This window comes from Tachyglossus aculeatus, chromosome 1 (genome assembly GCF_015852505.1).
Source record: "Tachyglossus aculeatus isolate mTacAcu1 chromosome 1, mTacAcu1.pri, whole genome shotgun sequence".
Classification (NCBI taxonomy): Eukaryota; Metazoa; Chordata; class Mammalia; order Monotremata; family Tachyglossidae; genus Tachyglossus; species Tachyglossus aculeatus.
Window position 1 is genome coordinate 3,375,080 of NC_052066.1, and position 71,669 is coordinate 3,446,748.

Genomic DNA, 71,669 nt, shown 5'->3' on the forward strand with positions numbered 1-71,669 from the left:
TGGGCAAATCACTTAACTTCTCTGAGCCTCAGTTACCTCATCTGTAAAATGGGTATTAAAACTGTGAGCCCCGTGTGGGACAACTTGATCTAATTGTATCCCCCCCAGCGCTTAGAACAGTGCTTTGCACGTAGTAAGCGCTTAACAAATGCCATTATTATTATTATTATTATTATTTATTAAGTGCTTGCTGTGTGCTGGCACTGTTCTAAGCGCTGGGGTAGATCAATCAATCAATCAATCAATTGTATTTATTGAGCGCTTACCTTGTTCAGAGCACTTTACTAAGCGCTTGGGAAGTCCAAGTTGGCAACCTATAGAGACGGTCCCTACCCAACAGTGGGCTCACAGTCTAAAAGGGGGAGACAGAGAACAAAACCAAACGTACTAACAAAATAAAATAAATAGAATAGATATGTACAAGTAAAATAAATAAATAAATAGAGTAATAAATATGTACAAACATATCCCCCCCAGGTGCTTAGAACAGTGCTTTGCACATAGTAAGCGCTTAACAAATGCCATTATTAAATGGGGTCGGACCCAGTCCCTGTCCCACGTGGGGCTCAGGGTCTCAATCCCCATTGTACAGATGAGGGAACTGAGGCCCAGAGAAGTGAAGTGACTTGCCCAAGGTCACCCAGCACCCAAATGGTGGAGCCGGGATTAGAACCCATGACCCCCAGGACCGTTCTCTATCCACTACGCCATGCTACTTCTCGCTTCACTTCGCTGGGCCTCAGTGACCCCATCTGCAAAATGGGGATTAAGTGGGACAACCTGATGACCTTGTATCTACCCCAGCGCTTAGAACAGTGCTTGGCACATAGTAACCGCTCAACAAATACCATTATTATTATTGATTATTAATATTGATTATTGATATTAATTATTATTATTGATTGATTGATTGATCGAAAGTGTGTTCCCCTTCTGGATTCCTCATAATTCAGAGTCCCAGAGGCGACAACCCGAGGGGCTTTTTTTCACCCCCACCCCACCCCCCGCTTCCGGGTGAAAATTTTCATTCATTCATTCATTCAATCGTATTTATTGAGCACTTCCTGTGTGCAGGGTACTGTACTAAGCGCTTGGGAAGTACAAGTCGGCAACATCTAGAGACGGTCCCTACCCAACAACCGGCTCCCAGTCTAGAAGGGGGAGACAGACAACCAAACAAAACATTCATTCATTCAATCGTATTTATTGAGCGCTTACTGTGTGCAGAGCACTGTACTAAGCGCTTGGGAAGTACAAGTTGGCAACGTATAGAAACGGTCCCTACCCAATAGCGGGCTCACAGTCTAGAAGGGGGAGACAGACAACAAAACAAAACATTCATTCATTCAGTCGTATTATTGAGCGCTTACTGTGTGCAGAGCACTGGACTAAGCGCTTGGGAAGTACAAGTTGGCAGCATATAGAGACGGTCCCTACACAATAGCGGGCTCACAGGCTAGAAGGGGGAGACAGACAACAAAACAAAATGTATTAACAAAATAAAATAAATAGAATAAATATGTACAAATAAAATAGAGTGATAAATATGTACAAACATACATTCATTCATTCAATCGTATTTATTGAGCACTTACTGTGTGCAGAGCACTGTTCTAAGCGCTTGGGAAGTCCAAGTGGACAACATCTACAGACGGTCCCTACCCAACAGCGGGCTCACAGGCTAGAAGGGGGAGACGGACAACAAAACAAAATGTATTAACAAAATAAAATAAATAGAGTAATAAATACAAACATATATTCATTCATTCAATCGTATTTATTGAGCTCTTACTGTGTGCAGAGCACTGTTCTAAGCGCTTGGGAAGTACAAGTGGGCAACATATGAAGACGGTCCCTACCCAACAACAGGCTCACCGTCTAGAAGGAGGAGACAGGCAACAAAACAAAATGTATTAACAAAATAGAATAAATATGTACAAATAAAATAAATAAATAAAGTAATAAATACGTACAAACATACATTCATTCACTCATTCAATAGTATTTATTGAGCACTTACTGTGTGCAGAGCACTGTACTAAGCGCTTGGGATAGTACAAGTCGGGAACATATAGAGAGGGTCCCTACCCAACAATGGGCTCACAGTCTTGAAGGGGGAGACAGACAACAAAACAAAATATATTAATAAAATAAATAGAATAAATATGTACAAATGAAATAAATAGAGTAATAAATACGTACAAACATACATTCATTCATTCATTCAATCGTATTTCTTGAGCGCTTACTGTGTGCAGAGCACTGGACTAAGCACTTGGGAAGTCCAAGTTGGCAACATCTAGAGACGGTCCCTACCCAACAGTGGGCTCACAGGCTAGAAGGGGGAGACGGACAACAAAACAAAATGTATTAACAAAATAAAATAAATAAATAGAGTAATAAATACAAACATACATTCATTCATTCAATCGTATTTATTGAGCTCTTACTGTGTGCAGAGCACTGTTCTAAGCGCTTGGGAAGTACAAGTGGGCAACATATAAAGACGGTCCCAACTCAACAACGGGCTCACAGTCTAGAAGGGGGAGACAGACAACAAAACAAAACGTATTAATAGAATAAATATGTACAAATAAAATAAACAGAGTAATAAATACATACAAACATACATTCATTCATTCATTCCTCATATTTATTGAGCGCTTACTGTGTGCAGAGCACTGTACTAAGCTCTTGGGAAGTCCAAGTCGGCAACATCTAGAGACGGTCCCTCCCCAACAACGGGCTCACAGTCTAGAAGGGGGAGACGGACGACAAAACAAAACGTGTGGACAGGTGTCAAGTTGTCAGAATAAATAGAATTAAAGCTAAATTCACTCATTCATTCAATCGTACTTATTGAGCGCTTACTGTGTGCAGAGCACTGTACTAAGCGCTTGGGAAGTACAAGTGGGCAACATATAGAGACTGTCCCTACCCAACAACGGGCTCATAGTCTAGAAGGGGGAGGCAGACAACTAAACAAAACATGTGGACAGGTGTCAAGTCGTCAGAATAAATAGAATTATTTAGATTAATTAATAAATAATTATTTATGAAGAGAAGCAGCGTGGCTCAGTGGAAAGAGCGCAGGCTTTGGAGTCAGAGGTCACCGGTTCGAACCTGGCTCCGCCACTTGCCAGCTGTGTGACTTTGGGCCAGTCACTTCACTTCTCTGGGCCTCAGTTCCCTCATCTGTCAAACGGGGATGAAGACTGTGAGCCCCCCGTGGGACAACCTGATCACCCTGTAACCTCCCCAGCGCTTAGAAAGGTGCTTTGCACATAGTAAGCGCTTAATAAATGCCATCATCATTATTATTATTGAAGCTAAATTCATTCATTCATTCAGTCGCACTTATTGAGCGCCTACTGTGTGCAGAGCACTGGACTAAGCGCTTGGGAAGTACAGGTTGGCGCACATCATTAACAAAATAAATAGACTATCTTTCCCTTTCCAGCCAACGAAACGGAAATAGCGTTCTTCTGTGGCGAAGATTACAAGAACTACAAAGCGAACCCCGTTTCGTCGTGGTGATGGAGATCCCCAAGCCGGCCCCGCTCCGAACCCCAAGTGAGCTCCTTTATTCTGCTCGATGAATTCATCCGTTCATCCATCCAATCGTATTTATTGAGCGCTTACTGTGTGCAGAGCACTGTACTAAGCGCTTGGGAAGTGCAGTCGAGAAAAATAAATCCACAGAGACGAGTCGGCGGAGCGAGGCCACTTCCTCTCCAGATCAGTGACGGTCGGGGAGCTTTGGAGGCGGTTCGTGGCTCAGTGGAAAGAGCCCGGGCTTTGGATTCAGAGGTCATGGGTTCGAATCCCGGCTCCGCCACTTGTCAGCTGGGTGACTTGGGGCAAGTCTCTGTGCCTCGGTTCCCTCATTTGGAAAAATAATAATGGCATTTGTTAAGCGCTTACTATGTGCAAAGCACTGTTCTAAGCGCTGGGGGGGATACAAGGTGATCAGTTCGTCCCACGGGGGGCTCACCGTCTTCATCCCCATTTTCCAGATGAGGGAACTGAGGCCCGGAGAAGGGAAGTGATTAGCCCCAGGTCACACAGCAGACATGTGGGGGAGCTGGGATTCGAACCCATGACCCCCGACTCCAAAGCCCGGGCTCTTTCCACTGAGCCACGCTGCTTCTACAGGCGGGTCCCCAAAATGGGGATTTTGTGAGCCCCGCGTGGGACAAATTGATCGTCTTCTAGACTGTGAGCCCGCTGTTGGGTAGGGACCGTCTCTATATGTTGCCAACTTGGACTTCCCGAGTGCTTAGTCCAGTGCTCTGCACACAGTAAGCGCTCAATAAATACGATTGAATGAATGAATGAATGAATCTTGTATCCACCCTAGCGCTTAGAACAGTGCTTCTCATATAATAATAATAATAATAATAATAATGATGGTATTTGTTAAGCACTTACTATGTGCAAAGCACTGTTCTAAGCGCTGTGGTATTTACACGGTGATCAGGTTGTCCGGGGGGGGGCTCACAGTCTTCATCCCCATTTTCCAGATGAGGTAACTGAGGCACAGAGAAGTGAAGTGACTTGCCCAAAGTCACACAGCTGACAGTTGGCAGAGCCGGGATTTGAACCCACGACCTCTGACTCCGAAGCCCGGGCTCTTTCCGCTGAGCCACGCTGCTGCGCTTAACAAATGTTATTATCTGGAAAATGGGGGTGAAGACTGTGAGCCCCCCGCGGGACAACCTGATCACCTTGTAACCTCCCCAGCGCTTAGAATCAATCAATCAATCAATCGTATTTATTGAGCGCTTACTATGTGCAGAGCACTGTACTAAGCGCTTGGGAAGTACAAATTGGCAACACATAGAGACAGTCCCTACCCAACAGTGGGCTCACGGTCTAAAAGGGGGAGACAGAGAACAGAGCCAAACGTACCAACAAAATAAAATAAATAGGATAGAAATGTACAAGTAAAATAAATAAATAAATAAATAGAGTAATAAATATGTACAACCATATATGCATATATACAGGTGCTGTGGGGAAGGGAAGGAGGTAAGATGGGGACTTAGAACAGTGCTTTGCACATAGTATGCGCTTAATAAATGCCATCATTATTATTATTATAATTATTATTATTACTATTATTATTATTACTATTATTATTATTTGCCATGCACTGAACTAAGCGTTGGGGTGGACACAAGCAAATCGGGTTGGACACAGTCCCTGTCCCACGTGGGGCTCACAGTCTCAATCCCCATTTCGTGGCTTAGTAGAAAGTGAGCCCACTGTTGGGTAGGGACCGTCTCTATATGTCACCAACTTGGACTTCCCAAGCGCTTAGTACAGTGCTCTGCACACAGTAAGCGCTCAATAAATACGATTGATTGATTGATTGATTGATCTAGACTGTGAGCCCGCTGTTGAGTAGGGACCGTCTCTATATGTGGCCAACTTGGACTTCCCAAGCGCTTAGTCCAGTGCTCTGCACACAGTAAGCGCTCAATAAATACGATTGAATGAATGAGTGAATGAATGAATGAAAGAGCCCGGGCTTGAGAGTCAGAGGTCGTGGGTTCTAATCCCGGCTCCGCCACTTGTCACCTGGGTGACTCTGGGCAAGTCACTTCACTTCTCTGTACCTCATTTCCCTCATCTGTAAAATGGGGATGAAGACTGTGAGTCCTGTGTGGAACAACCTAATAACCGTGTATTTACCCCAGCGCTTAGAACAGTGCTTGGCACAGAGTAAGCACTTAACAAATGCAATCACTATTATGAAGGAACTGAGACCCAGAGAACTGAAGTGGCTTGTCCAAAGTCACACAGGAGACAAGCAACAACTTGTACAAGCCAACTTGTACTTCTCAAGCGCTTAGTCCAGTGCTCTGCACACAGTAAGCGCTCAATAAATACGATTGGATGAATGAATGACTAGAACCCACGACCTTCTGAGTTCCCTTATTTCTGTTCACGTCTCTCTCCCCCACTGGATTGTAAGCTCGTTGTGGGCGGGGAATGTGTCTGCTTGTTGTTCTGTTGGACTCTCCCGAGCTCTTAGTACAGTGCTTTGCACACAGTAAGTGCTCAATAAATACGATTGAATGAATGAATAAATGACTAGAACCCACGACCTTCTGAGTTCATTTATTTCTGTTCATGTCTCTCTCCCCCTCTGGATGGTAAGCTCATTGTGGGCGGGGAATGTGTCTGCTTGTTGTCCTGCTGGACTCTCCCAAGCGCTTAGTCCAGTGCTCTGCACACAGTAAGCACTCAATAAATACGATTGGATGAATGAATGACTAGAACCCACGACCTTCTGAGTTCCCTTATTTCTGTTCACGTCTCTCTCCGCCTCTGGATTGTAAGCTCGTTGTGGGCAGGGAATGTGTCTGCTTATTGTCCTCTTGGACTCTCCCAAGCGCTTAGTCCAGTGCTCTGCACACAGTAAGCGCTCAATAAATATGAATGAATGAATGACTAGAACCCACGACCTTCTGAGTTCATTTATTTCTGTTCATGTCTCTCTTCCCCTCTGGATTGTAAGCTCGTTGTAGGCGGGGACTGTGTCTGCTTATTGTCCTGTTGGGCTCTCCCAAGCTCTTAGTACAGCTCTCTGCAGACGCTAAGCGCTCAATAAATACGATTGAATGAATGAATGAATGACTAGAACCCACGACCTTCTGAGTTCATTTATTTCTGTTCACATCTCTCTCCCCCACTGGATTGTAAGCTCGTTGTGGGTGGGGAATGTGTCTTCTTGTTGTCCTGCTGGACTCTCCCAAGTGCTTAGTCCAGTGCTCTGCACACAGTAAGCGCTCAATAAATACGATTGGATGAATGAATGACTAGAACCCACGACCTTCTGAGTTCCTTTATTTCTGCTCACGTTTCTCTCCCCCTCTGGATTGTAAGCTCGTTGTGGGTGGGGAATGTGTCTGCTTGTTGTCCTGTTGGACTTTCCCTAGCGCTTAGTACAGTGCTCTGCACACAGTAAGCGCTCAATAAATACGATTGGATGAATGAATGATTAGAACCCACGACCTTCTGAGTTCATTTATTTCTGTTCACGTTTCTCTCCCCCTCTGGATTGTAAGCTCGTTGTGGGCGGGGAATGTGTCTGCTTATTGTCCTGTTGGACTCTCCCAAGCGCTTAGTACAGTGCTGTGCACACAGTAAGCATTCAATAAATACGATTGGATGAATGAATGACTAGAACCCATGACCTGAGTTCATTTATTTCTGTTCACGTCTCTCTCCCCCTCTGGATTGTTAGCTCGTTGTGGGCGGGGAATGTGTCTGCTTGTTGTCCTGTTGGACTCTCCCAAGCGCTTAGTACAGTGCTGTGCACACAGTAAGCGCTTAATAAATACAATCGAATGAATGAATGAATGAATGACTAGAACCCACAACCTTCTGAGTTCCTTTATTTCTGTTCATGTCTTTCTCCCCCTCTGGATTGTAAACTCGTTGTGGGCGGGGAATGTGTCTGCTTATTGTCCTGTTGGACTCTCCCAAGCGCTTAGTCCAGTGCTCTGCAGACGGTAAGCACTCAATAAATACGATTGAATGAATGAATGAATGACTAGAACCCACGACCTTCTGAGTTCATTTATTTCTGTTCACATCTCTCTCCCCCTCTGGATTGTAAGCTCGTTGTGGGTGGGGAATGTGTCTGCTTATTGTCCTGTTGGACTTCCCAAGCGCTTAGTACAGTGCTGTGCACATAGTAAGCGCTCAATTAATACGATTGGATGAATGAATGATTAGAACCCACGACCTTCTGAGTTCATTTATTTCTGTTCACGTTTCTCTCCCCCTCTGGATTGTAAACTCGTTTTGGGCGGGGAATGTGTCTGCTTATTGTCCTGTTGGACTCTCCCAAGCGCTTAGTCCAGTGCTCTGCACACAGTAAGCGCTCAATAAATACGATTGACTGAACGAAGCCATTTCTCTTTCAGTCTGCATCTTCCCCTCGCCCCTCAGCCTGTCCCACCAGTGGCCTGGAGCCCGCTCCTCCGGTCAAGTACCCGATGGGCATCCGACGGCCCGGAAGAAGACACCGTCCACGGTGAAGTCGCCCCTCCAGCCTCCAGAGCCCAAGATTGGTCCGGCCTCCTTCTCGGCCTCTGGTGACCGTTGGAGAACCCGACGGGCTTCTCCTAGGCCTCTGATGACCGTTGCAAAGCCCAGGTTTGGTCCAGGTTTCCGTTGACCATTGCAAAACGTCTGCTACTCCTCCATTGACCATTGCAGAACGTCTCCTAGTCCTCCGTTGACCACTGCAGAGCCCAAGGTTGTTCCAGACTTCTGCTAGGCCTCTGCTGACCATCAGAAAGTCCAGGTTTGGTCCAGGCTTCTGCTAGGCCTCCGTTGACCATTGCGGAACTTCTGCTAGACTTCTGTTGACCATTGCAGAGCCCAAGGTTGCTCCAGACTTCTGCTAGGCCTCTGATGACCGTTGCAAAGCCCAGGTTTGGTCCAGGTTTCCGTTGACCATTGCAAAACGTCTGCTACTCCTCCGTTGACCATTGCAGAACGTCTCCTAGTCCTCCGTTGACCACTGCAGAGCCCAAGGTTGTTCCAGACCTCTGCTAGGCCTCGGCTGACCATCGGAGAGTCCAGGTTTGGTCCGGGCTTCTGCTAGGCTTCCGTTGACCATTGCAGAACTTCTGCTAGACTTCTGTTGACCATTGCAGAGACCAAGGTTGCTCCAGACTTCTGCTAGGCCTCTGATGACCATTGCAAAGCCCAGGTTTGGTCCAGGTTTCCGTTGACCATTGCAGTACTTCTGCTACTCCTCCACTGACCATTGAAGAACTTCTCCTAGTCCTCCGTTGACCACTGCGGAGCCCAAGGTTGTTCCAGACCTCTGCTAGGCCTCTGCTGACCATCGGAGAGTCCAGGTTTGGTCCGGGCTTCTGCTAGGCCTCCGTTGACCATTGCAGAACATCTGCTAGACTTCTGTTGACCATTGCAGGGCCCAAGGTTGCTCCAGACTTCTGCTAGGCCTCTGATGACCGTTGCAAAGCCCAGGTTTGGTCCAGGTTTCCGTTGACCATTGCAGAACTTCTGCTACTCCTCCGTTGACCATTGCAGAACGTCTCCTAGTCCTCCATTGACCACTGCGGAGCCCAAGGTTGTTCCAGACCTCTGTGCTAGGCCTCTGCTGACCATCGGAGAGGCCAAGTTTGGTCCGGGCTTCTGCGAGGCCTCCGTTGACCCCCGCAGAGCCCAGAAAGGCCCCGTGTCCAAAACCTCGGCATGAGGGGGAACCGTCCGATAACTGCGGGCGGCAGAGGGAAGGGAAGACTCAGTTTGGCACCACTCGAACCGGGGACCGAACAACGAAGGGCAGATTGGCCCTGAGGAATCATTCATTCATTCATTCATTCACTCATTCATTCAGTCGTATTTATTGAGCGCTTACTGTGTGCAGAGCACTGTGCTAAGCGCTTGGGAAGCAGCGTGGCTCAGCGGAAAGAGCCCGGGCTTTGGAGTCAGAGTTCGTGGGTTCAAATCCCGGCTCCGCCAGTTGTCAGCGGTGTGACTTTGGGCAAGGCGCTTCACTTCTCTGGGCCTCAACTACCTCATCTGTAAAATGGGGATTAAGATTGTGAGCCCCCCGTGGGACAACCTGATCACCTTGTAACTTCCCCAGCGCTTAGAACAGTGCTTTGCACATAGTAAGCGCTTAACAAATACCATCATTATCATTATTATTCTTGCTATTATTGCAAGTTGGCAGCATATAGAGACGGTCCCTACCCAACAGCGGGCTCACAGTCTAGAAGGGGGAGACAGACAATCAAATCAAACCAATCAATCAATCAGAGGTATTTATTTTGTTAGTATGTTTGGTTTTGTTCTCTGTCTCCCCCTTTTAGACTGTGAGCCCACTGTTGGGTAGGGACTGTCTCTATGTGTTGCCAATTTGTACTTCCCAAGCGCTTAGTACAGTGCTGTGCACATAGTAAGCGCTCAATAAATACGATTGATGATGATGATGATGATGATGATTTATCGAGTGCTTACTGTGTGCAGAACATGGTACTAAGCGCTGTATTCTCCCGAGAGCTTAGTGCAGTGCTCTGCTTGTACTTCCCGAGCGCTTAGTCCAGTGCTCTGCACACAGTAAGCGCTCAATAAATACGATTGAATGAATGAATGCACACAGTAAGCAATCAATAAATACCACTGACTGATTGATTGATTGATTGAATAAATACCACTGACTGATTGGGAGGAGACAACAGAGCGAGTAGATAAGATCCCTGCCCTCAAGGAGCTGAAGGTCTCCTGTGTGCAGAGCACTGTACTGAGCGCTTGGGAGAGGACAGTAGAGTCAGTAGACGAGCGCCCTGCCCTCAAGGAGTTTCCAGTCCACCGCGTGCAGAGGACAATATGAGGGAATTAGCAGACACTTTCCCTGCCCATAAGGAGGACCCTCCAGCGGTCCGGGACCCCCTCGCCCCCCGCCCCGACCGTCCAGCCGGTGTTGGGGACGTCAGCGCCGTGAAGGGAGGACGGGCCGAGTCGGCGAGCCGGGGAAAAGCGCTCCAGGGAAGGGGACAGAGCAAACGCCGGGCCAGGAATCGCTTGCTACCGCCCGCCAGCAAACTCTGGCCGGGAATCGAGGCCGCGACCTGGGGGACGGGGCACGGTGGGAGATGTCAAACGTGCTCAACTGAACTGTCAGGAAGAAATAAAGAGCTTCATTCGGTCATATTGGTCCCCTTCTGTTCTCTATCTACACTCACTCCCTTGCTGAACTCATTCGCTCCCACGGCTTCAACTATCATCTCTACGCTGATGACACCCAAATCTCCATCTCTGCCCCTGCTCTCTCTCCATCCCTCCAGGCTCATGTCTCCTCCTGCCTTCAAGACATCTCCATCCGGATGTCTGCCCGCCATCTAAAACTCAGTATGTCCAAGATTGAACTCCTTATCTTCCCTCCCAAACACTGCCCTCTCCATGACTTTCCCATCACTGTTGACGGCACTACCATCCCTCCCGTCTCACAAGCCCGCAACCTCGGTGTCATCCTCGACTCCGCTTTCTCGTTCACCCCTCACATCCGATCAGTCACCAAAACCTGCTGGTCTCACCTCCGCAACATCGCCAAGATCCGGCCTTTCCTCTCCATCCAAACCGCTACCCTGCTCATTCAATCTCTCATCCTCTCCCGACTGGATGACTGCATCGGCCTCCTCTCTGATCTCCCATCCTCCTGTCTCTCCCCGCTTCACGCTGCTGCCTGGATCATCTCTGTGCAGAAACTCTCTGGGCATGTTACTCCCCTCCTCAAAAATCTCCAGTGGCTACCAGTCAAAAACTCCTCCCCCTGGGCTTCAAGGCTGTCCATCCATCCATCCCCTGGCCCCCTCCTCCCTCCCCTCCCTTCTCTCCTTCCCCAGCCCAGCCCGCACCCTCCGCTCCTCCGCCGCTAATCTCCTCACCGTTAGGCCTCGCTCTCGCCTGTCCCGCCATCGACCCCCGGCCCACGTCCTCCCCCGGGCCCGGAATGCCCCCAATCCCTCTGCCCCTCCGCCAAGCTCACTCTCTTCCTCCCTTCAAGGCCCTACTGAGAGCTCACCTCCTCCAGGAGGTCTTCCCAGACTGAGCCCCCTTCTTCCTCTCCTCCTCCCCATCCCCCCCCGCCCTACCTCCTTCCCCTCCCCACAACACCTGTATATATGTTCGCACAGATTTATTACTCTATTTATTTTACGTGTACATATTTACTATTCTATTTATTTTGTTAATGATGTGCATCTAGCTTCTATTTATTTTGATGACATGACACCCGTCCACGTGTTTTGTTTTGTTGTCTGTCTCCCCCTTCTAATAATAATGATGGCATTTATTAAGAGCTTACTATGCACTTACTAAGAGACGCAGCGTGGCTCAGTGGAAAGAGCCCGGGCTTTGGAGTTAGAGGTAATGGGTTCAAATCCCAGCTTACCAATTGTCAGCTGGGTGACTTTGGGCAAGTCACCTCACTTCTCTGGGCCTCAGTTACCTCATCTGTAAAATGGGGATGAAGACTGTGAGCCCCCCGTGGGACAACCTGATCACCTTGTAACCTCCCCAGTGCTTAGAACGGTGCTTTGCATATAGTAAGCGCTTAATAAATGTCATCATCATTATTATTAGTATTATGTGCAAGGCTGGGGAGGTTACCAGGTGATTAGGTTGTCCCACTGGGGGCTCACAGTCTTAATCCCCATTTTGCAGATGAGGTAACTGAGGCCTAGAGAAGTGAAGTGACTTGCCCCAAGTCACAGCTGACAATTGGCAGAGCCGGGATTTTATCCCATGACTTCTGATCCCAAAGCCCGGGCTCTTTTCCACTGAGCCACGCTGCCTCCTGCTTCTAGACTGTAAGCCCGTTGTTGGGTAGGGACCGTCTCTGTACGTTGCCAACTTGTACTTCCCAAATGCTTAGTACAGTGCTCTGCACACAGTAAGTGCTCAGTAAATATGATTGATTCAGTCTTGGACATGTTGAGTTTTAGACGGCGGGCAGACATCCGGATGGAGATGTCTTGAAGGCAGGAGGAGACATGAGCCTGGAGGGAGGGGGAGAGAGCAGGGGCAGAGATGGAGATTTGGGTGTCATCAGCATAGAGGTGATAGTTGAAATATGGTTGTACATATTTATTACTCTATTTATTTATTTTACTTGTACATTTCTATCCTACTTATTTTATTTTGTTGGTATGTTTGGTTCTGTTCTCTGTCTCCCCCTTTTAGACTGTGAGCCCACTGTTGGGTAGGGACTGTCTCTATGTGATGCCAATTTGTACTTCCCAAGCGCTTAGTACAGTGCTCTGCACATAGTAAGCGCTCAATAAATACGATTGATTGATTGATTGATTGATTGAATGAATGAATTAATTTATCGAGCGCTTACTGTGTGCTGAGTGCTGTTGTAAGCTATTTATTTTATTTTGTTAGTATGTTTGGTTTTATTCTCTGTCTCCCCCTTTTAGACTGTAAGCCCACTGTTGGGTAGGGACTGTCTCTATATGTTGCCAATTTGTACTTCCCAAGAGCTTAGTACAGTGCTCTGCACATAGTAGGCGCTCAATAAATACGATTGATTGATCGATTGATTGTCTGTCTCCCCCTTCTAGACTGTGAGCCCATTGTTGGAAAGGGACCATCTCCACATGTTGCCAACTTGGGCTTCCCAAGCGCTTAGTACAGTGCTCTGCACACAGTAAGCGCTCAATAAATGCTATTTAATGAATGAATGACAGTAATAATAATAATTGTGGTGTTTGTTAAGCGCTTACTATGTGCAAAGCACTGTTCTAAGCACTGGGGGTATACAAGGTTATCCTCATTTTACAGATGAGGGAACTGAGGCCCAGAGAAGTGAAGTGACTTGCCCGAAGTCACACAGCTGGCAATGGGCAGAGCTGGGACTTGAACCCATGACCTCTGACTCCAAAGCCAATGCTCTTTCCACCGAGCCACGCTGCTTCTCTACAATAGACACATTCCCTGCCCACATCGAGCTTACGGTTTAGAGAGTGTGGAGGTAGACATCAATAAAAATACATAAATCACAGATGGGAGCATAAGTGGTGATGATGATGGTATTTGTTCAGCGCTTACTATGGGCCAAGCACTGTGCTAAGGTCTGGGGGAGATTCAAGGTGATCAGGTTGTCCCACGTGGGGCTCCCAGTCTTCATCCCCATTTTCCAGATGAGGGAACTGAGGCCCAGAGAAGTGAAGTGGCATGCCCAACGTCACCCAGCTGATAAGTGGCGGAGGTGGGATTTGAACCCATGACCTCTGATTTCCAAGCCTGGGCTCTTTCCACTGAGCTATGCTGCTTAAACACACTGTGAGCCCACTCTTTTAGACTGTGAGCCCACTGTTGGGTAGGGACTGTCTCTAGATGTTGCCAATTTGTACTTCCCAAGCGCTTAGTACAGTGCTCTGCACATAGTAAGCGCTCAATAAATACGATTGATGATGATTCCCTGCCCACAGTGAGCTTACAGTGTAGAGAGCAGGGAGACAGACATGAATACAAATACATGAATTCATTCATTCATTCAATCGTATTTATTGAGCGCTTACTGCGTGCAGAGCGCTGGACTAAGCGCTTGGGAAGTACAAGTTGGCAACATATAGAGACTGTCCCTACCCAACAGCGGGCTCATTCACTCATTCATTCAATTGTATTTATTGAGCACTTACTGTGTGCAGAGCACTGGACTAAGCGCTTGGGAAGTGCAAGTTGGCAACATATAGAGACGGTCCCTACCCAACAGCGGGCTCATTCATTCATTCATTCAATCGTATTTATTGAACGCTTACTGTGTGCAGAGCACTGTACTAAGCGCTTGGGAAGTACAAGTTGGCAACATATAGAGACGGTCCCTACCCAACAGCGGGCTCATTCATTCATTCATTCAATCGTATTTATTGAGCACTTACTGTGTGCAGAGCACTGTACTAAGCACTTGGGAAGTACAAAAGTTGGCAACATATAGAGACGGTCCCTACCCAACAGTGGGCTCACAGTCTAGAAGAATAATGATGGCATTTATTAAGCGCTTACTATGTGCCAAGCACTGTTCTAAGCGCTGGGGAGGTTACAAGGTGATCAGGTTGTCCCATGTGGGGCTCACAGTCTTAATCCCCATTTTACAGATAAGGTAACTGAGGCCCAGAGAAGTGAAGTCCTCCCTCCCTCCTCAATGCCCAACCCAGAATAGTTCACAGGCTCCTCGAGGGCAGGAATTGTGTCTACTAACCCTATTGTCCTCTCCCGAGTGTTCAGTCCAGTTGATATTCATTCAATCGTATTTATTGAGCGCTTACTGTGTGCAGAGCACTGTACTAAGCGCTTGGGAAGTACAAGTTGGCAACATATGGAGACGGCCCCTACCCACCAGTGGGCTCACAGTCTAAAAGGGGGAGACAGAGAACAAAACCAAACATACTAACCAAATAAAATAAATAGAATAAATATGTACAAGTAGAATAAATAATATGTACAAACATATATACAGGTGAATGACAGATGGGAACATAAGTGGTGATGACGATGGTATTTATTCAGCGCTTACTATGTGCCAAGCACTGTTCTAAGCGCTGTTGAAGATACAAGGTAATTGGGTTGTCCCATGTGGAGCTCACAGACTTCATCCCCATTTTCCAGATAAGGGAACTGAGGCCCAGAGAAGTGAAGTGACTTGCCCAAAGTCACCCAGCTGATAAGTGGCGGAGCTGGGATTAGAACCCACAACCCCTGACTCCCAAGCCTGGGCTCTTTCCACTAAGCCACGCTGCTTCTCTGATAATGTTGGTATTTGTTAAGCGCCTACTATGTGCCAAGCACTGTTCTGAGCGCTGTTGAAGATAAAAGGTCATCAGGTTGTCCCACGTGGAGAGAAGCAGCGTGGCTCAGTGGAAAGAGCCCGGGCTTTGGAGTCAGAGGCCGTGGGTTCAAATCCCGGCTCTGCCACTTGTCAGCTGTGTGACTTTGGGCAAGTCACTTCACTTCTCTGGGCCTCAGTTCCCTCATCTGTCAAATGGGGATGAAGACTGTGAGCCCCCCGTGGGACAACCTGATCACCTTGTATCCCCCCAGCGCTTAGAACAGTGCTTGGCACATAGTAAGCGCTTAACAAATGCCATCATTATTATTATTATTATTATCCCCATTTTCCAGATGAGGGAACTGAGGCCCAGAGAAGTGAAGTGACTTGCCCAAAGTCACACAGCTGACAAGTGGCGGAGCTGGGATTAGAACCCACAACCCCTGACTCCCAAGCCCGGGCTCTTTCCACTGAGCCACGCTGAGGTACAGAGAAGTGAAGTGACTTGCCCAAGGTCACAAAATCAGGCAAGTGGCAGAGGCAGGATTAGAACCCCCGACTTTCAGATTCCCGGTCCCGGGCTCTAACCACTGCACCATGCAGTGGTTATGCGAAGCAGCGTGGCTCAGTGGAAAAGAGCCCGGGCTTTGGAGTCAGAGGTCATGGGTTCAAATCCCGGCTCTGCCACTTGTCAGCTGTGTGACTTTGGGCAAGTCATTTAAATTCTCTGGGCCTCAGTTCCCTCATCTGTAAAATGGGGATGAAGACTGTGAGCCCCACGTGGGACAACCTCATGACCTTGTATCCCCCCAGCGCTTAGAACAGTGCTTTGCACATAGTAAGCGCTTAACAAATGTCATTATTATTATTATTATGCAACAGGCACATCCATGGGTTCTAATCCCGGCTCCGCCACTTATCGGCTGTGTGACTTTGGGCAAGTCACTTCACTTCTCTGGGCCTCAGTTCCCTCATCTGGAAAATGGGGATGAAGACCGTGAGCCCCCAGTGGGACAACCTGATCACCTTGTATCCTCCCAGCGCTTAGAACAGTGCTTGGCACATAGTAACTGCTTAACAAATGCCATCATCATTATTATTATTATTATTTTTATATGTGGTGGGGTTTGGAGGGGGGGGGGGGTTCATTCATTCATTCATTCATTCATTCATTCATTCAATCGTATTTATTGAGCGCTTCCTGGGCTCAATAGGCGCTTGGGAAGTCCAAGTTGGCAACCTCTAGCGATGGTCCCTACCCAACAACGGGCTCACAGTCTAGAAGGGATGAATAAAGGGAGCAAGGAAGGTGATCCAGGAAGGAATGGGAGAAGAGGAGAGGAGGGCGCAGTCAGGGAAGGCCTCTTGGAGGAGGCAGGCCTTCGCTAAGGCTGTGAAGGCGAGGGAGCGTCATTGTCTGTGGGATTTGAGGAGGGAGGGCGTTCCAGGCCCGAGATGGAGGTACGGTGAGAAGGTTGACAGGACAAATCACTTCTCTGTGCCTCAGTTACCTCATCTGTAAAATGAGGATTGAGACTGTGAGCCCCATGTGGACAGGGACTGCGTCCAACCTGATTTGCTTGCATGCATTTCAGTGCTTAATACAGTGCCTGGCACATAGTGAGCACTTAACAAGTAAGTGCTTGGTAAGCGCTTCCTCCCCATCCCCCCGCCCTACGTCCTTCCCCTCCCCACAGCACCTGTATATACGTTTGTAGAGATTTATTACTCTATTTATTTTACTTGTCCATATTTACTATTCTATTTATTTTGTTAATGATGGGCATCTAGCTTTAATTCTATTTCTTCTGACGACTTGACACCTGTCCACATGTTTGGTTTTGTCGTCTGTCTCCCCCTTCTAGACTGTGAGCCCGCTGTTGGGTAGGGACCGTCTGTATATGTTGCCAACTTGGACTTCCCAAGCGCTTAGTACAGTGCTCTGCACACAGTAAGCGCTCAATACATACGATCGAATGATTGAATGAATTACAGGGGTGAAGTCTGCGGGCTGGGTATGTTCTGCTCCTTTCCTTTTGATGTGTAGCGAGCAGCAGCTAAGCAGCGTGGCTCAGTGGAAAGAGCCCGGGTTTTGGAGTCAGAGGTCATGGGTTCAAATCCCAGCTCTGCCACTGGTCAGCTGTGTGACTTTGGGCAAGTCACTTCACTTCTCTATGCCTCAGTTCCCTCATCTGGAAAACGGGGATGAAGACTGTGAGCCCCCCGTGGGACAACCTGATCACCTTGGAACCTCCCCAGCGCTTAGAACAGTGCTTTGCACATAGTAAGCGCTTAACAAATGCCGTCATTATTATTAGAAGAGGAAAGGAGGGCGCAGTCAGGGAAGGCCTCTTGGAGGAGGCGGGCCTTGGATGAGGCTTTGAAGGCGAGGGAGAGTCGTTGTCTGTGGGATTTGAGGAGGGAGGGCGGTCCGGGCCCGAGATGGCGGTCCGGTGAGAAGGTTGGCATTACAGGAGTGAAGTCTGCGGGTTGGGTAGGCTTTGCACCTTTCCTTTCGACGTGTAGCGAGCAGCAGCTAAGCAGCGTGGCTCAGTGGAAAGAGCCCGGGTTTTGGAGTCAGAGGTCATGGGTTCAAATCCCAGCTCTGCCACTGGTCAGCTGTGTGACTTTGGGCAAGTCACTTCACTTCTCTATGCCTCAGTTCCCTCATCTGGAAAACGGGGATGAAGACCGTGAGCCCCCCGTGGGACAACCTGATCACCTTGGAACCTCCCCAGCGCTTAGAACAGTGCTTTGCACATAGTAAGCGCTTAATAAATGCCGTTATTATTATTATTATTATTATAGGGAAGATCTGTTTTCGTTGGGCCTGAAAACAGCCCGCACCCTCCGCTCCTCTGCCGCCGCTCACCTCCTCCCTGGGCCTCGTTCTCGCCCGTCCCGCCATCGACCCCCGGCCCCCATCCTCCCCCGGGCCTGGAATGCCCCCAATCCCTCTGCCCCTCCGCCAAACTAGCTCTCTTCCTCCCTTCAAAGCCCTACTGAGAGCTCACCTCCTCCAGGAGGCCTTCCCACACTCAGCCCCCTCTTTCCTCTCCCCCTCCCCATCCCCCCAACCCTACCTCCTTCCCTTCTCCACAGCGCCTGTATAGATGTTTGTACAGATTTATCTATTTATTTTACTTGTACATATTTACATTGTACTTCCCAAGCGCTTAGTACAGTGGTCTGCACACAGTAAGCGCTCAATAAATGCGATTGATTGATTGATTTACTATTCTATTTTGTTAATGATGTGCATCTAGCTTTATTTCTGTTTGTTCTGACGACTTGCCACCTGTCCACATGTTTTGTTGTCCGTCTCCCCCTTCTAGACTGTGAGCCCATTGTCGGGTAGGGGCTGTCTTTATATGTTGCCAACTTGCACTTCCCAAGCGCTTAGTACAGTGCTCTGCACACAGTAAGCGCTCAATAAATGCGATTGAATGAATGAATGAATGAATAAAAACTATGCCGGGCAACGGGTTTTAATGCCACCTGGTGAATGATTCATGTGCTTCAATCAATCAATCATTCGTATTTATTGAGCACTTACTGTAATAATAATAATGGCATTTATTAAGTGCTTACTATGTACAAAGCACTGTTCTAAGCACTGGGGAGGTTACAAGGTGATCAGTTTGTCCCACGGGGGGCTCACAGTCTTAATCCCCATTTTACAGATGAGGGAACTGAGGCCCAGAGAAGTTAAGTGACTTGCCCAAAGTCACACAGCTGACAGTTGGCAGAGCCGGGATTTGAACCCACAACCTCTGACTCCAAAGCCCGGGCTCTTTCCAGTGAGCCACGCTGCTTCCCTGCTTCCCTACTGTGCACAGAGCACTGTACTAAGCGCTTGGGAAGTACAAGTTGGCAACATATAGAGACAGTCCCTACCCAACAGTGGGCTCACATTCACGAAGCAGCGTGGCTCAGTGGAAAGAGCCCCGGGTTTGGAGTCAGAGGTCATGGGTTCAAATCCCGGCTCTGCGACTTGTCAGCTGGGTGACTTTGGGCAAGTCACTTCACTTCTCTGGGCCTCAGTTCCCTCATCTGCAAAATGGGGATGAAGATTGTGAGCCCCACGTGGGACAACCTGATCACCTTGTAACCTCCCCAGCGCTTAGAACAGTGCTTTGCACATAGTAAGCACTTAATAAATGCCATTATCATTATTGTTATTATTATTATTATTCTCTGAAAAGTCCCGAAAAACAATGAGATGGTAGAACGGTTTAATAAAGTCCAGTTACAGCCGATTAGGGTGTGGTCTAAGTACAGTGCTAAGCGCTTAGTACAGTGCTCTGCACACAGTAAGCGCTCAGTAAATACGTTTGATGATGATGAGAAGCCACGTGGCCTGGGGGAAAGTGAACAGATCTGGGAGCCAAGAGTCCTGGGTTCAAATCCCGACCCCGCCGATTGTCAGCTGGGTGACTTTGGGCAAGTCACTTCACTTCTCTGGGCCTCAGTTCCCTCATCCGGAAAATGGGGATGAACACTGTGAGCCCCACGTGGGACAACCTGATCACCTTGTATCTCCCCCAGCGCTTAGAACAGTGCTCGGCCACTTGGTAAGTGCTTCACACATGCCAACATCATCATCATGTACCTGCTCTGTGCCTCGGTTTCCCCATCTGCAAAATGGGGATAAGGTACCAGTTCACCCTCCCTGCTCAGCCTGTGAGCCCCAGGAGGGATGGGGCTTATTCCAAGTGTTTAGTACAGAGGTTGCCAACACAGTAAAAACTTAACAAATACCGCAATTATTATTATTATAATTATTATTTGACTACCAATTTGGAATCACGCCGTGAGCATCAAAGGGAAGGAATGAGGTATGGGCGTTTTCATACTGAAAATGAAAATAACGAGGAAAATTCTTAGCCTATTCCTGGTGGCTTCGTCTTCCCATCATCCTGCCATTAACCTCGATCTTCCCTGACTTTGGAGGGAAGCATAGACCTTAAACTCCAAGGAACATGCCCACCGACTCTGGTCTATCATACTCTCCCAAATGCCTAGGACAGTTCTCCTAGGCGCTTAGTACAGTGCTCTGCACACAGTAAGCGCTCAATAAATACGATTGATTGATTGATTGATTCTGTGCACATACTAAAAGCAAGCAGCGTGGCTCAGTGGAAAGAGCCCAGGCTTTGGAGTCAGAGGTCTTGGGTTCAAATCCCAGCTCTGCCAATTAATAATAATAATGGCATTTATTAAGCGCTTACTATATGCAAAGCACTGTTCCAAGTGCTGGGGAGATTACAAGGTGATCAGGTTGTCCCACGGGGGGCTCACAGTCTTCATCCCCATTTTACAGATGAGGGAACTGAGGCTCAGTGAAGTGACTTGCCCAGAGTCACCCAGCTGACAGTTGGCGGAGCCGGGATTTGAACCCACGACCTCTGACTCCAGAGCCCGGGCTCTTTCCACTGAGCCACGCCGCTTCTCTAATTGTCAGCGGTGTGACTTTGGGCAAGTCACTTCACTTCTCCGGGCCTCAGTTTCCTCATCTGTAAAATGGGGGTTAAGACTGTGAGCCCCCCGTGGCACAACCTGGTCACCTTGCGCTTAGAACGGTGCTTTGCACATAGTAAGCGCTTAATAAATGCCATTATTATTATTATTATTATTATTATCATTATAAATGGAAAAGCAGCAGGGCCCAATGGAAGGAGCACAGTCCTGGGCGTCGGAAGATTTGGGTTCTAATCCCGGCTCTGTCACTTTCCTGCCATTTGACCTTGGGTAAGTCACTGAACTTCTCTGTGCCTCATCTACCTTATTTGTAAAATGGGAATTAAGATCGGGATCGCATCCAACCCCATTATCTCGTGTCCAGCCCGGTGCTTAGTCAGTGCTTAACAAATACCACAATAAATATTATTGTTGGGTAGGGACCGTCTCTATATGTTGCCAACTTGTACTTCCCAAGCGCTTAGTACAGTGCTCTGCGCACAGTAAGCGCTCAGCGCTCAATAAATATGATTGATTGATTGCTCAATAAATACGATTGATTGATTGATTGTTAAGAATAATAATAGTGAATAGGACTGATTAAAGTCTGCTCGGTTGAAGGGGAAAAAATGGAAGTTTTATTGGTCCAGAATGGACCCTGGGGCCAATTTCAGTTTGTGACTCCAGAATTACTCGAAAGAAATCCAATCAAATAATGGGAGAAGTCCCTAAAAATACGAAGACTGTGATGATGGTGATGGACATATTACATCCTCTACATATTTACTCTTGTCCATATTTACTATTCTGTTTATTTTGTTAATGATGTGCATTTATGTACATATTTACTATTCTATTCATTTTGTTAATGACGTGCATTTAGCTTTAATTCTGTTTGTCCTGGCGACTTGACACCTGTCCACATTCATTCCTTCAATCGTATTTGTTGAGCGCTTACTGTGTGCAGAGCACTGTACTAAGCGCTTGGGAAGTGTGTTGTCATCTGTCTCTCCCTTCTATAATAATAATAATGATGGCATTTGTTAAGCGCTTACTATGTGCAGAGCACTGTTCTAAGCGCTGAGGGGGGGGATACAGTGTGATCAAGTTGTCCCACGTGGGGCTCACAGTCTTAATCACCATTTTTACAGATGAGGGAACTGAGGCTCAGAGAAGTTAAGTGACTTGCCCAAGGTCACACGGCAGACTTGTGGTGGAGCTGGGATTCGAACCCATGACCTCTGACTCCAAAGCCCGGGCTCTTTCCACTGAGCCACGCTGCTTCTAGACCATGAGCCCGTTGTTGGGTAGGGACCGTCTCTAGATGTTGCCGACTTGTACCTCCCAAGTGCTCAGTACAGTGCTCTGCGCACAGTAAGCACTCAATAAATACGATTGAGTGAATGAATGATGGTATTTGTTAATAATAATAATGGCATTTTTAAGTGCTTACTATGTGCAAAGCACTGTTCTAAGTACTGGGGAGGTTACAAGGTGATCCGGTTGTCCCACGGGGGGCTCACAGTCTTCATCCCCATTTTCCAGATGAGGGAACTGAGGCCCAGAGAATAATAATAATAATAATGGCATTTGTTAAGCGCTTACTCTGTGCAAAGCACTGTTCTAAGCGCTGGAGGGATACAAGGTGATCAGGTTGTCCCGCGGGGGGCTCACAGTCTTCATCCCCATTTTACAGAGGAGGGAACTGAGGCTCCGAGAAGTGAAGTCTTAGTTCTACGCTTAGTACAGTGCTAAGCGCTTAGGCCAGTGCTCTGTACAAAGTAAGCGCTCAATAAATACGATTGATTGAAGTGACTTGCAAAAGGTCACACAACAGACATGTGGCGGAGCCGGGATTCGAACCCACGACCTCTGACTCCAAAGCCCGGGCTCTTTCCACTGAGCCACGCTGCTTCAGGGAAGTGAAGTGACTTGCCCAAAGTCACACAGCTGACAATGAGCAGAGCCGGGATTTGAACCCATGACCCCTGACTCCAAAGCCCGGGCTCTTTCCACTGAACCACGCTGCGTCTCTTAAGTGCTTACTATGTGAGGAGCACTGTTCTAAGCGCTGGGAGAGATACAAGAGGTAGGCAGTGGAAACTTAGCTCATCTGCTCTTCCTCTCATTCACTCTGGAGTTTGGGGGCAGTTTTCGAGCCGCGCTTAAATCCCTTCTTTAACAGCAAAGGACACAGTTGAGTCCCTTATAATAATAATAATAATAATAATAACAATAATAATAATAATAATAATGGCATTTGTTAAGCGCTTACTCATCATCATCATCATCATCATCAACCGTATTTATTGAGCGCTTACTATGTGCAGAGCACTGTACTAAGCGCTTGGGAAGTACAAATTGGCAACATATAGAGACAGTCCCTACCCAACAGTGGGCTCACACAAAATAAAATAAATAGAATAGATATGTACAAATAAAATAGAGTAAAAAAAAAATATGTACAAACATATATCCATCTATACAGGTGCTGTGGGGAAGGGAAGGAGGTAAGATGGGGGGGATGGAGAGGGGGACGAGGGGGAGAGGAAGGAAGGGGCTAAGCACTATGTACCAAGCCCTGTTCTAAGCACTGGGGGAGGGATACAAGGTGATCAGGTTGTCCCACGTGGAGCTCACAGTCTTCCTCCCCATTTTACGGATGAGGGAACTGAGGCCCAGAGAAGTGAAGTGACTTGCCCAAAGTCACACAGCTGAGGAGTGGTGGGGCAGGATTCGAACCCATTATCTCTGACTCCCAAGCCCGGGCTCTTTCCACGGAGCCGCGCTGCTTCTCTGAGAAACACTGTGACCTAGTGGAAAGTGTTCGGCTTGGGAGTCAGAGGAACAGGGTTCTCATCCCCTGAGCGTGGCTCAGTGGAAAGAGCCCGGGCTTTGGAGTCACAGGTCATGGGTTCGAATCCCAACTCCACCAATTGTCAGCTGTGTGACTTTGGGCAAGTCACTTCACATCTCTGGGCTTCAGTTCCCTCATCTGTAAAATGGGGATGAAGACTGCGAGTCCCCCGTGGGACAACCCGATCACCTTGTAACCTCCCCAGCGCTTAGAACAGTGCTTTGCACATAGTAATTCAGAGAAGCAGTGTGGCTCGGTGGAAAGAGCCCGGGCTTTGGTGTCAGAGGTCATGGGTTCAAATCCCACTCCGCAAATTGTCAGCTGTGTGACTTTGGGCAAGTCACTTCACTTCTCTGGGCCTCAGTTCCCTCATCTGTAAAATGGGGATGAAGAAAGACTGTGAGCCACCCGTGGGACAACCTGATCACCTTGTAACTTCCCCAGTGCTTAAAACAGTGCTTTGCACATAGTAATAATAATAATAACATTTATTAAGTGCTTACTATGTGCAAATCATTGTTCTAAGTAAACGTTTAATAAATGCCATTATTATTATTGTTATTATTATTATTATTATTAAGATGATCCACCATTCTCCCCCTGCCCTCCAGGCCAGTCCTGTCCAGCCCATTGGCCCAGCGTGGCTCAGTGGAAAGAGCCCGGGCTTGGGAGTCAGAGGTCATGGGTTCAAATCCCAGCTCCACCAATGGTCAGCTGTGTGACTTTGGGCAAGTCACTTCACTTCTCTGGGCCTCAGTTCTCTCATCTGTAAAATGGGGATGAAGACTGTGAGCCCCAAGTGGGACAACCTCATCGCCTTGTAACCTCCTCAGTGCTTAGAACTGAGAACTTAGAACTTAGAACAAAACAGCGCTTAGAGAGATCTCTGCTCTCTGGACCCCACCCATCTTTCGGAGCGCCTCACACCCCACCTCGCCTCCCTCTCCTCTCTACCCAGTCTGGATGATCCGATTACTGCTCTCAACTCTACCCTTTCTACTCAGCTAGACTCACTCGCTCCCCTTTCCCTTCGCCGCTCTCGCACCACTAACCCACAGCCCTGGATCACTGCCACCGTCCGCCTCCTTCGCTCTTATGCTCAAGCTGCCGAACGCTGCTGGCAAAAGTCTAAACACCATGCCAACCTCGTTCACTTCAAGTTTATCCTTTCCTGCCTTAACTCTGCCCTCTCCTCTGCCAGACAAAAATATTTCTCCTCCCTCATTGACACCCATGCCCATCACCCCTGCCAGCTCTTCCGTACATTCAACTCCCTCCTCAGGCCCACGGTTCCTCGCCCTCCTCGTTCCCTCACCCCCAACGATCTGGCCTCCTACTTCATTAATAAAATTAAATCCATCAGGTCTGACCTCCCCAAAGTCACTCCCCCACCTTCTCCAACCCCCCGGCTCTCAACACTCTCTGCTACTCTCCCATCCTTCCCAGCAGTATCCTCAGAGGAGCTCTCCTCCCTCCTCTCAAGTGCTACTCTGGCCACCTGTGCTTCTGACCCCATTCCCTCTCCTCTTATGAAATCTCTCGCTCCATCCCTTCTCCCCTCCTTAACTTCCATCTTCAACCACTCACTCTCCACTGGTTCCTTCCCCTCTGCCTTCAAACGTGCCCATGTCTCTCCCATCCCAAAAAAACCCTCTCTTGACCCCACCTCACCTTCTAGTTATCGCCCCATCTTCCTCCTACCATTCCTTTCCAAACTCCTTGAACGAGTTGTCTACACGCGCTGCCTCGAATTCCTCAACACCTACTCTCTCCTCGACCCCCTCCAGTCTGGCTTCCGTCCCCTACATTCCACGGAAACTGCCCTCTCAAAGGTCACCAATGACCTCCTGCTTGCCAAATCCAACGGCTCATACTCTATACTAATCCTCCTCGACCTCTCAGCTGCCTTCGACACTGTGGACCACCCCCTCCTCCTCAACACGCCATCCGACCTTGGCTTCACAGGCTCCGTCCTCTCCTGGTTCTCCTCTTATCTCTCCGGTCGTTCATTCTCAGTCTCTTTTGCAGGCTCCTCCTCCGCCTCCCATCCCCTTACTGTGGGGGTTCCCCAAGGTTCAGTGCTTGGTCCCCTTCTGTTCTCGATCTGCACTCACTCCCTTGGTGACCTCATTTGCTCCCACGGCTTCAACTATCATCTCTACGCTGATGACACTGATCACGCTGATCTCCATCCATACTGCTACCCTGTTCGTCCAAGCTCTCATCCTATCCCGTCTGGACTACTGCATCAGCCTCCTCTCTGATCTCCCATCCTCGTGTCTCTCCCCACTTCAATCCATACTTCACGCTGCTGCCCGGATTGTCTTTGTCCAGAAACGCTCTGGGCATATCACTCCCCTCCTCAAAATTCTCCAGTGGCTACCAATCAATCTGCGCACCAGGCAGAAACTCCTCACCTTGGGCTTCAAAGCCATCCATCCCCTGGCCCCCTCCTACCTCCCCTCCCTTCTGTCCTTGTCCAGCCCAGCCCGCAGCCTCCGCTCCTCTGCCTCTAATCTCCTCACCGTTAGGCCTCGTTCTCGCCTGTCCCGCCGTCGACCCCCGGCCCACGTCCTCCCCCGGGCCTGGAATGCCCCCAATCCCTCTGCCCCTCCGCCAAGCTCGCTCTCTTCCTCCCTTCAAGGCCCTACTGAGAGCTCACCTCCTCCAGGAGGCCTTCCCAGACTGAGCCCCTTCCTTCCTCTCCTCCTCGTCCCCCTTTTCATCCCCCTCATCTTACCTCCTTCCCTTCCCCACAGCACCTGTATATATGTATATATGTTCGTACGGATTTATTACTCTATTTATTTATTTATTTATTTTACTTGTACATATCTATTCTATTTATTTTATTTTGTTAGTATGTTTGGTTTTGTTCTCTGTCTCCCCTTTTTAGACTGTGAGCCCACTGTTGGGTAGGGACTGTCTCTATATGTTGCCAACTTGTACTTCCCAAGCGCTTAGTACAGTGCTCTGCACACAATAAGCGCTCAATAAATACGATTGATTGATTGATTGATTAGAACAGTGCTTTGCACAGAGTAAGTGCTTAATAAATGCCATCATTATTATTATTATTATTATTATTATTATTATTATTATTATTTCCGAGCGACGGGTCCATCAGGGAATCTCAGGCTGCAGGCAGAATCCAGGAGACCCTCCCCAGGGACCCCTCACTGGGGGCGTCCCAGGGTACAGACAGCCGGGGGTCGATCAATCGATCAATCGATCAATGGATCAATCGCATTTATTGAGCACTTACTGTGTGGCAGGCACAGTACTGAGCGCTTGGAAGAGAACAACAGAGCGGTATAACAGATACATTCCCTGCCCACAATGAGCTCACAATCTAGAGAAGCGGCGTGGCTCAGTGGAAAGAGCCCGGGCTCGGGAGTCAGAAGTCATGAGTTCTAATCCCGGCTCCGCCAAGTGTCTGCTGTGTGACCTTGGGCAGGTCACTTAACTTCTCTGAGCCTCAGTGACCTCATCTGTCAAATGGGGATGAAGACCGTGAGCCCCGCGGGGGACAGCCTGATCACCCTGTATCCCCCCCAGCGCTTAGAACAGTGCTTGGCACATAGTAAGCGCTTAACAAATGCCATCATTATTATTATTGGGGAAGGTCTGGAAGAGAAGGGATGATAGAGTTAATAGACATGATGATTATTAATAATAATCCTAATAGTCATGGCATTGGTGAAGTGCTTACTACATTCCAGGAGGCCTTCCCACACTGAGCCCCCTCCTTCCTCTCCCCCTCGCCCCCTCTCCATCCCCCCCATCTTACCTCCTTCCCTTCACCACAGCACCTGTATATATGGATAGATGTTTGTACAGATTTATTCCTCTATTTATTTATTTATTTTACTTGTCCATATCTATTCTATTTATTTTATTTTGTTAATAGGTTTGGTTTTGTTCTCTGTCTCCCCCTTCTAGACTGTGAGCCCACTGTCGGGTAGGGCCCGTCTCTCTATGTTGCCAACTTGGACTTCCCAAGCGCTTAGTCCAGTGCTCTGCACACAGTAAGCGCTCAATAAATACGATTGATTGATTGATTCCAGGCACTGTACTAAGCGCCAGGGAGTGGATACGAGCAAATTCGGTCGGACGCAGTCCCCAAGGCCACAATGGGGCCAGGCCCTCGGGGGGCACCGACTAGGGGAAGCTCGCTGACCCGGCCTGGTCAGTCCGGATGGACGCGACTGCTTGGGGAAATGAGCGGATGCTCCAATCAATCAATCAATCAATCGTATTTATTGAGCGCTTATGGTGTGCAGAGCACTGTACTAAGCGCTTGGGAAGTCCAAGTTGGCAGCATATAGAGACGGTCCCTACCCAACTGTGGGCTCACAGCTCCAATGACCAGCTGCGGTGGCCGGTGGTGACCGGGGCCGGACCGGAGCCGGCAGCCACAGTGACCAGTTGGTGATGCTCAGCTTCTCTGGGCTTCAGTTCCCTCTTCTTGGAAATGGGGGTTAAGAGAATCAATCAATCAATCAATCAATCGTATTTATTGAGCACTTACTGTGTGCAGAGCACTGTACTAAGCGCTTGGGAATGAGAATGAACCCCACGGGGGACAGGGACTGTGTACAACCCGTTTAGCTTGTATCTACCCCAGCACTTAAAGCAGTGCTTGGCCCACGCTAAGCGCTGAGCAAATATCATAATTATCATTTATAATAATAATAATAATGTCATTTATTAAGAACTTACTATGTGCAAAGCACTGTTCTAAGCGCTGGCGAGGTTACAAGGTGATCAGGTTGTCCCACGGGGGGCTCACCGTCTTCATCCCCATTTGACAGATGAGGGAACTGAGCCCCAGAGAAGTGAAGTGACTTGCCCAAAGTCACACAGCTGACAACTGGCCGAGCCGGGATTTGAACCCACGACCTCGGACTCCGAAGCCCGGGCTCTTTCCACTGAGCCACGCTCATCACTCAGCTCCTCCGGGCCTCAGTTCCCTCTTCTGGAAAACGGGGGTTAAGAGTGTGAGCCCCGTGGGGGACAGGGCCTGTATCAATCGATCAATCAATCAATCGTATTTATTGAGTGCTTACTGTGTGCAGAGCACTGTGCTAAGCGCTTGGGAAGTACAAGTTGGCAACATCTAGGGACGGTCCCTACCCGACAGTGGGCTCACAGTCTAGAAGGGGGAGACAGACAACAAAACCAAACACCTGATTAACTTATATCTACGTCCACATCCATAATTTATTGATTTCTCTTCGTGTCTGCCTCTCGCTCTAGACTGTCAGCTCGTTGTGGGCAGGGAATGTGTCTGTTTATTGTTCTGTTGTAGTCTCCAAAGCGCTTAGTACAGTGCTCTGCACACAGTAAGCGCTCTATAAATACGATTGAGTGGAATGGAATATCCTGCACTTTGTGCAATGTGTGGTAATAATTATAATAATAACAATAGCGTTTATTAAGCACTTGCTATGTGCAAAGCACTGTTTTAAGCACTGGGGGGATACAAGGTGATCAGGTTGTCCCACTTGGGGCTCACAGTCTTAATCCCCATTTTCCAGATGAGGGAACTGAGGCCCAGAGAAGTGAAGTGACTTGCCCAAAGTCACACAGCTGGCAAGTGGTGGAGCCGGGACTTGAACCCCTGACCTCTGACTCCAAAGCCCGGGCTCTTTCCACTGAGCCACGCTGCAGATTGGTACGGAGTAAGTGCTTAACAAATACCGTAAAAAAAATTAAATCCATCAATCGGTTGTATATTGAGCACTTACTGGGTGCAGACGCTCAGTGGAAAGATCCCGGGATGTATATGTTGTTGGACGTATTTATTATTCTATTTATTTATTTATTCTTTGTGTACATATTTATTCTATTTATTTTATTTTGTTAATGTGTTTTGTTTTGTTGTCTGTCTCCCCCTTCTAGACTGTGAGCCCGCTGTTGGGTAGGGGCCATCTCTGTACGTTGCCAACTTGGGCTGCCCAAGCGCTTAGTCCAGTGCTCTGCACACAGTAAGCGCTCAATAAATACGATTGAATGAATGAATGAATGAATGATGAAGGCCGGAGCGGACAGCTACGGTGACCAGTTGGTGACCCGGGCAGAAGCGGATAGCTGCGGTGACCAGTTGGTGAACTGGGCCGGGACAGCTATGGGACCCATTGGTGGCCAGGGCTGGAGTGGACAGCTGCGGTGACCAGTTGGTGACCCGGGCCGGAGCGGACAGCTGCGGTGACCGGTTGGTGACCCGGGCAGAAGTGGACAGCTGCAGTGACCAGTTGGTGAACAGGGCCAGGAAAGCTATGGGACCCATTGGTGACCAGGGCCGGAGTGGACAGCTGGGGTGACCAGTTGGTGACCTGGGCCGGAGCGGACAGCTACGGTGACCCCTTGGTGACCTGGGCCAGAGCGGACAGCTCTGGTGACCAGTTGGTGACCCGGGCCACAGCGGACAGCTACAGGACCCATTGGTGACCAGGGCCGGGGTGGACAGCTGCGGTGACCAGTCGGTGACCTGGGCCGGAGTGGACAGCTATGGTGACCAGTTGGTGACCTGGGCCGGAACAGACAGCTATGGTGACCCGTTGGTGACCTGGGCCGGAGCAGACAGCTATGGTGACCCGTTGGTGACCTGGGCCGGAGCAGACAGCTACGGTGACCGGTTGGTGACTTGAGCCAGAGCAGACAGCTACGGTGACCAGTTGGTGACCCGGGCAGAAGCGGACAGCTGCGGTGACCAGTTGGTGAACTGGGCCACAGCGGACAGCTACGGGACCCATGGGTGACCAGAGCTGGAGTGGACAGCTGCGGTGACCAGGTGGTGACCTGGGCCGGAGCAGACAGCTATGGTGCCCGGTTGGTGACCCGGGCCGGAGCAGACAGCTACGGTGACCGGTTGGTGACCCGGGCAGAAGTGGACAACTGCGGTGACCAGTTGGTGGACAGTGGACAGTGTCCAGTTGGTGACCCGGGCTGGAGCGGACAGCTGCAGTGACCGGTCGGTGAACCGGGCCACCGCGGACAGCTACGGGACCCATGGGTGACCAGGGCCAGAGTGCACAGCTGCGGTGACCCGTTGGTGACCTGGGCCGGAGCAGAGAGTTGCAGTGACCAGTTGGTGACCCGGGCTGGAGTGGACGTGCGGTGATCAGTTGGCGTCCCTGACCGGAGTTGACAGCTACGGTGACCAGTCGGTGACCCGGGCCGGAGCGGACCGCTACGGTGCCCGGTTGGCGACCACTGGTGTGGCCGGGCTGGGACAGAGCCAACGGCTCCAAGAGGTGATCCAGGCTACGGTGACCACCGGTGACCGAGCCAGGCCGGCGCCCACGGCTACGGTGACCGGCGGTGACCGGGCCGGGCCCGAGCCGCCGGCTCCAGGGACCGGTTGGTGACCCGGGCCGGAGCGGACGGCCGCAGTGACCGGCTGGTCACCTCAAATACGAGCCAACCTCCATTCAGTCATTCATTCAATCGTGTTTATTGAGCGCTGACCGTGTGCAGAGCAATCAATCAATCAATCAATCGTATTTACTGAGCGCTTACCGTATGCGGAGCACTGTACTAAGCGCTTGGGAAGTCCAAGTTGGCAACATAGACGGTCCCCACCCAACAGTGGGCTCGCACTGGACTAAGCGCCGGAGAGGGGACAATCCGACAACAACCAGACACATCCCCTGGCCGCAGTGAGCTCCATGTATGCGGCCTGATGGTCAGCTCTTTGAGGGCGGGGATGCGGACCGCTCACCCTCTTGCCCTCTCCCCGGCGTTCAGCCCAGCGCTCTGCACACAGTAGACGACTCTCAGCTCTCTGAGGGCAGGGATGGCGTCTACTAACTCCATTGCCCTCTCCCAAGCGCTCAGCCCAGTGCTCTGCGCACAGTAGACGCTCCAGAAACAGCGGCGATTGATCGCGCAGAGGAATAAGGCACTTGTCTAAGCTTCCCAGCGCAGACGCCGAACCTCCTTGCTGACGCGGACTGATGGTCCGTGCTCCCCGAGGGCCGGGCCCGCGCTTCCCCAGGCTCGGGTCCCCCGTGCTCCCCGAGGGCAGGAGCTGTGCTTCTGGAGGGCTGGGTCTGTGCTCCCCGAGGGCCGGATCTGTGATCCCTGAGAGCCGGGCGGATGCTTCCCGAGAGCCGGATTTGTGCTCCCTGAGAGCCGGGCGGGTGCTCCCTGAGGGCCGGATCTGTGCTCCCGGAGAGTCGGGCCTGTGTTCCCAGAGAGCCGGCTCCGTGCTCCCCGAGGGCCGGATCTGTGCTCCCGGAGGGCTGGACGTGTGCTCCCGAGGGCCAGCTCTGTGATCCCTGAGAGCTGGGTGGATGCTTCCCGAGAGCCGGATTTGTGATCCCGGCAAGCCGGGTCTGTGTTCCGGGAGAGCTGGGTCTGTGCTCCCTGATGGTCAGATGTGTGCTCCCCAAGGGCCCGATCTGTGCTCCCTGAGAGCCGGGCAGGTGCTCCCCGAGGGCCGGATCTGTGCTCCTGGAGAACCGGGCCCGTGTTCCCAGAGAGCCGGATCTGTGCTGCGGGAGTGCCGGATCTGTGCTGCCGGAGGGCTGGACGTGTTCTCCCCGAGGGCCAGATCTGTGCCCCTGGAGAGCTGGGCCTGTGTTCCCAGAGAGCCGGATCTGTGCTCCCCGAGAGCCGGGTGGATGCTCCCCGAGAGCCGGATCTGTGCTCCCCGAGAGCCGGGTGGATGCTCCCCGAGAGCCGGATCTGTGCTCCCCGAGAGCCGGGTGGATGCTCCCCGAGAGCCGGATTTGTGCTCCCGGAGAGCTGGGCCTGTATTCCTGGAGGGCCGGGTCTGTGCTCCCCGAGGGCCGGACCTGTGCTCCCGGAGGGCTGGGCCTGTGCTCCGCGAGGGCTGGGCCTGTGCTCCCCGAGGGCTGGATCTGTGCTCCCGGAGGGCTGGACGTGTGCTTCCCGAGGGCCGGATCTGTGTTCCTGGAGAACTGGGCCTGTGTTCCCAGAGAGCCGGATTTGTGCTCCCGGAGAACTGGGCCTGTGTTCCCAGAGAGCCAGGTCTGTGCTCCCGGAGGGCTGGACATATGCTCCCTGAGGGCCTGATCTGTGCTCCCTGAGAGCCGGGTGGAGGCTCCCCAAGGGCCGGATTTGTGCTCCCGGAGAACTGGGCCTGTATTCCAGGAGGGCCGGGTCTGTGCTCCCCAAGGGCCGGATCCGTTCTCCAGAAGGGCTGGACGTGTGCTCCCCGAGGGCCGGATCTGTGCTCCCCGAGAGCCGGGTGGATGCTCCCCAAGGGCTGGATTTTTGCTCCCGGAGAGCTGGGCCTGTATTCCTGGAGGGCCGGGTCTATGCTCCCCGAGGGCCGGATCTGTGCTGCTGGAGGGCTGGACGTGTGTTCCCCCCGAGGGCCGTGTGTTCCCCCCGAGGGCCGGATCTGTGCTCCCCGAGAGCCGGGTGGGTGCTCCCCGAGGGCCGGATCTGCGCTCCCGGAGAACCGGGCCCGTGTTCCCAGAGAGCCGGGCCTGTGCTGCGGGAGGGCTGGATCCGTGCTGCCAGAGGGCCGGACGTGTGCTCCCCGAGGGCCGGATCCGTGCTCCCGGAGAGCCGGGCCTGCGCTCCCCGAGGGCCGGATCCGGGCCCCCCGAGGTCCGGGCCCGTGCTCCCCGAAGGCCGGGCCTCCGCTCCCCGGGCTTCGGGCGCGTGCCCGCCGAGGGCCCAGCCCCGGGAGGCGGCCGGCTACACGGGGCTGGTGCGGCGGCGCTGGTCGGTGGCATCGGCGTCGGCGTCGTCGTCGGGCAGGGCGGAGCGCGGGCCGGGCCGGGCGCGGGCCCGGGCGCCTTCCCAGCCCCTGCGGATGCGGGCCAGCCTGCGGGCCGGCCAGGGCAGGAGCAGCAGGGCCCGGCCCGCCAGGACGGCGCACGGCGGGGCCAGGGCCAGCGTGAAGGGGGGAGGCAGGTAGAAGGGGTAGCGGGCGGCCGCCCAGGCCCGCGTCCACCCGTAGCTCAGCGTGTGCAGCGTGGCCAGCGTCAGGCCCACCAGGCCCAGCCGCGACTGCGGGCGGCAAAGCAATCCATCAATCGATCGATCAATCGGTCGGATTCGTCGAGCGCTTCCTCCGTGCGGAGCGCCGGACTAAGCGCTCGGGAAGTCCGGGTCGGCACCATCGAGGGACGGTCCCTACCCGACAGAGGGCTCGCGGCCTAGACACACGGCACGGGGCGCGCGCGCCGGGCGCCTGGCTTCTCCTCCCGCCCCCCCGCCACCTGTTATCATCATCGTCGTCATCGTCATCGTCGTTAGTACGATCGCTAATCATAGCATCAGCTATTTACGATCGATTAGCATCGAGAATTACTGATCAATCGTCGATGATACGGATCGTCGGTCATTTCTCATTCGTTCTTGTTCATATCGAGGATTAGTCATTTATGATTAATTAGGGTGAATATTGCGTGTTAGTCACTTAGCATTAATTAACGATAGCACTAATTATTAGTCATTTATTATTAATTATTGATGATGATGATTAGTCAACAAATTATTAGTCAACAAATTAGTCAACAAATTATTAATTTGTACTTCCCAAGCGCTTAGTACAGTGCTCTGCACACGGCGAGCGCTCAATAAATACGATTGATGATTAGTCATTCAGTGATACAAATCGTTAGTCATTTAGTATTAATTATGGAGGATATCGGTTCTTGGTCATTCAGTTTTAATCATCGATATTAATCATCAGTCGCTTATGATTAATTATGGGTAATACATGTCTATTCTATTTATTTTATTTTTTTAGTGTGTTTGGTTTTGTTCTCTGTCTCCCCCTTTTAGAGTGTGAGCCCACTGTTGGGTAGGGACCGTCTCTCTATGTTGCCAACTTGGACTTCCCAAGCGCTTAGTACAGTGCTCAGCACACAGTAAGCGCTCAATCAATACGATCGATTGATTTTACAGATGAGGGAACCGAGGCCCAGGGGAGTGAAGTGACTTGTCCGAGGTCACGCGGCAGACACGCAGACAAGCGACAGAGCCGGGACGAGAACCCAGAGAAGCGGCGAGGCTCGGTGAAAAGAGCCCGGGCTTGGGAGTCTGAGGTCATGGGTTCAGATCCCGGCTCCGCCTATTGTCAGCGGGGTGACTTTGGGCAAGTCACTTCCCTTCTCTGGGCCTCAGTTCCCTCATCTGGAAAATGGGGATGAAGACCGGGAGCCCCCGTGGGGGAAAACCTGATCACCTTGTAACCTCCCCTGCGCTTAGAGCGGTGCTTTGCACACAGTAAGTGCTTCATTCATTCATTCGATCGTATTTATTGAGCGCTTACCGTGTGCAGAGCACTGTACTAAGCGCTTGGGAAGTCCAAGTTGGCAGCATAGAGAGACGGTCCCTACCCAACAACGGGCTCCCATAAAATAAATAAATAAATAACCCAGGTCCTTCTGACTCCCCAGGCCCAGGCTCTACCCTCTAGGCCACCCTGCTTCTCATCTCATCAAGCGCTTAGTACAGTGCTCTGCACATAGTAAGCGCTCAATCAATACGATCGATGATGATCCCGCCCCCTGCCACTTGCCTGCCGGGGCACGTCACCTCAGGCCTCTGGGGACTCAGTTTCCCCCGTTGGGAAAGAGGGGAGTCCACCCCGCCCCTTCCGCCCCCGTCTAGACTGTGAACTCGTTGTGGGCGGGGAACGTGTCCGTTTTATTGCCGGATTGGACTCTCCCAAGCGCTCAGTACGGCGCCCCGCACCCAGTTAGCGCTTGATAAAGACGACGGAATGAGCGAATGTAGTGTGCGGAGCGCTGTACTGAGTGCTCGGCCCCCCAAGCGGCCCCCTCGGCCCGCCCCCCGGGGCCCCCCCGACCTGCACGAAGTTGAACTCGGTCCAGTTGAGGGCGTCGGCGACGGAGGGCAGCGAGGTGACGGCCACCACCGACAGCAGGCCCAGGGCCAGGATGCCCAGCGACAGGTAGATCTCCATCCGCCAGACCTCCTCCTCCTTCCAGGACGAGCTCACATTGGACGCCACCTGCGGGGGGGCCCAAGGTCACCCCACGGGCGCCCGCCCACCCGCCTCTGGACACCGCGACGCCGATGGCCCTCACCCGTGGATGGACGTGGTCGGGAACGCCAACAGTCATAGGAGGCCCGGGCCCCGAACGCCGGTCATTACTGGAGGACCGGGCCGGGAATGCCGGCCTTTATGGGAGGAATGGGCCGGGAATGCCGGCCGCCACGGGAGGACCGAGCCGGAAAGCCTGACGGTTATGGGAGAACGAGGCTGGGAACGTCAGCCGTTACGGGAGGACCAGGCCGGGAATGTCGACCATTATGGGGAAACTGGGCCCGGAACGCCAACTGCTATGGGAGGATCAGGCCGGGAACGTCGGCCGTTATTGGAGGACTGGGCCGGGAATGCTGGCCATTATTGGAGGACTGGACCGGGAATGCCACCTGTTATGGGAGGACCAGGCCAGGAACGTTGGCCATTATTGGAGGACTGGGCCGGGAATGCCACCTGTTATGGGAGGACCAGGCCAGGTGGGAGGACCAGGCCAGGAACGTTGGCCATTATTGGAGGACTGGGCTGGGAATGCTGGCCATTATTGGAGGACTGGACCGGGAATGCCACCTGTTATGGGAGGACCAGGCCAGGAACGTTGGCCATTATTGGAGGACTGGGCCGGGAATGCTGGCCATTATTGGAGGACTGGTCTGGGAATGCCAACTGTTATGGACCAGGCTGGGAACCTTGGCCATTATTGGAGGACTCGGCCGGGAACCTTGGCCATTATTGGAGGACTGGTCTGGGAATGCCAACTGTTATGGACCAGGCCGGGAACCTTGGCCATTATTGGAGGACTGGGCCGGTAATGCTGGCCATTATTGGAGGACTGGTCTGGGAATACCAACTGTTATGGACCAGGCCGGGAACCTTGGCCATTACTGGAGGCCCGGGCGGGGAACGCCAGCCGCTACGGTAGGACCGGGCCGGGAACACCAACTTTTATGTGGTCGATGGGGCCGAGGATGCCGGCCACTGTGGTAGGACCGGGCCGGGAACGCCAACTTTTACGGGATGATCGGGCCGAGAATGCCGACCACTATGGTAGGACCGGGCCGGGAACGCCAACTTTTATGGAAGGATCGGGCCCGGAACGCCGGCCGGTATTTGAGGACCGGACCCGGGATGCCGGCCCTAATGGAGGACCGGGCCAGGAATGCCAGTTGCGCCCAGTGGCCCAGGCCGGTGATGCCAGCTAGTCCAGGAACTCCTGGCTCCCGAGTCAGGGTGCTCTTTCTCAGTGGAAAGAGCCCGGGCTTCGGAGTCGGAGGTCAGGGGTTCAAATCCCGCCTCCGCCGCTTGTCAGCTGTCCCTTCACTGTGCTCTGTGCTTTAAAATAGGGATGAAGACCGTGAGTCCCGGTGGGGCCACCCGATCACCTTGGAACGTCCCCAGCGCTTCGCACGTAGTAAGCGCTTAGTAAGTGCCGTTATTATTGCCGCCTGACCCCGCGCCGCCCACCGCTCGGATCTACCGGACGGACGGGCGCGGTGGAGGCCCCCGCGAGGTCGCCCCCCGCTCCCCGGGGCCCCGGCCCGGCGGGCACCTGCTGGACGGCGTCGTCGATGAGGCGGTAGCGGTGGGCCCGGCGCAGGGGCAGGCAGGCGCTGTAGAGGCCGTGCAGCGCGGCCGCCAGGAAGGCCAGCAGGCCCAGCTGCTTGCGGAGGCGCATCCAGCGGTCCAGCGCGGCCGGGAAGGGCCGGTACTTGGTGCCGCGGCGCAGCTGCAGGCCGGCCGCCACCAGGCCGGCCGCGTACACCAGGGCCAGCAGCACCAGGGCCGCGCAGGGCAGCGACCTGTTGACCAGGGCCAGGGGCAGCAGGTAGAAGCGGCGGCGGCCCTGCCGCACGTAGGGCTGCAGCACGTCGCGGACGGCGTTGTAGACGTAGAAGGCGAGGAAGAGGAGCAGGGCCAGGCGGGCCGGCAGCCTCCAGGAGGGCAGCAGGCCCAGCGGGCGGGCCTCCAGCTCCCAGGCCGACGCCAGCGTGCCCGCGTCCGCCGGCCAGAAGCCCATGGCCCGCGCCAGGTCGCCCACGCGGGCCTTGGCCTCGGCCTGGTCCCCGCACAGCGGCACCTGGGAGCGGGGGGAACGGGAGGCGGGTGGACCGTCACACCCGGGCCCGGAATGCCCCCAATCCCTCTGCCCCTCCGCCAAGCTCGCTCTCTTCCTCCCTTCAAGGCCCTGCTGAGAGCTCACCTCCTCCAGGAGGCCTTCCCACACTCAGCCCCTTCCTTCCTCTCCCCCTCGTCCCCCTCTCCATCCCCCCATCTTACCTCCTTCCCTTCCCCACAGCACCTGGATATATGTTTGTACATATTTATTTATTTTACTTGTACATCTCTATTCTATTTATTTTATTTTGTTAGTATGTTTGGTTTTGTTCTCTGTCTCCCCCTTTTAGACTGGGAGCCCGCTGTTGGGTAGGGACCGTCTCTAGATGTTGCCAATTTGGACTTCCCAAGCACTTAGTACGGTGCTCTGCACACAGTAAGCGCTCAATAAATACGATCGATGATGATGATGATGATGATTTGTTCATCATAATAAAAAATAATGACGGCATTTGTTAAGCGCTTACTGTGTGCCAAGCACCGTGCTCAGCACTGGGGAGGTTACGAGGTAATCAGGTTGTCCCATGGAGGGCTCACAGTCTTAATCCCCGTGTTACAGATGAGGTCGCTGAGGCCCAGTGAATAATAATAATAATAATAATAATAATAATAATAATAATGAGGTCGCTGAGGCCCAGAGAATAATAATAATAATAATAATAATAATAATAATAATAATAATAATAGCATTTGTTAAGCGCTTACTATGTGCCAAGCACCGTGCTCAGCGCTGGGGAGGTTGCGAGGTAATCAGGTTGTCCCATGGAGGGCTCGCAGTCTTAATCCCCGTGTTACAGATGAGGTCGCTGAGGCCCAGATAATAATAATAATAATAATAATAATAATAGTAATGATAATAATAATAATGAGGTCGCTGAGGCCCAGAGAATAATAATAATAATAATAATAATAATAATAATAATAATGGCATTTGTTAAGCGCTTACTATGTGCCAAGCACCGTGCTCAGCGCTGGGGAGGTTACGAGGTAATCAGGTGGTCCCATGGAGGGCTCACAGCTTTAACCCCGTGTTACAGATGAGGTCACTGAGGCCCAGAGAATAATAATAATAATAATAATAATAATAATAATAATAATGAGGTCGCTGAGGCCCAGAGAATAATAATAATAATAATAATAATAATAATAATAATAATAATAATAATGATGGCATTTGTTAAGCGCTTACTGTGTGCCAAGCACCATGCTCAGCGCTGGGGAGGATACGAGGTAATCAGGTTGTCCCATGGAGGGCTCACAGTCTTAATCCCCGTGTTACAGATGAGGTCGCTGAGGCCCAGAGAATAATAATAATAATAATAATGATAATGAGGTCGCTGAGGCCCAGAGAATAATAATAATAATAATAATAATAATAATAATAATAATAAAAATCGCATTTGTTAAGCGCTTACTATGTGCCAAGCACCGTGCTCAGCACTGGGGAGGTTACGAGGTAATCAGGTTGTCCCACAGTGGGCTCACAGTTTTAATCCCCATGTTACAGATCAGGTCGCTGAGGCCCAGAGAATAATAATAACAACAATAATAATAATAATAATAATAATAATAATAATAATAATAATAATAATGTCGCCGAGGCCCAGAGAATAATAATAATAATAATAATAATAATAATAATAATAATAATGGTGTTTGTTAAGCACTTACTATGTGCCAAGCACCATGCTCAGCGCTGGGGAGGCTATGAGGTAATCAGGTTGTCCCATGGAGGGCTCACAGTCTTAATCCCTGTTTTATAGATGAGGTCGCTGAGGCCCAGAGAATAATAATAATGATGGTGTTTGTTAAGCGCTTACTATGTGCCAAGCACTGTGCTCAGCGCTGGGGAGGTTACGAGGTAATCGGGTGGTCCCATGGAGGGCTCACAGTCTTAACCCCTGTTTTATAGATGAGGTCGCTGAGGCCCAGAGAATAATAATAATAATGACGGCGTTTGTTAAGCGCTTACTATGTGCCAAGCACTGTACTCAGTGCTGGGGAGGTTACGAGGTAATCAGGTTGTACCATGGAGGGCTCACAGTCTTAATCCCTGTTTTATAGATGAGGTCGCTGAGGCCCAGAGAATAATAATAATGATGGCGTTTGTTAAGCACTTACTATGTGCCAAGCACCGTGCTCAACGCTGGGGAGGTTACAAGGTAATCAGGTTGTCCCATGGAGGGCTCACAGTCTGAATCCCCATGTTACAGATGAGGTCGCTGAGGCCCAGAGAATAATAATAATAATGACGGCATTTGCTAAGCGCTTACTATGTGCCAAGCACTGTGCTCAGCGCTGGGGAGGTTATGAGGTAATCGGGTGGTCCCATGGAGGGCTCACAGTCTTAATCCCCGTTTTACAGATGAGGTCACTGTGAGCCCACTGTTGGGTAGGGACCGTCTCTATATGTTGCCAACTTGGACTTCCCAAGCGCTTAGTACAGTGCTCTGCGCCCAGTAAGCGCTCAATAAATACGATTGAATGAATAAATGAATGAATGAATGTGCAAAACACCGTGCTAAGCACTGGGGAGGTTACAAGGTAATCAGTTGGTCCCATGGAGGGCTCACAGTCTTAATCCCCATGTTACAGATGAGGTCACTGAGGCCCAGAGAATAATAATAATAATAATAATAATAATAATAATAATAATAATAATAATAATAATAATGATGGTGTTTGTTAAGCACTTAATATGTGCTTCTACCTTCTAGACTGTGAGCCCACTGTTGGGTAGGGACCGTCTTTATATGTTGCCAACTTGTACTTCCCAAGCGCTTAGTACAGTGCTGTGCACACAGTAAGCGCTCAGTAAATATGATTGAATGAATGAATGAATGAATGAATGAATGTGCAAAGCACCGTGCTAAGCACTGGGGTGGTTACAAGGTGATCGGGTGGCCCCACGGAGGGCTCACAGTCTTAATCCCCATTTTACAGATGAGGTCGCTGAGGCCCAGAGAATAATAATAATAATAATAATAATAATAATAATAATAATAATATAATGATAATGGCAATTGTTAAGTGCTTACTATGTGCAAAGCACTGTTCTAAGAGCTGGGTAGGATACAAGGTGATCGGGTTGTCCCATGTGGGGCTTACAGTTTTAATCCCCATTTTACAGATGAGGTAACTGAGGCACAGAGAAGTGAAGTGACTTGCCCAAAGTCACACAGCTGTGAGCCCGTTGTTGGGTAGGGACTGTCTCTATATGTTGCCAATTTGTACTTCCCAAGTGCTTAGTACAGTGCTCTGCACACAGTAAGCGTTCAATAAATAGGATTGAGTGAATGAATTGCAGCGTGGCTCAGCGGAAAGAGCCCGGGCTTTGGAGTCAGAGGTCATGGGTTCAAATCCCGGCTCTGCCAATTGTCAGCTGTGTGAGTTTGGGCAAGTCACTTCACTTCTCTGTGCCTCAGTTACCTCATCTGTAAAATGAGGATTCAGATTGTGAGCCCCCCATGGGATGACCTTATCACCTTGTAACCTCCCCAGTGCTTAGAACAGTGCTTTGCACATAAGTGCTTAATAAATGCTATCATTATTATTATTATCCCGGTGACCCCCTCCTCCCAGCAGCCCCCTTGCTTATCGCTCTTATAGTATTTGTTAAGGGTTTCCTAGGTCAAGTAAGAGACTTGACACCCATCCTCATGTTTTGTTTTGTCACCTCTCTCCCCCTTCTAGACTGTGAGCCCGCTGTTGTGTAGGGACCGTCTCTATATGTTGCCAACTTGGACTTCCCAAGCGCTTAGTACAGCGCTCTGCACACAGTAAGCGCTCAATAAATACGATTGAATGACTGAATGAATGTGCCAAGCACCGTTCAAAGCACTGGGGTAGATACAAAGTCAGCCCGTTGTTGGGTAGGGACCGTCTCTATATGTTGCCGACTTGTACTTCCCAAGCGCTTAGTCCAGTGCTCTGCACCCAGTAAGCGCTCAATAAGCACGACTGAATGAATGGATGAATCAGCCACGTGCGGCTGTCAGTCTTCACCCCCATTTTCCAGATGAGGGAATAATGATAATGATGATGATGGCATTTATTGAGCGCTTACTATGGGCAAAGCACTGTTCTAAGCGCTGGGGAGGTTACAAGGTGATCAGGCGGTCCCACGGGGGGGTTCACAGTCTTCATCCCCATTTTGCAGATGAGGTCTGTACAGTGAAGTACATATTTACTATTCTATTTATTTTGTTAATGATGTGCATCTAACTTTACTTCTATTTATTCTGATGACATGACACCTGTCCACGTGTTTGGTTTTGTCGTCTGTCCCCCCCTTCTAGACTGTGAGCCCGTTGTCGGGTAGGGACCGTCTCTATATGTTGCCAACCTGTACTTCCCAAGCGCTTAGTACAGTGCTCTGCACACAGTAAGCACTCAATAAATACGACTGAATGAATCAATGAAGTGACTTGCCCAAAGTTACCCAACTGAAAATTGGCAGAGCTGGGATTTGAACCCATGACCTCTGACTCATTCATTCATTCATTCCATCGTATTTATTGAGCGCTTGCTGTGTGCAGAGCACGGTACTAAGCGCTTGGGAAGTACAAGTGCTAGAGAAGCAGCGTGGCTCAGTGGAAAGAGCCTGGGCTTTGGAGTCAGAGGTCATGGGTTCAAATCCCGGCTCTGCCAATTGTCAGCTGTGTGACTTTGGGCAAGTCACTTAGCTTCTCTGGGCCTCAGTGACCTCATCTGTAAAATGGGGATGAAGACTGTGAGCCCCACGTGGGACAACCTGATTACCTCGTAACCTCCCCAGCGCTTAGAACGGTGCTTTGCACATAGTAAGCGCTTAATAAATGCCATCATTATTATTATTATTACAAGTTGGCAACATCTGGAGACGGTCCCTACCCAACAGTGGGCTCACAGTCTAGAAGTCTCCCAAGTCCGTGCTCTTTACCTTGTAACCTCCCCAGCGCTTAGAACGGTGCTTTGCACATAGTAAGCGCTTAATAAATGCCATCATTATTATTATTGTTGCAAGTTGGCAACATCTAGAGGCGGTCCCTACCCAACAGTGGGCTCACAGTCTAGAAGTCTCCCAAGCCCGTGCTCTTTACCTTGTAACCTCCCCAGCGCTTAGAACAGTGCTTTGCACATAGTAAGCATTTAATAAATGCCATCATCATTATTATTATTACAAGTTGGCAACATCTAGAGACAGTCCCTACCCAACAGTGGGCTCACAGTCTAGAAGTCCCCCAAGCCCGTGCTCTTTCCACTTGAGCCACCAAGTGAAGTGACTTTCCCAAGGTCACACAGCAGACAAGCGGCGGAGCCGGGATGAGTCCCCCCAGTCATCATCATCATCATCATCATCAATCGTATTTATTGAGCGCTTACTGTGTGCAGAGCACTGTACTAAGCGCTTGGGAAGAACAAATTGGCAACACGTAGAGACGGTCCCTACCCAACAGTGGGCTCACAGTCCAAAACGGGGAGACAAAACCAAACATACTAACAAAATAAAATAGAAATCCCCCAAAGCACACGCACATAGACCCCCCTCTAGACTGTGAGCCCGCTGTTGGGTAGGGACCGTCTCTATATGTTGCCAACTTGGACTTCCCAAGCGCTCAGTACAGCGCTCCGCACACAGTAAGCGCTCATTAAATAGTCCCTCGTCCCCCTCTCCATCCCCCATCTTACCTCCTTCCCTTCCCCACAGCACCTGTATATATGTATATATGTTTGTACAGATTTATTACTCTATTTATTTATTTATTTTACTTGTACATATCTATTCTATTTATTTTATTTTCTTAGTCTGTTTGGTTTTGTTCTCTGTCTCCCCCTTTTAGACTGTGAGCCCGCTGTTGGGTAGGGACTGTCTCTATATGTGGCCAATTTGTACTTCCCAAGCACTTAGTACAGTGCTCTGCACATAGTAAGCGCTCAATAAATATGATTGATGATGATGATGATGATGATATCTATCCTATTTATTTTATTTTGTTAGTATGTTTGGTTTTGTTCTCCGTCTCCCCCTTTTAGACTGTGAGCCTGCAGTTGGGTAGGGACCGTCTCTATATGTTGCCAATTTGTACTTCCCAAGCGCTTAGTCCGGTGCTCTGCACATAGTAAGCGCTCAATAAATACGATTGATGATGATGATGATGATGATATCTATCCTATTTATTTTATTTTGTTAGTATGTTTGGTTTTGTTCTCCGTCACCCCCTTTTACACTGTGAGCCCGCTGTTGGGTAGGGACCGTCTATATATGTTGCCAATTTGTACTTCCCAAGCACTCAGTCCGGTGCTCTGCACATAGTAAGCGCTCAATAAATACGATTGATGATGATGATGATGATGATATCTATCCTATTTATTTTATTTTGTTAGTATGTTTGGTTTTGTTCTCCGTCTCCCCCTTTTAGACTGTGAGCCCGCTGTTGGGTAGGGACCGTCTCTATCTGTTGCCAATTTGTACTTCCCAAGCGCTTAGTCCGGTGCTCTGCACATAGTAAGCGCTCCATAAATACGATTGATTGATTGATTGATTGATTGATTGATTGACGCACCTGTCTGTTGCCATCCCGGGGTCCCTGCTGCAGGCTCCAGGCCGAGAGCCCGTTGAAGGCCTTGACGACGAGGCTGGCGGGAAAGAGGGAGGCCAGGTGCTCGGCGTTGGACCGGCCGGGGCCCGGCGCCGGCCCGCCCGGCTCTGCGGCGTTGCTCACGTCCACCAGGATCTTCCCGGCCATCCGGGCGGCCAGGGGCCCCAGCGTGCGGTAATGGTCCCGGAAGACGGCCACGAAGACCACGTCCGCCGGCCCCACCGCCTCCGCCTGGGAGACCACCGAGGCCGCGTCCGGGAAGAGGCCCTCCACGCGCTTGGGGTTCCTGCTGCCCACCAGCACCCGGAACCCGGAGCCCACCAGGCGGGAGGCCAGCGAGCGGGCAAAGTCTCCGCTGCCCAGGATGGCCACCGTCCGGCCCGGCGCGGGGGGCCGAGGGGGCGGGAGGCCGGCCTCGCTCTCCTCGCCCCGTGGGCCGATCAGGGGCTTCGCCATGTCTCCGGACATCCCGTCGGCTGTGGAGAGAAGCGGGCGGGCCGTTTGGTTGTATATCTATTCTGTTTATTTTATTTTGTTTATTTATTTATTTATTTATTTTACTTGTCCGTATCTATTCTATTTATTTTATTTTGTTAGTATGTTTGGTTCTGTTCTCTGTCTCCCCCTTTTAGACTGTGAGCCCCCTGTTGGGTAGGGACTGTCTCTAGATGTTTCCAATTCGGACTTCACGAGTGCTTAGTACGGTGCTCTGCACATAGTAAGCGCTCAAGAAATACGATTGATGATGATGATGATGATTTATTGACTGTGAGCCCACTGTTGGGTAGGGACCGTCTCTGTATGTTGCCAACTTGGACTTCCCAAGCGCTTAGTATAGTGCTCTGCACACAGTAAGTGCTCAATAAATACGATTGATGATGATGATGATGATTTTGTTAGTACGTTTGGTGTTGTTCTCTGTCTCCCCCTTTTAGTCTGTGAGCCCACTGTTGGGTAGGGACTGTCTCTAGATGTTGCCAATTTGGACTTCCCAAGAGCTTAGTACAGTGCTCTGCACATAGTAAGCGCTCAAGAAATACGATTGATGATGATGATGATGATTTATTGACTGTGAGCCCACTGTTGGGTAGGGACCGTCTCTAGATGTTGCCAATTTGGACTTCCCGAGCACTTAGTACGGTGCTCTGCACATAGTAAGCGCTCAAGAAATACGATGGATGATGATGATGATTTTGTTAGTACGTTTGGTGTTGTTCTCTGTCTCCCCGTTTTAGACTGTGAGCCCACTGTTGGGTAGGGACTGTCTCTAGATGTTGCCAATTTGGACTTCCCGAGCGCTTAGCACAGTGCTCTGCACATAGTAAGTGCTCAATAAATGCGATTGATGATGATGATGATGATGATGATGATTTTGTTAGTATGTTTGGTTTTGTTCTCTGTCTCCCCCTTTTAGTCTGTTAGCCCACTGTTGGGTAGGGACTGTCTCTATACGTTGCCAATTTGTACTTCCCAAGCGCTTAGTACAGTGCTCTGCACATAGTAAGCGCTCAATAAATACGATGGATGATGATGATGATGATTTTGTTAGTACGTTTGGTGTTGTTCTCTGTCTCCCCCTTTTAGTCTGTGAGCCCACTGTTGGGTAGGGACTGTCTCTAGATGTTGCCAATTTGGACTTCCCAAGAGCTTAGTACAGTGCTCTGCACATAGTAAGCGCTCAAGAAATACGATTGATGATGATGATGATGATTTATTGACTGTGAGCCCACTGTTGGGTAGGGACTGTCTCTATATGTTGCCAATTTGGACTTCCCAAGCGCTTAGCACGGTGCTGTGCACATAGTAAGCGCTCAATAAATACGATGGATGATGATGATGATGATGATTTTGTTAGTATGTTTGGTGTTGTTCTCTGTCTCCCCCTTTTAGACTGTGAGCCCACTGTTGGGTAGGGATCGTCTCTAGATGTTGCCAATTTGGACTTCCCGAGTGCTTAGTACAGTGCTCTGCACATAGTAAGCGCTCAATAAATATGATTGATGATGATGATGATGATTTTGTTAGTATGTTTGGTGTTGTTCTCTGTCTCCCCCTTTTAGTCTGTGAGCCCAATGTTGGGTAGGGACTGTCTCTATATGCTGCCTATTTGTACTTCCCAAGCGCTTAGTACAGTGCTCTGCACATAGTAAGCGCTCAGTAAATACGATTGATGATGATGATGATGATTTATTGACTGTGAGCCCACTGTTGGGTAGGGACTGTCTCTGTATGTTGCCAACTTGGACTTCCCAAGCGCTTAGTACAGTGTTCTGCACGCAGTAAGCGCTCAATAAATACGATTGATGATGATGATGATGATTGAGCGCTTACTGGGTGCGCAGCTCTGAATCCAGCAAAAACTCCTCACTCTGGGCTTCAAGGCCGTCCATCCCCTCGCCCCCTCCTACCTCACCTCCCTTCTGTCAATCAATCAGTCAATCAATCATATTTATTGAGCGCTTACTGTGTGCAGAGCACTGTACTAGGTGCTTGGGAAGTCCAAGTTGGCAACATGTAGAGACAGTCCCTACCCAACAGTGGGCTCACAGTCACAGGCTGTCCTCCTCCAGCCCAGTCGGCACCCTCCGCTCCTCTGCCGCCGCTCACCTCCTCACCGTTAGGCCTCGTTCTCGCCCATCCCATCATCGACCCCAGGCCCACGTCCTCCCCCTGGCCTGGAACGCCCTCCCTCTACACATAATAATAATAATGGCATTTGTTAAGCGCTTACTATGTGCAAAGCACTGTTCTAAGCGCTGGGGGGCTATAACGTGATCAGGTTGTCCCACGTAGGGCTCACAGTCAATCCCCATTTTACAGATGAGGTAACTGAGGCTCAGAGAAGTTAAGTGATTTGCCCAAGGTCACACAGCAGACGTGGCGGATCTGGGATTCAAACCCATGACCTCTGACTCCAAAGCCCGGGCTCTTTCCACTGAGCCACACTGCTTCTCCAAGCTCGCTCTCTTCCTCCCTTCGAAGCCCTACTGAGAGCTCACCTCCTCCAGGAGGCCTTCCCACACTCAGCCCCCCTTTTCCTCTCCTCCTCCCCATCCCCTCCGCCCTACCTCCTTCCCCTCCCCACAGCACTTGCATATATTTGTACAGATTTATTACTCTATTTTACTTGTACATATTAACTATTCGATTTATTTTGTTAATGATGTGCATCCCCTCCCCACAGCACCTGTATATATGTATATGTTTATTTATTTATTTATTTTATTTGTACATATCTATTCTATTTATTTTATTTTGTAAGTATGTTTGGTTTTGTTCTCTGTCTCATCATCAATCGTATTTATTGAGCGCTTACTATGTGCAGAGCACTGTACTAAGTGCTTGGGAAGTACAAATTGGCAACATATAGAGACAGTCCCTACTGTGAGCCCACTGTTGGGTAGGGACTGTCTCTATATGTTACCAATTTGTACTTCCCAAGCACTTAGTACAGTGTTCTGTACATAGTAAGCGCTCAATAAATACGATTGATGATATGTATATGTTTGTAGGTATTTATTACTTTATTCATTTATTTTATTTGTACATATTTATTCTATTTATTTTATTTTGTTAATGTGTTTTGTTTTGTTCTCTGTCTCCCCCTTCTAGTCTGTGAGCCCGCTGTTGGGTAGGGACTGTCTCTAGATGTTGCCGACTTGGACTTCCCAAGTGCTTAGTACAGTGCTCTGCACACAGTAAGTGCTCAATAAATACGATTGATTGATTGATTGATTGGAAAGAGCATGGGCTATTCTATTTATTTTATTTTGTTAACATGTTTTGTTTTGTTGTCTGTCTCCCCCTTCTAGACTGTGAGCCCACTGTTGGGTAGGGACTGTCTCTATATGTTGCCGACTTGGACTTCCCAAGCGCTTAGTACAGTGCTCTGCACACAGTAAGCGCTCAATAAATGCGATTGAATGAATGAATGAATGAATCTAGCTTTAATTCTATTTGTTCTGACGACTTTGACACCCGTCTTCATGTTTTGTTTTGTTGTCTGTCTCCCCCTTCCAGACTGTGAGCCCGTCGTTGGGTACGGGCCGTCTCTATATGTTGCCGACTTGTACTTCCCAAGCGCTTAGTACAGTGCTCTGCACACAGTAAGTGCTCAATAAATACGATTGAATGAATGAATGAATGGACTAAGTGCTTGGGAGAGTACAACAATAAACTGACACATTTCCTGCCCACAGTGGGCTGACAGTCTAGCGGGGGAGACAGACATGAATAGAAATCAATGAATTGCTGCTAGAGAAGCAGCGTGGCTCAGTGGAAAGAGCCCGGGCTTGGGAGTCAAGGGTCAGGGGTTCGAATCCTGGGTCCGCCACTTGTCAGCTGTGTGACTTTGGGCAACTCGCTTCACTTCTCTGGGCCTCAGTTCCCTCATCTTTAAAATGGGGATTAAGACTGTGAGCCCCCCGTGGGACAACCTGAACTCCTTGTAACCTCCCCAGCGCTTAGAACAGTGCTTTGCACATAGTAAGCGCTTAATAAATGCCATTATTATTATTATTTTTTATAAATGTTGGACTTCCTAAGCGCTTAGTACAGCGCTCTGCACACAGTAAGCGCTCAGTAAATACAATTGACAATTGAATGAATGAATCTAGCTTTATTTCTAATTATTCTGACGACTTGACACCTGCCCACGTGTTTTGTTTTGTCATCTGTCTCCCCCTTTTAGACTGTGAGCCCACTGTTGGGTAGGGACTGTCTCTATATGTTGCCAATTTGTACTTCCCAAGCGCTTAGTACAGTGCTCTGCACACAGTAAGCGCTCAATAAATACGATCGATGATGATGATGATCTGTCTCCCCCTTCTAGACTGTGAGCCCGCTGTTGGGTAGGGACCGTCTCTCTATATGTTGCCAACTTGGACTTCCCAAGTGCTTAGTCCAGTGCTCTGCACACAGTAAGCGCTCAATAAATACAATTGAATGAATGAATAAATGAGGGATGTGGACCTAAGCGGTGTGGGGCTGGGATGGGAGATGAAGAAAGGGAGCGAGTCAGGGCGACGCAGAAGGGAGCGGGAGAAGAGGAAAGGGGGGCTTTGTCAGGGAAGGCTTCTTGGAGGAGGTGGGCCTTCAGTAAGGCTTTGGAGCGCTTACTGTGTGCAGAGCACTGGACTAAGCGCTCGGGAAGTACAAGTCAGTAACATATTGAGAAGCAGCGTGGCTCAGTGGAAAGAGCCCGGGCTTTGGAGTCAAAGGTCATGGGTTCAAACCCTGGCTCCGTCAACTGTCAGCTGTGTGATTTTGGGCAAGTCACTTCACTTCTCTGGGCCTCAGTTCCCTCATCTGTAAAATGGGGATTAAGACTGTGAGCCCCCCGAGGGACAACCTGATCACCTTGTAACCTCCCCAGTGCTTAGAACAGTGCTTTGCACATAGTAAGTGCTTAATAAATGCCATCATTATTATTATTATAAAGAGACGGTCCCTACCCAACGGCGGGCTCACAGTCTAGAAGGGGAAGACAGACAACAAATCAAAACCTGGAGATGGGTGTCCAAATCGTCAGAACAAATAGAATTAAAGCTCTATGCACATCAGTCACAAAATAAATAGTAAATATGTACAAGGAAAATAAATAGAGTGATACATCTGTACAAATGTATATACAGGTGCTGTGGGGAGGGGAATCAATCAATCAATCAATCGTATTGAGCGCTTACTGTGTGCAGAGCACTGTACTAAGCGCTTGGGAAGTCCAAGTTGGCAACATATAGAGACGGTCCCTACCCAACAGTGGGCTCACAGTCTAAAAGGGGGAGACAGAGAACAAAACCAAACATATTAAAATAATAAAATAAATAGAGGGGAAGGAGGTAGGGCAGGGGGGATGGGGAGGAGGAGAGGAAAAATGGGGCTCAGTTTGGGAAGGCCTCCTGGAGGAGGCGAGCTCTCAGGAGGGCTTTGAATTTCATTCAATCAATCAATCAATCAATCAATCAATCGTATTTATTGAGCGCTTACTGTGTGCAGAGCACTGTACTAAGTGCTTGGGAAGTACAAGTTGGCAACATCTAGAGACGGTCCCTGCCCAACAGTGGGCTCACAGTCTAGAAGGGGGAGACAGAGAACAAAACCAAACATATTAACAAAATAAAATAAATAGAATAAACATGTACAAATACAACATGTATTTACTGAGTGCTTATCATGTGCAGAACACTGTACGAAGCACTTGGGAGAGGACACCGTAACAATAGATGGACACACCCCCTGCCCATAATGAGCTCATGGTTTAGAGGGGGAGACAGACCCCCATATAAATAAAGTCAATGGTGAGGAGGGGGCCCTCCCCTCGCCCCTGCTTCAGGCTTGGGGTTGACACACACTCGCGGGAACACCTGTCCGCCCAATGCCCCCATCTCCAGCGTGGCTCAGTGGAAAGAGGCCGGGCTTTGGAGTCAGAGGTCATGGGTTCAAATCCCGGCTCCTCCAATTGTCAGCTGTGTGACTTTGGGCAACTCATTTCACTTCTCTGGGCCTCAGTGACCTCATCTGTAAAATGGGGATTAAGACTGTGAGCCCCCTGTGGGACAACCTTGTAACCTCCCCAGCGCTTAGAACAGTGCTTTGCACATAGTAAGCACTTAATAAATGCCATTATTATTATTATTATCTCCCCTCAGTAGGCCCGAGCCATGTCAGGTGGCGGTCCGCGGGTGGGCTCGGTGTCTGTCCCCCTCTCCTCCGGTCAGCCGGGGGGCTCGCTGCCAGAAACAAGGGAGACGCTGTAGACCCGCCCCCCCAACCCCCAAAACCCCGCTGCCTCGACCACCTGATCTTCTCTGGGCTGTGTGACCTTGGGCAAGTCACTTCTCTGGGCGTCATTTTCCTCATCTGTAAAATGGGGATTGAGACAGGGACAGGGACTGTGTCCAACCCGATTGACCTTTAGACTGCGAGCCCACTGTTGGGTAGGGACTGTCTCTATATGTTGCCAATTTGTGCTTCCCAAGTGCTTAGTACAGTGCTCTGCACACAGTAAGCGCTCAATAAATACGATTGATTGATCGATTGATTGACTTGGACCTATCACGGTGCTTAGTACAGTCCCGTGTACTTGGTAAGTACCTAGCAAATACCACAATTGTTATCATTTGTGGGACAGGGACTGTGTCAGACTTTTATTATTATTATTATTATTATGGTATTTGTGAAGTGCTTACTATGTGCCAAGCACCATTCTAATAATAATAATGGCATTTGTTAAGTGCTTACTATGTGCAAAGCACTGTTCTAAGCGCTTGGGAGGTTACAAGGTGCTCAGGTTGTCCCACAGGTGGCTCACAGTCTTCATCCCCATTTTACAGATGAGGGAACTGAGGCACAGAGAAATTAGGTGACAATAATAATAATAATGATGGCATTTATTAAGCGCTTACTATGTGCAAAGCACTGTTCTAAGCACTGGGGAGGTTACAAGGTGATCAGGTTGTCCCACGTGGGGCTCACAGTCTCAATCCCCATTTTACAGATGAGGTCACTGAGGCCCAGAGAAGTGAAGTGACTTGCCCAAAGTCACACAGCTGACAATTGGCGGAGCCGGGATTCGAACCCATGACCTCGATTCCAAAGCCCAGGCTTCTTCTACTGAGCCACGCTGCTTCTCCTAAGCACTGGGGTAGTTACAAGGTAATTAGGTTGTCCCACGTGAGGCTTACAATCTTCATCCCCATTTTCCAGATGAGGTAACTGAGGCCCAGAGAAGTGAAGTGGCTTGCCCAAGGTCACACAGCTGACAAGTGGCAGAGCCGGGATTAGAACCCACGACCTCTGATTCCCAAGCCCGGGCTCTTGCCACTAAGCCACGCTGCTTCTCTCCTCTCTATTCCCGGTGCTTGGAGCACCGTAAATCATTTCCACAGTTATTACTGTCAGCAGGCTACTGTCTCCCCCTTCTAGACTGTGAGCCCACTGTTGGGTAGGGACCATCTCTAGATGTTGCCAACTTGTACTTCCCAAGCGCTTAGTACAGTGCTCTGCTCACAGTAAGTGCTCAATAAATACGATTGAATGAATGAATGAATCTGATGAGCACTTTGTGGGAGGGAATGTGTCTGTTGTTGTATTGTACTCTCCCAAGTGCTTCGTATCAATCAATCATATTTATTGAGCACTTACTGTGTGCAGAGCACTGTACTAAGCGCTTGGGAAGTACAAGTTGGCAACATATAGAGACGGTCCCTACCCAACAGTGGGCTCACAGTCTAACAGTGCTTAGTACAGTGCTCTGCACACAGTAAGCGCTCAATAAATACGACTGACTGAATGAATGGTCTCTGCCCTCCCGCAACCTGAAGCAGCGTGGCTCAGTGGAAAGAGCCCGGGCTTTGGAGTCAAAGAGTTCATGGGTTCGAATCCCAGCTCCTCCAACTGTCAGCTGTGTGACTTTGGGCAAGTCACTTCACTTCTCTGTGCCTCTGTTACCTTATCTGTAAAATGGGGATGAAGACTGTGAGCCCCCCGTGGGACAACCTGATCACCTTGTATCCTTCCCAGCGCTTAGAACAGTGCTTTGCACATAGTAAGCGCTTAATAAATGCCATTATTATCATTATTATTGAAGCAGCGTGGCTCAGTGGAAAGAGCCGGGGCTTTGGAGTCAAAGAGTTCATGGGTTCGAATCCCAGCTCCGCCAACTGTCAGCTGAGTGACTTCGGGCAAGTCACTTCACTTCTCTGGGCCTCAGTTCCCTCATCTGTAAAATGGGGATGAAGACCGTGAGCCCCCCGTGGGACAACCTGATCATCATCATCATCATCAATCGTATTTATTGAGCGCTTACTGTGTGCAGAGCACTGTACTAAGCGCTTGGGAAGTCCAAGTCGGCAACATCTAGAGACGGTCCCTCCCCACCAGTGGGCTCACAGTCTAAAAGGGGGAGACGGAGAACAAAACCAAACATACTAACAAAACAAAATAAATAGAATAGATATGTACAAGCAAAATAAATAAATAGAGTAACAAATATGTACAAACATATATCCATATATGCAGGTGCTGTGGGGGAGGGAAGGAGGTAAGATGGGGGGGACGAGGGGGAGAGTGCTTTTCACATAGTAAGCGCTTAATAAATGCCATTATTATTATTGTAACCTCCCCAGCGCTTAGAACAGTGCTTTGCACTTAGTAAGCGCTTAATAAATGCCGTCATTATTGTTATTATTATTATGAGGAGCCGGGGCTGGGCAGGCGTCCAGCGGGAAGGCGTTTAACCCATGCCCCACAAACACGGGAGATCGATGACGGCGGTCCACGGGGGGAGGGCGAAGCCAAAGGTCAGGGGTCAGGGCTGCAGTTGGCCGGGGACAGGGGTCAAGGGTCATGGGCCTGGCCATTGGACTTGACGCTGGCCCCGTCCAGGGCACGGTGACATCGCCTCTCTGCCAGGGGGTGGTTTGAAGCGGGTTTTCCAAAGGCGGATGTGTGCGGATGTGTGTGTTTGTGTGTTCTTGGGTGTGTGTACGTGTGTACGGAAGCTTTGAGCATAGTAAGCGCTTAACAAATGCCATTAAAAAAAAAAAAGCGGGCAGGACGGGGGGGGTAATGATGGGAAACTGGCCAAGGCCAGAGGAAAAATTCAGACTCTATTCAGGGGGCCCAGGCCTCCCAGCTGACCCAGGTCAGGGGGACCACCAAGGCACAGTGGCCAGTGACCTGACGGAAAAACCAGAGGTGTCCGGGGGGCCCAGAGAGGACAATGTAATGGGGAGGGGACAGGGAGGGGGAGAAAAGAGGAAAAGGAAGGAGGGGAGGGGACAGGGAGGGGGAGAAAAGAGGAAAAGGAAGGAGGGGAGGGGACAGGGAGGGGAAGAAAAGAGGAAAAGGAAGGAGGGGAGGGGCGGATGGAAAGGAAAAGGGAGGGGAGGGAGGATAAGGAGAGGCCAGGGAATAATGATGGCATTTATTAAGCCCTTGCTATGTGCAAAGCACCGTTCTAAGCGCTGGGGAGGTTACAAGGTGATCGGGTTGTCCCACTGGGGGCTAGCAGTCTTCATCCCCATTTTACAGATGACAGAGAAGTGAAGTGACTTGCCCAGAGTCACACAGCTGGCGGTTGGCGGAGCGGGGATTTGAACCCACGACCCCTGACTCCAAAGCCCGGGCTCCGAGAAGCAGCGGGGCTCAGTGGAAAGAGCCCGGGCTTTGGAGTCAGAGGGCAGGGGTTCAAATTCCGGCTCCGCCAACTGTCAGCTGGGTGACTTTGGGCAAGTCACTTCACTTCTCTGGGCCTCCGTTACCTTATCTGTAAAATGGAGATGAAGACTGTGAGCCCCACGTGGGACAACCTGATCACCTTGTAACCTCCCCAGCGCTTAGAACAGTGCTTTGTAAATAGTAAGTGCTTAATAAATGCCATTATTATTATTATTATTTCTACTGAGCCCCGCTGCTCTTATATTGTATTTATATTGTACTTTCCCAAGTGCTTAGTACAGTGCTCTGCACACAGTAAGTGCTCAAATACAAATGACTGCCTGAGAAAGGGGAAGGGGAGAAGAGAGGATGAGGATGGGAGAAATCAATCAATCAATCGAATTTATTGAGCGCTTACTGTGTGCAGAGCACTGGACTAAGCGCTTGGGAAGTCCAAGTTGGCAACATAGAGAGACGGTCCCTACCCAACAGTGGGCTCACAGTCTAAAAGCGGGGAGGAAGAGGAAGGGGAGAAATGCTGGGAAGCCTAGCGGTCGATGATTTTGGATGTTTGTTTTCTGTAGTTACGCCATCAATTCGGCCCCCAAAACACGTGTCCTTTTAGTTTTTCAGTCAGAAGAAAGGAAGCAGCGTGGCTCAGTGGAAAGAGCCCGGGCTTTGGAGTCAGAGGTCATGGGTTCAAGTCCCGGCTCCGCCCCTTGTCAGCTGTGTGCCTTTGGGCAAGTCCCTTCCCTTCTCTGGGCCTCAGTGACCTCCTCTGTGAAATGGGGATTCAGACTGTGAGCCCCCCGTGGGACAACCTGATCACCTTGCAACCTCCCCAGCGCTTAGAACGGTGCTCTGCACATAGTAAGCGCTTAATAAATGCCATCATTATTATTATTATTCTCGGTGCCTCAGTTAGCTCATCTGTAAAATGGGGACTGTGAGACCCCATGGGACAAGCTGATCACTTTTTTTTTTTTTAACTCTATTTATTTATTTATTTAATTTATTTGTACATATCTATTCTATTTATTTTATTTTGTTAGTATGTTTGGTTTTGTTCTCTGTCTCCCCCTTTTAGACTGTGAGCCCACTGTTGGGTAGGGACTGTCTCTAGATGTTGCCAATTTGTACTTCCCAAGCGCTTAGTACAGTGCTCTGCACATAGTAAGCGCTCAATAAATACGATTGATGATGATCACCTTGTAACCTCCCCAGCGCTTAGAACAGTGCTCTGTACATAGTAAGCGCTTAATAAATGCCATCATCATCTCCTCACCCCCTCCTCCCTCACCTCCCTTCTGTCCTTCTCCCTCCCAGCCCGCACCCTCCGCTCCTCTGCTGCCGGTAATCTTCTCCCTGGGCCTCCAGCTCACTAGCCTCACCGCCGACCCCTGGCCCACCACCTACCTCCGGCCTGGACCACCCTCCCCTCCTCAAATCCCTGCTGAGAGCTCACCTCCTCCAGGAGGCCTTCCCAGACTGAGCCCCTTCCTTCCTCTCCCCCTCGTCCCCCTCTCCATCCCCCCCATCTTACCTCCTTCCCTTCGCCACAGCACCTGTATATATGGATATATGTTTGTACATATTTATTACTCTATTTTATTTGTACATATCTATTCTATTTTTTTTATTTTGTTAGTATGTTTGGTTTTGTTCTCTGTCTCCTCCTTTTAAACTGTGAGCCCACTGTTGGGGAGGGACTGTCTCTATATGTTGCCAACTTGTACTTCCCAAGTGCTTAGTACAGTGCTCTGCACATAGTAAGCGCTCAATAAATACAATTGATGATGATGAAATCCCGGCTTTGAGTCACGGGTTCAAATCCCGGCCCCGCCAATTATCAGCTGTGTGACTTTGGGCAAGTCACTTAACTTTTCTGTGCCTCGGTTCCCTCATCTGTAAAATGGGGATGAAACCTGTGAGCCCCACATGGGACAACCTGATCACCTTGTAACCTCCCCAGCGCTTAGAACAGTGCTTTACACACAGTAAGTGCTTAATAAATGCCATCATTATTATTATTATTATTATTTGCACATAGTAAGCGCTTAATAAATGCCATTATTATAAATCCCCCAGACAATGACTCTATCCCCCTTCAAAGCCTTACTGAAGGCCCCTCTCCTCCGAGAGGCCTTCCCAGACTAAGCCCCACTTTTCCTCCTCTCCCACTCGCTTCTGCCTCAACCTGACTTGCTCCCTTTGCTCTGCCCTCCCCACGGAATTTATCATCATCAATCGTATTTATTGAGCACTTACTATGTGCAGAGCACTGGACTAAGCGCTTGGGAAGTACAAATTGGCAACATATATTATTTATAATAATAATAATCAATCAATCAATCAGTCAATCAATCATATTTATTGAGCGCTTACTGTGTGCAGAGCACTGTACTAAGCGCTTGGGAAGTACAAATTGGCAATGTATATTATTTATAATAATAATAATCAATTAATCAATCAATCAATCGTATTTATTGAGTGCTTACTATGTGCAGAGCACTGTACTAAGCGCTTGGGAAGTACAAATTGGCAACATATATTATTTATAATAATAATAATCAATCAATCAATCAATCGATCGTATTTATTGAGCACTGACTGTGTGCAGAGCACTGGACTAAGCACTTGGGAAGTACAAGTTGGCAACATAATAATAATAATAATAATAATAATAATAATGGCATTTGCTCAGCGCTTACTATGTGCACAGCACTGTTCTAAGCGCTGGGGAGGGTACAAGGTGATCAGGTTGTCCCACGGGGGGCTCACAGTCTTAATTTATGTCTCCATCTGTCATTTTATTTATTTATATTGAGGTCTCTTTACTCGTTTTGATGTCTGCCTCCCTCCCGCCACCGCCCTGCTGTGAGCTCACTGTGGGCAGGGACTGTACTGGACTTTCCCAAGCGCTTAGTACAGTGCTCTGCACGCAGTAAGCGCTCGATAAACATCATCATCATCATCAATCGTATTTATTGAGCGCTTACTATGTGCAGAGCACTGTACTAAGCGCTTGGGAAGTACAAATTGGCAACATCTAGAGACAGTCCCTACCCAACAGTGGGCTCACAGTCTAAAAGGGGGAGACAGAGAACAAAACCAAACATACTAACAAAATAAAATAAATAGAATAGGTATGTACAGGTAAAATAAATAAATAAATAAATAGAGTAATAAATATGTACAAACATATGATTGAATGAATGAGCAGGGCGGGCCTTGTGTCCTCCGGGAGAAGTGTCACCCACCTGTCATGGCCACTGTGGAGCTCAAAGTCCCGGGATCGTCCTGGAAACCTGGAACAGAGGAAGCGGCACGTCAGGGATGCCGATCACTCAATCAATCAATCAATCAATTAATCAATCAATCGTATTTATTGAGCGCTTACTGTGTGCAGAGCACTGCACTAAGCGCTTGGGAAGTCCAAGTTGGCAACATATAGATACAGTCCCTACCCAACAGTGGGCTCACAGTCTAGAATGGGGAGACAGAGAACAAAACCAAACATATTAACAAAATAAAATAAATAGAATAGATATGTACAAGTAAAATAAACAAATTAATAGAGTATTTACCGAGCGCTTACTGTGTCCAGAGCACTGGACTATGGGCTTGGGAGAGGACCATAGAACAATAAACAGACACATTCCCTATATGTTGCCAATTTGTACTTCCCAAGCGCTTAGTACAGTGCTCTGCACACAGTAAGCGCTCAATAAATATGATTGATGATTCCCTGCCCACAAGGAGCTGACAGTCTAGAACTGACAGGTGGCGGAGCCGGGATTTGAAGCAGCGTGGCTCAGTGGAAAGAGCCCGGGCTTTGGAATCAGAGGTCCTGGGTTCAAATCCCACCTCTGCCAATTGTCAGCTGTGTGACTTTGGGCAAGTCACTTCACTTTTCTGTGCCTCAGTTACCTCATCTGTAAAATGAGGATGAAGACTGTGAGCCCCCTTTGGGACAACCTGATCACCTTGTAACCTCCCCGGTGCTTAGAACAGTGCTTTGCACATAGTAAGTGCTTAATAAATGCCATTATTAATTAATTAATTAGAAGAGCCCTGGTCTGGATCCCAGCGGGGCTGGGGGGACTCTGGATCCTGAAGCGGGAGCCGATGAGTGAGCCCACTGTTGGGAAGGGACCGTCTCTATATGTTGCCAACTTGTACTTCCCAAGCGCTTAGTACAGTGCTCTGCACACAGTAAGCACTCGATAAATACAATTGAATGAATGAATGAGAGGCTGACGCCAGCTCCAATCACTAAATCCTGTCAGTTCACACAGTAAGCGCTCAATAAATACGATTGAATGATTGAATGAATTCATTCAGTCGTTATTGAGCACTTACTGGGTGCACAGCACTGGACTAAGCGCTTGGGGAAATATGGTAAAATAAACAGTGACATTCCTTGCCCTCAGTGGGCTCTTGGTCGCGAACCCGTGCTCTTTCATCATCATCATCATCATCAATCGTATTTATTGAGCGCTTACTGTGTGCAGAGCACTGTACCAAGCGCTTGGGAAGTCCAAGTTGGCAAGATATAGAGACAGTCCCTACCCAACAGCGGGCTCACAGTCTAGAAGGGGGAGACAGAGAACAAAACCAAACATACTAACAAAATAACATAAATAGAATAGATATGTACAAGTAAAATAAATAGAGTAACAAATCTGTACAAACATCTATACATATATACAGGTGCTGTGGGGAAGGGAAGGAGGTAAGATGGGGGGGTGGAGAGGGGGACGAGGGGGAGAGGAAGGAAGGGGCTCAGTCTGGGAAGGCCTCCTGGAGGAGGAGAGCTCTCAGTAGTGCTCTTTCCACTGAGCCACGCTGCTTCTCTAAATCCTCTTAAATCCTCATCCCTCCGATTTAGCCTGAGAGCCCCACATGTGTCCAACCCCTTGAACTTGGATCTACCCCAACGCTCACAACAGTGCCTGGCACATAGTAAGCGCTGAAATAACAAACCAACACATCACTAAATGGTTTCCAAGCCCTGCAATGAGCACTGGGGTTGTTGCAAGATAATCCAGTTGGACACGGTCCCTGTCCCAAACGGGGAGCACAGTCTAGGAAGTTGGAGAGAAATAGCTTATCTCCACTTTCAATTTCGATGAAGAAACTGAGGCCTAGAGATGTTAAGGGATTAACTCCTGATCCCGGACTTTAAAACCCTCTGTCATCTTGCCCTCTCCTCCCTCTCCTTGCTAGAAAAGCCTCATGGCTCAGTGGCAAGAGCCCCGGTTTGGGAGTCACGGATCGTGGGTTCGAATCCTGCCTTCGCCACTTATCAGCTGGGTGACTTGGGGCAAGTCATTTCACTTCAAATCCCAGGTCTGCCAATTGTCAGCTGTGTGACTTTGGGCAATTCACTTAACTTTTCTGGGCCTCAGTGACCGCATCTGTATAATGGGGATTAAGACTGTGAGCCCCGCCTTACCTCCTTCCCCTCCCCACAGCACCTGTATATATGTATATATGTTTGTACGGATTTATTCCTCTATTTATTTATTTTACTTGTACATATTTATTCTATTTATTTTATTTTGTTAATATGTTTTGTTTTGTTGTCTGTCTCCCCCTTCTAGACTGCGAGCCCGCTGTTGGGTAGGGACCGTCTCTATATGTTGCCAACTTGTACTTCCCAAGCACTTAGTCCAGTGCTCTGCACACAGTAAGCGCTCAATAAATACGATTGAATGAATGAATGAATGAATGAGAGGGGGAGACAGACATCAATCAATACATCAATCAGACATCGATACAAATAAATAAAATGACAGATATGGTAATGAGTAGGGCTCAGTGGGAGAGAGGAAAGAAGGGTGTGGGAAGGCCTGCCAGAGAAGATGGGCCTTCAATAAGGACCTCCACAACGTGGCTAAAATCCGCCTTTTCCTCTCCATCCAAACTGCTCCTGTGTTAGCCATTCATTCATTCATTCATTCAATCATATTTATTGAGCGCTTACTGTGTGCAGAGCACTGTACTAAGCACTTGGGAAGTCCAAGTTGGCAACATATAGAGACGGTTCCTACCCAACAACGGGCTCACGGTCTAGAAGGGGGAGACAGACAACAAAACAAAACATATTAACAGAATAAAATAAATAGAATAGTAAATATGTACAAGTAAAATAAATAGAGTAATCAATCTGTACAAACAAATATACAGGGGCTGTGGGGAGGGGAAGGAGGTAGGGCGGGGGGGGGGAAATCACTTATATTATTTTGTTAATATGTTTGGTTTTGTTCTCTGTCTCCCCCTTTTAGACTGTGAGCCCACTGTTGGGTAGGGACCGTCTCTATATGTTGCCAACTTGGACTTCCCAAGCGCTTAGAACAATGCTCTGCACACAGTAAGCGCTCAATAAATACGATTGATTGATTGATTGATTGATTGATTATCCTATCCCTCCCTCCCCCCGGTGATTCCTGTATCAGCCTCTTCGTTGACCTCCCTGCCTCCTGTCTCTCCCCACTCCTCTCAGCTGCCCTGATCACTTTTCTACAAAACCATTCAATCAATCAATCAATCGTATTTATTGAGCGCTTACTGTGTGCAGAGCACTGTACTAAGCGCTTAGTAGTCCATGTGTCCCCAATCCTTACGACCCTCCAGTGGTCGCCCGTCCCCCTCCGCATCCAACAGAAACTCCTCTGTACTAAGCGCTTGGGAAGTAAAAGTCGGCAACATATAGAGACGGTCCCTACCCAACAACGGGCTCACGGTCTAGAAGGGTGTAGACAGAAAATGAATCAAAACACGGAGACAGGTGTCAAGTCATTAGAATAAATAGAAATAAAGCTAGATTCATTCATTCATTCATTCAATCGTATTTATTGAACGCTTACTGTGTGCAGAGCACTGTACTAAGCACTTGAGAAGTTCAAGTTGGCAACCTATACAGACGGTCCCTACCCAACAACGGGCTCACAGTCTTGAAGGGGGAGACAGACAATGAATCGAAACATGGAGACAGGTGTCAAGTCGTTAGAATAAATAGAAATAAAGCTAGATTCTTTCATTCATTCATTCAATTGTATTTATTGAGCGCTTACTGTGTACAGAGCACTGCACTAAGCGCCTGGGAAGTACAAGTTGGCAACAGCTAGAGACGGTCCCTACACAACAGTGGGCTCACAGTCTAGAAGGAGGAGACAGAGAACAAAACAAATGCTCAGCTTGGACGGGCATGGCCACCACTGGTAATTGGAACTCATGCCCAATACCAGCATAATAATAATAATAATAATAATAATAATGACATTTATTAAGCACTTACTATGTGCAAAGCACTGTTCTAAGTGCTGGGGAGGTTACAAGGTGATCAGGTTGACCCCTGGGGGGCTCACAATCTTAATCCCCATTTAACAGATGAGGGAACTGAGGCACAGAGAAGTCAAGTGACTTGCCCAAAGTCACACAACTGGCAGCTGGTGGAGCCGGGATTTGAACCCACGGCCTCTGACTCCCAAGCCTGGGCTCTTTCCATTGAGCTAAGCTACATGCCCTGGGCCTGCTACAGACCTGCCACCTGCTCTGCCCCACCTCCTCCAAACAGACACAACACACAAAACACACACAACACACACCAACACAAAACACACCCCTCATGTTGCCAACTTGTACTTCCCAAGCGCTCAGTCCAGTGCTCTGCACACAGTAAGCGCTCAATAAATACGATTGGCTGAATGAATAAATGAATGAATTCCGCCCCCCGGCACAGAGCTAGGAAGCCAGCTCCCAGAAGCAGCGTGGCTCAGTGGCAAGAGCCCGGGCTTGGGGATAATAATAATGGCATTTATTAAGCGCTTACTATGTGCAAAGCACTCTTCTAAGCACTGGGGAGGTTACAAGGTGATCAGGTTGTCCCACGGGGGGCTCACCGTTCTTCATCACCATTTTCCAGATGAGATAACTGAGGCCCAGAGAAGTTAAGGGATTTGCCCAAAGTCATACAGCTGACAAGTGGCGGAGCTGGGATTTGAACCCGTGACGTCTGACTCCAAATATTAATAATTCATTCATTCAATCATATTTATTGAGCACTTACTGTGTGCAGAGCACTGTACTAAGTGCTTGGAAAGTACAAGTTGGCAACATATAGAGACGGTCCCTACCCAACAGTGGGCTCACAGTCTAGAATAATAATAATAATAATAATGGCATTTATTAAGCACTTACTATGTGCAAAGCACTTTTCTAAGCCCTGGGGAGGTTACAAGGTGATCAGGTTGTCCCACGGGGGCTCATCATCTTCATCCCCATTTTCCAGATGAGGTAACTGAGGCCCAGAGAAGTGAAGGGATTTACCCAAAGTCATACAGCTGACAAGTGGCAGAGCTGGGATTTGAACCCATGACCTCTGACTACAAATAATAATAATTCATTCATTCATTCAATCGTATTTATTGAGCGCTTACTGTGTGCAGAGCACTGGACTAAGCGCTTGGAAAGTAAAAGTTGGCAACATATAGAGTCGGTCCCTACCCAACAGTGGGCTCACAGTCTATAATAATGATAATAATAATGGCATTTATTAAGTGCTTACTATGTGCAAAGCACTGTTCTAAGCGCTGGGGAGGTTACAAGGTGATCCGGTTGTCCCACAGGGAGCTCACAGTCTTAATCCCCATTTTCCGGATGAGATAACTGAAGCCCAGAGAAGGTAAGGGATTTGCCCAAAGTCATACAGCTGACAAGTGGCAGAGGTGGGATTTGAACCCATGACCTCTGACTCCAAATAATAATAATAATGGCATTTATTAAGTGCTTACTATGTGCAAAGCACTATTCTAAGTGCTGGGGAGGTTACGAGGTGATCAGGTTGTCCCACTTGGGGCTCACCGTCTTAATCTTAGACGGTGAGCCCACTGTTGGGTAGGGACCGTCTCTATATGTTGCCATCTTGTACTTCCCAAGTGCTTAGTACAGTGCTCTGCACACAGTAAGTGCTCAATAAATATGGTTGATTGATTAATCCCCATTTTCCAGATGAGATAACTGAGGCCCAGAGAAGTGAAGTGACTTGCCCAAAGTCACGCAGCTGACAAATGGTGCAGCTGGGATTTGAACCCCTGACCTCTGACTCCAAAGCCCGGGCTCTTTCCACTGAGCCGCGCTGCTTCTCGGCAGCGGGTCAGAGGACGTGGGTTCTAATCCCGCCTCCGCCACTTGTCTGCTGTGTGACCTTGGGCAAGACACTTCACTTCTCTGGGCCTCAGTTCCCTCATCTGGAAAGTTGATACGGCTTTGAGCCCCACGTGGGCCAACCTGGTGACCTTCCGTCTATGCCAGGGCTGAAAACAGTGCTTGGCAGCTAAGGAAGCGCTTAGCAAATAAGACTGTGAGCCCACTGTTGGGCAGGGACTGTCTCTATATGTTGCCAATTTGTACTTCCCAAGCGCTTAGTACAGTGCTCTGCACACAGTAAGCGCTCAATAAATACGATTGATGATGACGATCATCATCACCCCACCCTCACCTCCTGCGTCACTTCTGGCGGCTGGATTTGCACACCCTTTAATCGCCCTTCCCTCAACCCCACATCACTTGTGTCCCGATCCCTCCAATCAATCAATCAATCAATCAATCAATCAATCGTATTTATTGAGCACTTACTGTGTGCAGAGCACTGTACTAAGCGCTTGGGAAGTACAAGTTGACAACATGAGCTTGTCGTGGACAACCACTATGTCTGGTTTTTGTTATATCATACTCTCCCAAGTGCTTAATTCAGCGCTTTGCACACCGTAAGCGCTCAATAAATACGATTGAATGAATAAATGACTCCCTCATTTATTTATTTATAATAATAATAATGATGATGGCATTTATTAAGCGCTTAATGTGAGCAAAGCCCTGTTTTAAGCGCTGGGGAGGTTACAAGGTGACCACGTTGTCCCACGGGGGGCTCACAGTCTTAAGCCCCATTTTATAGATGAGGGAACTGAGGCTGAGGCACAGAGAATCAATCAATCAATCAATCGTTTTTATTGAGCACTTACTGTGTGCAGAGCACTGTACTAAGCGCTTGGGAAGTACAAGTTGGCAACATATAGAGACGGTCCCTACCCAACAGTGGGCTCACAGTCTAGAAGAAGTGAAATGACTTGCCCAAAGTCACACAGCTGACAATTCATTCAATCAATCAATCAGTCATAGTTATTGAGCACCTACTGTGTGCAGAGCACTGTACTAAGCGCTTGGGAAGTACAAGTTGGCAACATATAGAGACGGTCTCTACCCAACAACGGGCTCACAGTCTAGAAGGCGGAGACAGACAACAAAACAAAACAGAGAAGCAGTGAGGCTCAGTGGAAATAGCCCGGGCTTTGGAGTCAGAGGTCATGGGTTCAAATCCCGGCTCCCCCACTTGTCAGCTGGGTGACTCTGGGCAAGTCACTTCACTTCTCTGGGCCTCAGTGACCTCATCTGTAAAATGGGGATTAAGACTGTGAGCTCCCCCGTGGGGCAACCTGATCATGTTCCCCAGTGCTTAGAACAGTGCTTTGCACATAGTAAGCGCTTAATAAATGCTATTATTATTATTATTATTATTATTATTATTATTATTACTGAGTCCTTGGGACAAGGCAACAGAGCTAGTGGGTACAATCCCTTAAGGAGCTGACAGGCTGGTAGGGGAAGACAGATGCTAAAATAAATTTCAGAGCGGGAAAGTGATGGAGTGGGTAAAGCCCGGGCCTGCAAGTCGGAAAATCATGGGTTCTAATCCCGGCTGTGACACTTGTCTGCTGTGTGACCTTGGGCAAGTCATTTCACTTCTCTGGGCCTCGGTTCCCTCATCTGTAAAATGGGGATAGAGACTGGGAGCCCCACATGGGACAGGGACAGTGTCCGGCTTGATTTGCTTCTATTCACCCCAGTGCTTCTTATAGTGCCTGACACATAGTAAGCGCTTAACAAATACCATCATTATTGTTATTATAAGGATGCGGACATAGGGCTGGGGTGAATAGCTAAGTGCTTGGGGCGAACGGATGAAAGTTCCTAGGCAATGCAGAAGAGGGGGGACAGTGGGTGGGGAGATGAGGATTTAATCAGGGAAGGCTTCCTGGAGGAGATGAATCCATCAGTCATTCAGTGGTGTTTATTGAGCGCTTACCGTGTGCAGGGCACTGAACTACGCGGTTAGAGATGTGATCTTAGGAGGGTTTTGGTGATGACTGGGTGCAGGGCACTGAACTAAGCGGTTGGAGATGTGATCTTAGGAGGGTTTTGGTGATGATGATCATGATGGTATTTGTTAAGCACTTACTATGTGCCAAGCACTGTTCTAAGCGCTGAGGTAGATACAAGATAATCAGGTTTCCCCCCCTCTCCCAACTTTTAGACTGTGAGCCCACTGTTGGGTAGGGACTGTCTCTATATGTTGCCAACTTGTATTTCCCAAGCGCTTAGTACAGTGCTCTGCACATAGTAAGCGCTCAATAAATACGATTGATGATGATGATGATGATGATGATGATCTGTAAAATGGGGATTAAGACTGTGAGCCCCCCCGGGACAACGCAAAAGTTAAGTGAATTGCCCAAAGTCACAGAGCTGACAATCGGCAGACCTGGGATTTGAAGTGAAGTGACTTGCCCTAAGTCACCCAGCTTATAAGTGGCGGAGGTAGGATTCGAACCCACGACCTGTGACTCCCAAACCCCGGCTCTTGCCACTGAGCCATGAGGCTTTTCTAGCAAGGAGAGGGAGGAGAGGGCACGATGACAGAGGGTTTTAAAGTCCGGGATCAGGAGTTAATCCCTTAATCAATCAATCGTATTTATTGAGCGCTTACTGTGTGCAGAGCACTGTACTAAGCGCTTGGGAAGTCCAAGTTGGCAACATCTCTAGGCCTCAGTTTTTTCTTCGAAATTGAAAGTGGAGATAAGATATTTCTCTCCAACTTCCTAGACTGTGATCCCCGTTTGGGACAGGGACTGTGTCCAACTGGATTATCTTGCAACAACCCCAGTGCTCATTGCAGGGCTTGGAAAGCATTTAGTGATGTGTTGGTTTTTTATTTCAGCGCTTACTATGTGCCAGGCACTGTTGTGAGCGTTGGGGTAGATCCAAGTTCAAGGGGTTGGACACATGTGGGGCTTTCAGGCTAAATCGGAGGGATGAGGATTTAGAGAGGATTTAGAGAAGCAGCGTGGCCCAGTGGAAAGAGCCCGGGTTTTGGAGTCAGAGGTCATGGGTTCAAATCCCAGCTCTGCCAATTGTCAGCTGGGTGACTTTGGGCAAGTCACTTCAATCAATCAATCAATTGTATTTATTGAGCGCTTACTGTGTGCAGAGCACTGGACTAAGCACTTGGGAAGTACAAGTTGGCAACATATAGATACATTCCCTACCCAACAGTGGGCTTACAGTCTAAAAGACTGGGTTCACTTCTCTGCGCCTCAGTTCCCTCATCTGTAAAATAGGGATGAAGACTGTGAACCCCCTGTGGGAAAACCTGATCACCTTGTAACCTCCCCAGTGCTTAGAACAGTGCTTTGCACATAGTAAGTGCTTAATAAATGCCATTATTATTATTATTATTATTTAATCCCCATTTTACAGATGAGGGAGCTGAGGTACAGATGAAGTGAAGTGACTCACCCAAGATCACACAGCAGAGAAGTAGAGGAGCTGGGATTAGGGCCCAGGGCCTCTGATTCCCAGGCTCTATCAATCAATCAATCAATCAATCGTATTTATTGAGCGCTTACTGTGTGCAGAGCACTGTACTAAGCGCTTGGGAAGTACAAGTTGGCAACATACAGAGACAGTCCCTACCCAACAGTGGGCTCACAGGCTCTATCTTCTACGCCTTGCTGCTTTTCAATGTATATTCCTTCAGTCGTATTTATTGAACGCCTACTGTATGCAGAGCACTGTACTAGGCACTTGGGGAGTACAATTCAGCAACAAATAGAGACAATCCCTGCCCACAGTGGGCTCACAGTCTATTCATTCATTCATTCAATTGTATTTATTGAGCGCTTACTGTGTGCAAAGCACTGGACTAAGCGCTTGGGAAGTACAAGTTGGCAACATAGTATACCAAGTTGGCCTAGAATACCATTACATACACCTCCCGGCTGCTTTAAGTGCAGATCCTGTGCAGAGCACTGTGCTCTGCGTTGAGGTAGAGGCCGGATAATTCATTCATTCAATCGAATTTATTGAGCACTTACTGTGTGCAAAGCACTGTACTAAGCGCTTGGGAGAGGACAATCCAACATCAGACACATTCCCTGCCCACAAAGAGCTCATCAGATGACAGTAATAAGTGTGGCATTTGTTAATCGTTTATAGTGTCCCAAGCACTGCACTAAGCACTGGGAATAGAGACAAGATAATCAAGTCAGATACAGTCCCTGTCCCACAAATAATATTAATTGTAGTATTTGTTAAGCACTTACTATGTGCAGGGGACTGTACTAAGCACTGAGATAGGTACAAGTCATTCAGGATGGACACAGTCCCTGTCCCACGTGGGACTCACAGCCTCAATCCCCATTTTACAGATGAGGGAACTGAGGCCCCCAAAAGTGTTTAGTAATAATAATAATAATGATGGTATTTGCTTAGTACAGTGCTCTGCACACAGTAAGCGCTCAATAAATACAATTGATTGATTGATGGTTAAGCGCTTACTATGTGCCAGCACTGTTCAAAGCACTGGGGGAGATACAAGGTGATCAGGTTGTCCCATGGGGCGGCTCACAGTCTTAATCCCCAATTTACAGATGAGATCACTGAGGCACAGAGAAGGGACGTGACTTGCTCAAAGTCACCCAGCTGACAAGCGGTGGAGCGGGATTAGAACCCATGACCTCTGACTCTCAAGCCCATGCTCTTTCCACTGAGCCACGTTGCTCTCTAAGTGAAGTAATAAACGCCATTATCCCCCCCTCCCTTTTTAGACTGTGAGCCCACTGTTGGGTAGGGACCGTCTCTATATGTTGCCAACTTGTACTTCCCAAGCGCTTAGTACAGTGCTCTGCACACAGTAAGCGCTCAATAAATACGATTAATTGATTGATTGATTGAAGTGACTTGTCCGAGGTCACGAAGCAGACCAGTGGCAGAGCCGGAATTAGAACCCAGGTCCTCTTTTTAAAAAAAACGAAACAAAAAAACCCGTATTTGTTAAGTGCTTACTCTATCTTATTCATTCATTCCTTTAATCGTATTTATTGAGTGCTTACTGTGTGCAGAGCACTGTATTAAGCGCTTGGGAAGTCCAAGTTGGCAACATATAGAGACAGTCCCTACCCAACAGTGGGCTCACATATCTTAGGCACTGTACTAAGCACTGAGGTAGATACAGATAAGTAGATTGGAGACAGCCCCTGTCCCACATAATAATAATAATGATTCATTCATTCAATCGCATTTATTGAGCGCTTACTGTGTGCAGAGCACTGTGCTAAGCGCTTGGAAAGTACAATTTGGCAACAGATACAGACAGTCCCTACCCAACAATGGGCTCAATCCCCTAATGATGGCATTTGTTAAGCGCTTACTATGTGTTAAGCGCTTACTATGTGCAAAGCACTGTTCTAAGCGCTGGGGAGGATACAAGGTGATCAGGTTGTCCCACGTGGGGCTCACAGTCTTCATCCCCATTTTACAGATGAGGGAACTGAGGCCCAGAAAAGTTAAGTGACTTGCCCAAAGTCACACAGCTGACAATTGGCAGGGTTGGGATTTGAACCCATAATAATAATAATAATAATGATAATAATGATAAGAATAATAATAATGGTATTTGTTAAGCGCTTACTATCTGCAAAGCACTGTTCTAAGCACTGGGGGATACAAGGTGATCAGGTTGTCCCACATGGGGCTCACAGTCTTACTTCCCATTTTACAGACGAGGGAACTGAGGCACAGAGAAGTTAAATGACTTGCCCAAAGTCACCTAGCTGACAATTGGCAGAACTGGGATTTGAACTCATAACAATAATAATAATGATGGTATCTGTTAGGCGCTTACTATCTGCAAAGCACTGTTCTGAGTGTTGGGGGATACAAGGTGATCAGGTTGTCCCATGTGGGGCTCACAGTTTTAATCCCCATTTTACAGATGAGGTAACTGAGGCATAGAGAATTTATTAATTAATGATAGCATTTATTAAGCGCTTACTATGCGCAAAGCACTGTTCTAAGTGCTGGGGAGGTTACAAGGTGATAAGAGTAATAATAATAATGGCATTTATTAAGCGCTTACTATGTGCAAAGCACTGTTCTAAGCGCTGGGGAGGTTACAAGGTGATCAGGTTGTCCCACGGGGGGCTCACAGTCTTAATCCCCATTTTACAGATGAGGGAACTGAGGCACAGAGAAGTGAAGTGACCTGCCCAAAGTCACATAGCCGATAAGTGGCGGAGCCGGGGTTAGAACCCACGACCTCTGACTCCCAAGCCCGGGCTCTTTCCATAGAGCTGGGGCTCACGGGCTTCATCCCCATTTTACAGATGAGGTAACTGAGGCCCAGAGAGGTGAAGTGGCTTGTCCAAGGCCACACACACAGCCGGGATTAGCACCCATGACCTTCTGACACCCAGACCCGGGCTCTACCCACTAGGCTACACTGAGCCCCCTCCTTCTTCTCCCCCTCGTCCCCCTCTCCATCCCCCTCATCTTACCTCCTTCCCTTCCCCACAGCACCTGTATAGATGTATAGATGTTTGTACAGATTTATTACTCTATTTATTTATTTTATTTGTACATATTTATTCTATTTATTTTATTTTGTTAATATGTCTTGTTTTGTTCTCTGTCACCCCCTTCTAGACTGTGAGCCCGCTGCTGGGTAGGGACCGTCTCTAGATGTTGCCAACTTGGACTTCCCAAGCGCTCAGTCCAGTGCTCTGCACACAGTAAGCGCTCAATAAATACGATTGAATGAATGAATGAATAGGAAGCGCTTGAGCCCACTGTTGAGTAGGGACCGTCTCTATATGTTGCCAACTTGGACTTCCCAAGCGCTTAGTACAGTGGCTCAATGGAAAGAGCCCGGGCTTTGGAGTCAGAGGTCATGGGTTCAAATCCCAGCTCTGCCAACTGTCAGTTGTGTGACCTTGGGCAAGTCACTTAACTTCTCTGGGCCTCAGTTCCCTCATCTGTAAAATGGGGATTAAAACTGTGAGCCCCGGGTGGGACAACCTGATCACCTTGTAACCTCCCCAGTGCTTAGAACAGTGCTTTGCACATAGTAAGCGCTTAACAAATACAATCATTCATTCATTCATTCATTCATTCAATCGTATTTATTGAGCGCTTACTGTGTGCAGAGCACTGTTCTAAGCGCTTGGGAAGTACAAGTTGGCAACATATAGAGACGGTCCCTACCCAACAGTGGGCTCACAGTCTAGAAGGGGGAGACAGAGAACAAAACCAAAAATATTAACAAAATAAAATAAATAGAATAAAGATATACCATTATTATTATTATTATTATTATTATTATTATTACTACAGTGCTCTGCACACAGTAAGAGCTAAATAAATACGATTGAATGAATGAATGAATAGTAAGCGCTTGAGCCCACTGTTGGGTAGGGACCGTCTCTATATGTTGCCAAATTGGACTTCCCAAGCGCTTAGTCCAGTGCACTGCACACAGTAAGTGCTCAATAAATACGAAAACAGAACAAAACACCTTGCACTTCCCAAGCGCTTAGTCCAGTGCTCTGCACACAATAAGGGCTCAATAAATACGATTGAATGAAAATGAATACTGTAATTAAATTACTGACTGAGCTGGGGGTTCGGGTTCCTCCTCTGGGAGAGGACTGCTCCCCTCTCCCCCTCCGGACCCCAAACTGTTTTTTTGGGGGGGGATAATAATAATAATAATGATAATGATAATAATAATGATGAGGATGATGATGATAATAATAATAATAATAATAATAATGGCATTTATTAAGCGCTTACTATGTGCAAAGCACTGTTCTAAGCGCGGGGATGGGGTGGATGGGGGGAGTGGGGGACAGTGGGGGAGGTGTCAGGGGACTTGGGGGGGAAGGGAGGGGGTCCTGTCTCTGTTGCTGAATTTTACTTTCCAAGCGCTTAGTACAGTGCTCTGCACATAGTAAGCGCTCAATAAATACGATTGAGTGAATGAATGAATGG

The 71,669-nt window shown here is 49.1% G+C and overlaps 2 protein-coding genes and 1 long non-coding RNA gene across 3 annotated transcripts in view; 1 reads left to right on the forward strand and 2 right to left on the reverse strand.

Moving 5' to 3' along the window:
• LOC119924798 overlaps positions 1-3,789 on the forward strand; it is a 19,830-nt gene extending 16,041 nt beyond the window's left edge. The window contains exon 3 of the long non-coding RNA XR_005449496.1: positions 3,461-3,789. This is a non-coding gene — a long non-coding RNA (uncharacterized LOC119924798). The remainder of the gene's footprint in view (positions 1-3,460) is intronic.
• A 12,754-nt stretch (positions 3,790-16,543) lies between these two features.
• LOC119933190 (collagen alpha-1(I) chain-like) lies at positions 16,544-32,671 on the reverse strand. Its single transcript, XM_038752590.1, has 3 exons — positions 32,450-32,671; positions 31,238-32,339; positions 16,544-16,568 (listed from the first exon to the last, which is right to left on the reverse strand). Exons 1-2 carry the CDS (start codon positions 32,669-32,671, stop codon positions 31,560-31,562), a joined length of 1,002 nt encoding a protein of 333 aa, XP_038608518.1. The 3' UTR covers positions 16,544-16,568; positions 31,238-31,559.
• Positions 32,672-33,231: 560 nt separating this feature from the next.
• Positions 33,232-57,806, reverse strand: STEAP3 (STEAP3 metalloreductase). The gene is made up of 5 exons (XM_038743265.1): positions 57,761-57,806; positions 44,307-44,818; positions 37,196-37,723; positions 35,449-35,613; positions 33,232-33,638 (listed from the first exon to the last, which is right to left on the reverse strand). Exons 1-5 carry the CDS (start codon positions 57,765-57,767, stop codon positions 33,324-33,326), a joined length of 1,527 nt encoding a protein of 508 aa, XP_038599193.1. The 5' UTR covers positions 57,768-57,806; the 3' UTR covers positions 33,232-33,323.
• Between the last annotated feature and the right edge of the window lie 13,863 nt (positions 57,807-71,669).

Coding starts and splice junctions, on each gene's coding strand:
- LOC119933190 (XM_038752590.1), bottom strand. CDS start 32,671: ATGTCCAGCCCTCCGGGAGCACAGACCTGGCTCTCTGGGAACACAGGC. Junction 32,340..32,449: donor CCAGCCCTCCGGGAGCACAG/GTCCGGCCCTCG, acceptor CGGGGAGCACAG/ATCCGGCTCTCGGGGAGCAT.
- STEAP3 (XM_038743265.1), bottom strand. Junction 35,614..37,195: donor TCGACGACGCCGTCCAGCAG/GTGCCCGCCGGG, acceptor GCCCCCCCGCAG/GTGGCGTCCAATGTGAGCTC. Junction 33,639..35,448: donor CCGAGTTCAACTTCGTGCAG/GTCGGGGGGGCC, acceptor TGCCGCCCGCAG/TCGCGGCTGGGCCTGGTGGG.